The sequence below is a fragment of the Neolamprologus brichardi genome, chromosome 19 (genome assembly GCF_056152115.1).
Source record: "Neolamprologus brichardi isolate AB-2024 chromosome 19, ASM5615211v1, whole genome shotgun sequence".
In the NCBI taxonomy this organism is placed as follows: Eukaryota; Metazoa; Chordata; class Actinopteri; order Cichliformes; family Cichlidae; genus Neolamprologus; species Neolamprologus brichardi.
Genome location: NC_142122.1, coordinates 16,279,530 through 16,336,612, shown reverse-complemented (window position 1 = coordinate 16,336,612; position 57,083 = coordinate 16,279,530). Strand labels below are relative to the sequence as shown.

Sequence of the window (57,083 nt, the reverse complement as noted above, 5' to 3'; positions counted from 1 at the left end):
TTAAAGGTGGAGTACAACCAGAATAGGTCACAGATCCACAGCACAGGCCGAACTATAACAGCAACATAACATTTCTCTATAAAGATAAATATCTTAATGACTCCAAGCAATCTGATCAGTAGTAATTAATATGTAATTGATGTAGTGATAATTTTTATGTTATTGTTGTGATTTATATTTGTTAATATTTTTTTAGTAATACACATGCTCAGGCATATTCAAATAGACACAGGCACTATAGGGATATTTCTCATGCTGCCATGTGTCTCTTTTAATCTCCCTTCTGAGGAACTTAGCAAAATATCTGTTCCTTGCAGTTTTGTGAATCTCCTGTTCTAACACATCCCTAACCGACTGACTTCAGTAGATGCACAGTAGCATCAAAAGGGATCTTTATACCTAAAAGTGCAACTGAAAGTCCCCTACGAACATCAATTAACAGCACACAGAAAGAGGAATGTACATTTTTTGCCCCCCATCATTCTCACTCACAGGGGATCAGAAACATTTCTGTGTTGGATGCTATTGATGGATGCTCAATCATCCAGGTAAGGAAATCCCAGAAAGTTGATTCTGGAGTCTGAGGAATGAGAAATAATATTTGTTCTGATATTTCTTGCATGCTGGAGCTCATTTTCATGTTCTCATATATAAAATAAAGGAAAAATTTGAACTATTGAGTGGATCTGGAGGCTCTGTTATGCTGTGGTGGACATTTTTGCTGTAATGGTTTGTATCCACTTGTCCCCACAGTGGAAAGGTTCCCTAGAAATGATTCCAAACTTGATTTGAGTGATCACTTCTATCCTGTTATGAAGCATTTCAATTCTAATCAGAGTAATCTTTTCCAGGATGTCAATATCCCCATTCGAAAAAGCTAAATGATGTAAATTGTAGTCTTAACCCAATGAATTGAAAATGTAAGATTGTGCCACGACCACTGTGTCCAATCAGCTTTACTTCTTGTTATACAACACATTTTCCAGTCTGTGCTTGGTTAGTTCAAGATTTAATAGAAATTTGTTATCACTAAATATTGCAGTTACCTTGGTAACTAAGAATACATTGTATCTCTTCTACATCCTTATCAACAGTTGTTCTTTTGCCGCTCTACACTACCACAGCAGATTTTAAATCAAACAACAATGTTATAGCAGACTTCTGAACAAGGGGGTTTTGTTTATTAAATTTAGCATTAACTATATAGAAATGGTAGCCATTTTTATTCATCTTCTTCAATTTTTTTTAAAATTAACTGACAAGTTGTTTCATAGGCAAATCTATTCCCTTATTATTTCATGACAAACAAAGCCGACATAATAACTGGAGTTTATTCAAAGTGTTGAATTTTTACTTTATAGCTTCCATGTGAGATAAAAAAAAAAAAAGAAGAAAAAAATGATTTACATAGAAGACATCCACTGGCCAGTTTGACAACAACAAAGTCCTGAAAGACCATATGTCCTGAAAAACATACGTGCATGATGACAGAGTTATTTCAATGGTTGAGAAAAGCCGCTTCTTCTACATCATCAACATCTAACCAAATAAAGAGCATTCTCATGGCACATAACTATGTATACTACAACTTTTGATCCTTGTCCTCGTTTTGACAGTGGAATGAGATGATTGTGGACAAGGTAGTAGTTTGAGGCTTTCAGGTGAATCTGCAGAAATGTAACATAATACTTAAGTATAAAAAGCAGAAGACTGTGAAACAGATTAGTGAGAGAGATGAGTGTTTCTATCACTGACTGTTGTTTTCAGTGAACTTTCAGTTAAATCCCTTTAATATGCAGCACCCCTCCTCTGAACTGTCAGTTACTGTAAACATCTCATAACATCTCCACTTCCTTTGACATTCTTATTCAGCTCGGCTTCATTACACGAACTCACTCATCAGTGACGATTTGAAGCAGTTATTTTAGACACTGCTGCAAATAGCCAAATATGGTGTTATGTAAGAAACCCAGAAAAAAGCATGAAAGGGTAAAAAATAAATAAATAAATGAATAAAAGCAGTCAGCTCAAAGAAATGTAGTATTATTCTTTTTTATGGTTAAAATTAACAATTTCAATAAAAGGCCTTCTCAGATAGCAGCGCTAATGTGGCCATTATATTTTGATTTGATTGAAATTGGATTTTCCCAGCTACGCAAAGCAACAGCACACAGTCAAATACTTTTTAGCATAATTACTTTATTATGAATGTTAGATTTATAACGCAGTTCCATTTCATGCTACAACGACTGATCTGGCATATGGCAAAAAAAATAACCTCTTAACATTTCGGGTCACTGAACATCTTGTCTTCTACACTTAAGCCAAGGATTTATCACCAGCACAACCAAGGACACGAGGGATGGGTTCTTATGTAAACACACAACCAAAATCAAAAATACATTCATATTCATCCTTGACATTTTAGATGTTAGAGGTGGACACATGGATCCCCCCTAACAACCATCAAACACCAGCTTATTAATTCATAGCTTCTTTTATCTAAATTAATTGTAATCCTTTATTTAAAAAAAAAAAAAAAAAAAAAGTTTCTCTACTGAGAAACAGATGAAATCTTTTTAGGTTTATTTCTGTAATGCCTGTTTAAAAGTTCACAATAGGAAGTGAGTGAGTTTTACAGAGGAAGACGTGCATTATTTTTAGAACTGCTGAAAATGTACATGAAAATTGATCTCTGCCCGTGAAATAAGATGTACTGGAGTTAGTTTAACGCAGCATAAGGTGAAAAGAGGAAGACAAAAATGCTCGACTGAACTATTTCACATCTTACATCTCAGTTTTTACAGAAAGCCACAGTGTTAAAATGAGCCAAAGTGCTGTGAAAAAAGTATTTCCTGCTTTCTTTTTCTTTTTTCTTGTACTTATTTCTCACACTTATATGTTTCTGAACATCAAATACATTTTTACAAATCTGAATATTAGACAAAGATAACCTAAATACAAAATGCAGTCTTTAAAACATGATATCATCTATTAGGGTAAATGAATGGTCTTTGTCTATTGTCAACATTTCTTTGATGATCTTGTGAGTGTGAGGGGACAAAGAGTTTTTAACAGCTCTAAAAAAGGTATATACAGTATTGATGTAATGTTATAAGCTAACCAGATGCTTTCTTGTCAGTAATACAGAATCCAGTATGATTTTTTCATGTGAGATCATACTTGAAGAGATAGAATAAGTTCTAACTAGTGCCAAAGTATTAAATTAATGGCATCAAATAGGACTGATTTCTGCTAATAACACCCACTGTATGGACTGATAACATCTGACGCGGGTCTTAGTGATGACTGTTTGTGCAACCATTTTTGACTTAGTATTTTGGAGTTACATTTAGTGAGTCAAATAACTTTAAAATCTAGCAGTAAACAAGTACCCATAATGAGAGCACTTGATGCAAAATGAAAACCATCCTGTTTTACAGTTAAACATCTACACATGTGGATTTTTTATTTTTTTTTATCACCGCAAACAAAACCATTGACTCGTTCAATGTAAAAGCAAAATCGTGGCTTAAAGAAAGGTAAATCAGAGACCACCGGAGCAAATCTTTTGTTGTTCTCAACTGCTCTTCTTAGACGTTTGCATCTATTTGTGTTAGTCCCCGTGGATCCGAGAGCAGTTAAGAAAAGGCAGCAACATTTAGTTTGATGACATCACTTTAAAAAATTGTGTATTTCAGCATCGGCCCTTTTTACACAACTCAGAATTCTAAAATGTCACGAAAAACAGTTTTATGCACATTAGCCTTAAAAATGACCTTTGTCCACTAAACCGAAATGCCTAAGATAAATCTCTAATTAATTCCCCCCCTTTTGCTCACCCCTCAGTTACCTAGTAACAAAAATCCAGGGATTAAATGTAACCACCATCGTCAGAATGGAAGGATGATAATGAAGTATGTTTTGAGTTTCCACTGGGTCACAGAGATCATTGATAAGGTTGGTAAGCTTCACTTAATCCAGGAAATTGCTAGGAAAATGTGTGGGCTATATAATGGGATGGATTAGACTAGAAGTTCTCACTGCAAGTAAGTTCTGTGCAGAGGCACAGTGAAGGGGACACTTTCTCTCAACATGGTAATACTCTGTCTCTATACTTATGCTTTAACTTTATAGTTTTTTATTTTCATTTACCACTTTCTCTGTATTTGTTTCTATATTTTTAGATAATTGCTACAACCACAATGGGCTCACGGAAGTCACCTGGACTGTCCCTTCTGCTGTTGTCTTTTCTTCTTTACATAGCTGATTCCTATCCCAACATTGACTTATCAAACAGTAAGAATTGTTTATGATGTAAATACTATTTTAAGTTCATCCAGTGTTTTATAATTGGATTTGAAATTAAATGTAAATGATCTGAGTCTTATGAAAGTCACAATGTTCTGTTCTAAATTTCTTATCACAGAGATTGTGTTTTTAATCTCAGTGTTCAAATGCTGGCACAATATTGCGAACCGTGCAGTTTGGTTTTTTTTTTAGCAATGGTTCCCTTTTCTAAACCACCCTCTCTAGTGGGCTGTGAAGAATGCACGTTGAGAAAGAACAATCTTTTCTCAAGGGAACGTCCGGTTTACCAGTGCATGGGCTGCTGCTTCTCCAGGGCATACCCGACACCTCTCAGAGCCATGAAGACAATGAATATCCCAAAAAATATCACCTCAGAGGCGACGTGCTGCGTCGCAAGGCACAGCCACGAGGTAGAGGCACAAACACATGACAATGTCAGGCAGATATTTAACTTTTCTATGAATTTGTGACTTTTTAGCCTAATTTATGTTGGTGTCAGTAAGATTTTAGCAAAACAAATCTTGGAGTTGGATGCTATCGAATAGTTAGGATGTATATTACATGTAAGCACTTTTTCTGAGTGAATGATTGTGTTATTCATTTCTTTTTATTTTAGGGGATCTTATCTAACTTTTAAAGGGTTATTATTATTATTATTATTGGAAAGAAATGCACATAAGCTTCTCATATGGTTTTTTTTTATTTCAGTTTAAAACACTACTACAGACTATAGAGCAAAATAGCATGACAGAACGGTTTAGTGTTATGCCATTTTTGTGTTAATATTCACCCTTTTCCCCCTCCTTAATCATCTGTTCCTTTTGCAGATCCCGATAGCTGGCATTTCGGTGAGAAACCACACAGACTGCCATTGCAGCACCTGTTACTTTCATAAGATATGACAGAGGGGGATTGGGGACCATTCTGCATCCTTCGGCTTGGCAACATGTCTTTTAATACGCACACGCTTTACTCTGTTTTAAAATGCATGTGTTTGTGTTTCCAGAATATATTTCACAGTAATTCTGTGGCTGTGATGTTTCATTAACCTACTTTTTTTTTTTTTTTGCCTTATTTGTATTTGAAAAATTGTGGATTTGAAAAACGATTAAAATGTGCAACAAGAGCTTGGATTAAGGAATGAGTCTTATTTTTAAATCCATGCAGAATGATTTGTTACAAGGAGGTTTTCATGAGTGTTTCTTTGGAGAAAGGTGCATTCTTACGCAAACTGCACCTCACTAAAAAGTGAGAACTGGTTGAGACACTCTAATGTCAGTAAGTCGACAGAATAGAACATTTTCAGGAACTAACAAGCAAAATGTGCTTTAATGGCAAATAAATTATAGAAATATAGCTGAATTTTAAGTCAGCGTAGAAAAGATAGAAGTCATTAGAGTGATGATTTAACCACTTCAGTTTGATGACACTTGGATGAGCTCAGACACCTAATAAAGATGTCATTTTTAATACTAAACGTTCATTTAAAGAGAGCTATTAGGATGGGTGGTGATGTAGCGTAACTTCATCTTTAACGTTTGTTGAGAGAAATGAAAAACCTTTAATGTGATAGGTTTTCTAACATATCAACCTATCTGATATTTTTTTTTTCAAATGTTTTATGGCATTATGATAAAACACAAACATAATGAAAACACTTCATTCTTCGCTTAGGTTTACATGTTACAGTTACATCAGTGGTTTTCTTTTCTGGCTTGCCCCTCATCCCACACCCAACACCTTTTCACCAATAAAAAAAGAATTCATGCTGAATTTCCCAGAAATAAAAGTGTGTATCATCTGCTCAGTAGCATCAGAAATCTCTTTCTTCTTTATTTATTATAAAAGAAAAAAAACATACGCATCCACTTTAGCTTCTCTTCATCTTGCTCTCCTAGTTGGCCATGCCCCAGCTGAACTGGCATCAGCTTGATAACCACTGAGTAACATGTTTCATGCTGGTCCAGGTAACAAACTAGAGCACCGAGTCTGTTTGTTAATGTTAGAAAGGTTTATTCTGATGTGCTGCACTGAGCACGGGTGCAAGTAGAAGAGTTCAATTTGAATTCAAATGCTCATTTGGTGTAACATGAATTGTAGATTTATGAAATATACCCTGGTATCCTTTTTCCCTCGGGCTGCACAGATGTACCTGGAGTATTAATGTGATTTACCTCTAACATCTGGCCTGCTGGAGTGACTCTGAGCATGTGACACTGAATCAGGCCTTTTCCTGCAGCAGACCCAGGGACACATTCTCAGGATTCATACCTGGAAGATACATAAGGTTTGCGTGGGGACACTGGGAGCAGACTAAAGTCATTTTGCACACAGATTTGTGTTATTTTAGGAGATGGCTGGTTCACGCCTCGATGTCACAGCCTGCCTGCGGTATCTTTTTATGTCTTGTACCCTACTATGCAGAGTTGATGGTAACCCACATCAATCACTCTGAGGTTACCGCGTCAGCATATATGTGACCCACAGCTCGTGTGCACAGAGTGATTTTATGCGTAAGGTTGTGGATGCTTTGTTGACATCGGGGTTATGTTGAGCTTATAACAGTACACGCTCCCCTCCCCCTGCGTGCGCGTGCGTGTGCAAGTCTGTCAGCGTAACATCTGTGCGTACGCGGTCGTGATTGTTGTGAAGATGGCGGAGGGGGAGACAGAGAAGGAATATGATACACGGAAAGCTATCGAGGAGCTCCGAGAGCGGTTCCAAGCGTTGACCACAGCTTTGAAAGAAAGTTCTCAGCCCCCGTTGGAAGCCTCCTTGCATTTCTGCCAGGAGTTTTGCCAGGTTAGCTCGTTATCCTGCTGCTCATCCCGGGCTGCCTGCAGCCCCTCTGGTTTCCTGGCCGAGGATGCGCGTCTACGTTTGCTATAACAATGTAGCTAAGGGGTTAGCAGCCTAGCTAGCTCCCTGGCATTTCAAGATGGGGAAAAAACCTCCTCAGTGTTTTCCCCCAGTTTTACCAGTGATGTTCGTATGCGGCATGCACTTATTTGCAAAGTCTGACCATCCACGCGGCGAGAAGCCACGCCATCGCGTGCCCGCGCTGCATTAATTACACGTATTTTCCAGGCCAGATAGCTAATAGCAAATGAATGTTGCTAGCTGGTATGCAGGGTCCCCCTGTCTGTGCAGTGGTCATGCTGTGCAAAAACGGATAGCTGTGTTAGCGAGATTTTCCTGAGCGGTTGCATTCATGTGCACCGCTATTTATACTTGTTAAAGGTAATAAAAAAAACACAGTGTAAGCGCTGCAAGACTGCACCCATGCTTGTGGGGTTTTTAGCTTGGTGTGTATTTAGGTTACTTTTTGTGAAGCTGTTTTTTTTTTTTTTGTACGGAAAGGGCAGTGATTTTTTCCCCCAGTGTGCTAGCCCGGGCCTTTTGCACTAATTAATCCAGCTAACCACATCAGCGCATATGTTTATTACAACGCTGTTACCTGTGCCAGCACGAGATGTTCAACTGATGTCATTGTAAAAGCAACCGATTAGCCTGCAGCTGGCTGAGCAGTGATTTGAAGGAGAAAGTGTTCTAGTGGTCACCGACTCCAATATCCGTCTCATTAATTAGCCATGACCACATAGATGCACGTTATGCGATTTCTCCATTTCCCTGCGATACAACGTAGATTATTTTCATGGCACCAAATTGGTGTGAGATTTTAAATTTGCCCCAGTGCATCTCTAACCGGCTCTGAAGAATTCATTCAACTTAAAAGTTATGTGAGAGGGGAAAAAAAGGGAGAGTCTGGGACTGTGTGCTGTGCTGAATTCACTTTTAGTCGGGGCAGGAATGTATTTAAAAGCGTGTAGCTGCAGGGATCATACACTCACTGAGCATGATAAGCGTTTTTATGCGAGCGGTGTGTTAAAGAAATAAAGTTTTATGGATTAAATTTAGGTTTTAGATTTGCTGAGTTGTATAAAAAGGATAAAAAAAAAAATACCTTTTTTTGCACACACTAGATTATTTTTAATGGCTTAGGATACTACTCCTTAACTTAATTGTGTAATAAGTATGTCATGGCATTAAACATAACATTTAATATTTATTGTCCTGATGGCATGCCTTTTTGTCTTATTAAAGGTTGCTGTCTCTTAAATGTAAGCGATAATCACAAATCTGAAGCTTAATTTACACTGATAGCAGCAAGTTTTACATCATTGAAAGCAGTTCCCGTAAAGAGGAATGAGCAAATTTTGTCTCAGCGTTCTTACTGGGTTCCCAACATATTTCTTTACCAGTAAAGCCACATTTCTCTGTCTTTTTCATCTTTATTAGATAGTCTTTCAGTGAAGAGGAGACACAAAAGCAGGAAGTTAAAAAATGATACTGTGGTTATTATATCCATCACCCCGAGAGTTTCAGATTGACATAAAAATGTAGAAAAGCGGCAAATCTTTAAAGTCAAGAAGCCTAAAGCAGATAATATTCAACAACTTTTTGACTATTTGTGCACAGAAGCTAAAATTTAACACTTGTAAGTTGTCATTCGATGCCCTATTTTAACTGAAGTCTTTGTTTTCTTTTCTAAGGTCTTGGTGGAACATGCCAGTCGTTGGAAAACGGATGAAGATCCACTGCCCTTGCTGGAGGTTTACACCGTGGCCATCCTCTGCTTTGCTAAGGCTGCCTCCTGTCTCTCCTCCGAATGTGAAAACGTGCCACTCCTACTTGAAAAGTTGTCACTGTGAGTAGAAAATGAATTCAGTGTCAGTGCAAATGTGTGATAGATATTAATAACATAAACACAAGAGTGCATTAAGTCCAAAGATTAAAGTGGTGATGAGTAGTTCTAGTTCTACTGGTTTGTTTTAAGAGAGAATTTAATCCCTTTGGGCATTTGGAAAGAGGAATAATATGTGACAGTAAAAATAAACAAAACACACCCAAATCTCAGAGGAAACTTACATGAAAAGTTTTCAAATACTCTATAAACAGTCTACAGGAGCCACTTAGCTATTTGCAGGGTGTGCTCTTATAAAAACAAAGTCCTTGAGGCTGTAATGCAGAGTGGAAGTGGAGGGGATCTCTCAGGGAGCCACAGATTTGGGATGATTTACAGAGGAGGATGCAGCATGTACGCAAAATGAAGTCAGAGACAATAGTTATCAACACCAAGAATTGACATTAGTTCTTACTCATAAGATGTATTTGAATAATCCAGAACACGTCATTATGCCTCTGGAGTGAACAGACGTACCGATGTGTCGAAATCACGCTGCCGATTTACGATGATCAAGCAGCAAGACAAAGCCTCCGTTTCAACTTGTGTCTAAAGTTTGGATTTCAAACTATACACCAGTTTTTAATCCTAACAGTACAGCTTTACAGGATTTTATTGACAGTCTGATGCATATAAGTCCCACACCATAAAAATAGATCGAAGCCAGCAAAATAACCATGCCTATGTCGTCTATGTTGTGAACAAATCTTACTATGAGTAACACAGAAGCTTTTTAGATATTCTATGATGTGGTAATGATACCATTAAAGTACGTAAAATAATAAATACAAAAGAAAAGATATTCTGAAGCACATTTAGTGTTATATTTTCATCATCTCAATAGCTATTTGGGATATAGGCCTGCAATGGCTGTTGCAGGCAAGCAGCAAAGGGTTGAGGTTAGGGCATATCGTGACTTAGACCTCGATTTTGCTCACAGCTAAACTCAACTGCACTGATGAATTTGCACAGGGATCAGGACATTCAGCAGTATATTATAAAGGCCTATTGCCACCTTTCTTGTAATTGTAAATGCTTTTTGACCACAAAGTGGGCGGCCACTAACTCACTTGACAGTGACCCGATTAGTCATGTTTCTCAAGTAATGATCAGTGCCTAATTATTGGTAATAGGCAGTTGTGGGATGTGCATTTTACCTGTGTGGAAAGGTGCAGAAAAAAGTATTCCATTCATAGGATGGTTGGATATACTGATGTTTTATCATGCATTCACTGAATCTGTCTTGGTCCTACCTTATTTTAGGTGAATTAGTATATAATTCACCTTAAAGTGATCTCCAACTACTCTCACAATAAGAGATAATACATTTTGGTTTCTCTAAACAACAATGATTTCATAATTACCCTTCCAACAAACCCAAAAGTGACCTGACACCAGTGTTTCCAAGTGGCCTGTCAAATAAGATGGGATAATATTGTATGACAGCAGGAAACATCTAGAGAACTGAAATGTTAGCAAATGAAAACAAACACTGGTATCAGAATGGAAATATATCAATATTGGACCATATATTATGCCCATAAAGGACATTACAAAAATGCATTTCACTATTGTCTCTAATAATGAAAAAAATAGTTTGAGTTGATGATATGGAGCTAAACAAAAAAAATGAACTGCAGCAAATGTTTTAAAACTCAATATACACATCCGTGAGTCAAATGAGTTTATATAAATTGTGCCGCAATTTAACTCTTTAAGACCTACCATAGAACCAAATCCGCCAGAGCTTATCTTTACATGTTTACATGCTGTAGTGCCATTTTTGGGAGCATTTCAAGTTGCTATACATCAATACAACCATTATAGCCCAAATTGTAATAATATGTATGCATTAAGTACATAGTAACTACATAAATTTAAAAAAGTGCAATAAACTACAACAAAAATGAAAATCGTTTTTGTTTGTTTTTTTTTACATATATTTCTAGTTAGAGAAATTTAAGAGGTTTATCCCTCAAAACTGTAAATACAAAAAAGTTCCAGAAAATAGTTTCCAACAACAGGAAATTTATTTTGAGTGTCTTCATAGTTTTATTTTTGAGATACACCCATTTTTATATACTGCAGCAAAAATAAATATTATAATCCAAATGTGCAAAAACAAACCAGCATGTGCATCAAAATAAACTATTTCCAGCAGTGCAATTTGAGTTCTAAGCATCCCAGAAACTATTCAGAAAAGCATAGAGTCAAACATGACTTTTAAAAACACCAGCATAGGCTTATAAGGCCCCAAAGGTAAAAAAAAAAGAAAAAAAGAAAAAGAACCCTACATTTTCCACAAAAATTATGTCGCTTCCGGTTTCAGGCAAGTAATGGTGGACATGCGATAGTTCGTGCTGAGAGTCTATTCCAATGTAGGAAGTGTTTTGAACAGCTAATCGGATCGGCAAAGCGTGTTTCTGGAATATTATGTTTTTGATGCTGCAAGTGCTTTTTATGCAATTTTTGCAAAGCTATATGTGGAAGGAAACCATGACCTAGGGCAAGCTGATGGCATAAGATGTAAGTACAACGCCTCCGGTTTCATATGCAAAAAAAAAATCAGCCAGATTAATTTGCATTCTGTCGCTGATTTTGTATCACGCATGATGCAGTAGGGAAGTAAAATAACAAAAATAACACCACGCGTGCACACACAGACATATCTTCTAGATGTTAAGCAGAGCATTGCACTCTCTACCCATCTTATATGCTCTTTCCAGAGCTACTTCTCATCTGGTCACCGTCTTTGCACTCCAAGGTTTAAATACAACTACCACAGGAACTCCTTTGTTCCTTTATTTGCAACATTTTGTTAATATGAACAACATGAGTGTATGAATGATATTAATATGTTTCTTTGGACAAGCAGCTGTGCAGTAAAATTAAAAATGTTCCTCAGCTTTATATTTGCAAAATGCCAAACTGACTTTACACTCACACCCTGCAAAAAGCTATTCTTGTATGGTTATCCCCATTTTACGGATTGTGTGCACATCCTTGACCTAAATCTGGCTTTAACAAATTGCTGTGTTGGATTCACAGGAGCTGTGCAGAGCTGCTGCTCTTATTGCCCCAGCATGTCCCTGGTGCCTTATGGGAGGAGTTCCAGTCCTCCATGAAGGTCAGTATCTGCAGAGCTACTTGTAGATACTTCTCTTATCATTTTTTCTTATCGTTTCAGTGATAAGCAATGAGAAGTTACTTAGTTATTAGAAAACATTTGGTTTAGCTTACATATAGGATATGTAAAATGATATGTGGTAAAATACTGCACTGAGGATTTATTCTGTGTAAAGAATATATATATATCACTTCAATAATTGACTATCGTAACATCGCCATAGCAAATATTTCAGGCATGAGTGAAATGAAAAATGAAATTTTAAAGCACGACTGATTGAAGTTTTAGCAACGTAATCATTACATAGTTGTGTGTCTTCTGTTACAGTTGGCACACGGCCTTTTGCAAGAAAGTGGGAGCACACAGCTCTGCCTGCTCTCAGTACTGGCACAGCAGGACGGCGTCTGGGCCAACACCACATTAAGCAGCATCCTGTCCAATCAAATTCCTCAAACTGAGCAAGGTTAGTCTTCTTTTTTTGATGTCTAGGTTTGCCAACGCACCGCACTGACTTTTACAGCTGTAATTCTAGGAAATAACTCTCGCTGTGTATAATAGTAAACTTTCTGACTGAATTCTCTCTCATGACCAGTTTCTCAACTTTCTTCTTTCTCCTCCTCAGTCCATGAATTTCTTGAGCTCGAAGGTCCCACGCTTCTCAACATGCGGATAAAACATCTTATCAAAGTGGACAGTATTAATAAAGCAGCTGTCCTTGCAAAGATGTGCTCAGAGTATCCGGGATATGAAGGAAAAGGGAACTTCAAACAGACCTATTTGCTTTGCATTTGTATGACAAAAAGTCAGGAACAGCTAATGGAAGAGGTATGAAAACATTATTTTAAAATAAACTATTTTACTTGATTAAAAATAATATTTCAGCAGGGTTGGTGGTCACTTAAATGTTTTAGAGCCCTCGTAATATGGTATTATTATTAAAACCACATTTGTTGTTAGATGCTTTTTTGAAACGGACAAACGGACTGTGCCTTTCTTAAACTGTACTGAAGTTGAATCGATCAAATTGACCCTTTGTTTGATTAGAAGTTTCCTGATATCTGAAATTGACTGATACTGCAACTGGATTTCATTTGAACTGATTTTTTATTTGATCTGTTTTCTCTAATAGATTGCATCAATAGACTGTAAGGATGCCCTTGAAATGATCTGCAACCTGGAGTCTGAGGGAGATGAGAAAGGAGCTCTCTGCATGTGTACTTCTTTTCTCAAAAGACAGCTTCTCCAAGGAGATGTTTACTGTGCCTGGTAAGAGTTGCTATATGTTTCAGACATTTGCAAAGAACAAAAGAGTTGCACAGTCATGGAACACCAGTAGGCTAAACATGCATGCTTTATATCGTAAGTGCAATTCTCTTTATTGTTAATCATTATTATAGATGCAGCTTATAGATTGGCCAAATGTGAATAAATGAAGGATGCTATAAAGTATAAATTCAACGCATTGGTTCCATCAGTGCAGACGCAGCCTAATTTGTGTAAAAGTTTACATACTCTTTCAGTTCAAAACCTTGAACAGTTCCGTTTGTGAACTTTTTCAGGGAACTGACTTTGTTCTGGAGTAAACTGCTCATGCGATTAGAGTCGTCTGCTGATTCCTTTCTGAGCCGCAGCAAAGAGATGGCTCTTCTCTGCAGAAGTGTCTGTCACATTCTGTTTCTCATCAAAGTAATCCAAAACGAGGTAAGGAAAATAGTCTATGCGTTTACCGTTAATGCAAGAACAGACATAGACATATAAGGCTTTAAAATAAAATCGTTGGCCTTTATGTTTTTCTATTTTCATAGGTTGGGGAGGTGGGGCTTCCAGTGTGCGTAGAAATGTGCATTCAAGCTCTGAAAATGACCTCCAGTGACCATAAAGATAGCAAGTCTACCATCTGCAAGACTATTTCCTGCCTCTTGCCAACTGATCTAGAAGTTAAGCGTGCATGCCAGCTCACAGAGTTCCTACTCCAGCCTACGGTTGACTCATATTATGCTGTGGAATCACTGTACAATGAACCTGACCAAAAATCTGAGGAGGACGGGAGTCTACCAGTGCCCAATTCTTTACGCTGCGAGTTACTGCTGGCCTTGAAGACACAGTGGCCTTTTGATCCGGAGTTCTGGGACTGGAAAACATTGAAACGCAACTGCTTGGCACTGATGGGCGAGGAGGCAGCTATTGTCTCTTCTATTGACACACTCAATGACACAGATGAACAAGAGGTGGAAAGTGCACTTGGCAAACTCCCTGAATACAAAGACCTGGAGGATTTCCTGCTAACCACTACAAATGAACTCAATGAAATCACAGATGAAAGAGAAAAAAATAGAGAGGCTAAAAAACTGCGGGAGCAGGGCTTTGTGTCTGCCCGATTCAGAAATTGGCGAGCTTACATGCAGTATTGTGTTTTGTGTGACAAGGAGTTCTTAGGTCACAGAATTGTTCGTCACGCTCAGAAGCATTTCAAAGACGGAATGTATCTTTGTCCAATATGCGCTGACAGTTTTGAAACTAGGGAGATTTTAGAACCACACGTAGCAACACATGTAAAGCAGTCTTGCAAAGAGAGATTAGCTGCAATGAAAGCTGCAAGAAAAGTAACCAAACCACCTCAGTCCCCTAAAAGTCCATCAAAAATTTCAAAAGTTGCTGCCAAGACAAACACTAGTCCTGTTAAAATTGAATCTCAAATTGGACAACAGCTGGGACCCCCTGTTAAGATAGAACAAACTACATCTGACACACAGATAAGCCAAGACTGTTTCTGCCCTGTGAAAAACTGCACTAAAGCTTTCAAGTTTTTCCGTAACCTCATGGCTCATGTCAGATCTCACAAGAACGACGAAGAGGCCATGAGGTTTTTAGAAATACAAAAGCAGAAAGTGGTTTGCCAGTACTGCAGGAGGCAGTTTGTTAATGTCAGACACCTCAATGATCACCTGCAGATGCACTGTGGCACCCGACCATATATCTGCATACAGCTGAATTGCAAGGCCAGCTTTAATTCGAATTCAGAGCTCCTCATGCATAGAAAAATACACCCAGAATTTAAGGCCCAGTGCATGTTTCCAAACTGTGGCGAAGTTTTCAGCGAGGCCTACCTGCTGTATGATCATGAGGCTCAGCATTACCTTACCTACACCTGCCAAACGGACAACTGTGGTAAAATCTTCTACTCACAGTCTCAGTTCTTGTCCCACCAAGAGAATCACAACAATGATGCAACGAACAGTTTTAACATCGCAAATCAGCTCCCCCCATCCGATGCAAAAGTGCAGCCACCACCACCACAAGAGAGCACCCCAACCCAACAAGACACATGTTCTGCTGCTGTATGCTTTGAAGGGATTAATACAGATATACATATGAAGGAAGCATCAGATGCCAGTGCATCACCATGCACATCACCAGCCCCCGGTCCCCTGAAAGTGAAACACTCAGTCGAAAATATGCTGAATTCAATTGGACATCCTGAGATAAAAGAACCAGAGAAATGCTACACTCCACTGACCAATCCCACTCCAGCACCAGTTGATGCCACTCAACCACCACAAGCTCCACATGCCCACCAAAATGTGGCTGTGCAAGGTACTGTTCCTCCAGTGTATCCTGTCCCAAGTAATACAGATCCTTTGCCAGGTCAACAGGAAGTAGCTGTCAGTGGGACTAATAATGTACCAGGCAATGAGTTTCAGAAAGCAACTCCACAAATAATTTCTCCTGCTCAAATCAAGACAGAAATTCCTTGTTCGCTTCAAGGATATCCTACTAGCACACCTGCAGCTACTGCTGGAAGTGAAGAGAACCTGCATTGCTGCCCATTTAATGATTGCACAAGGGCATACAGTACAAACAAAAGTTTGTCTAGGCATGTGAAGAAGCAACACCCTGAGATATTCGAAGATTGGAAATTGGCGAAAAAATATAACAAAGTGGCCAAAATTACTGCAAAAAAGACACCCAGTGGACCAGTGTCACAAAGTCAACCTCAGAACCCAGGTGCCAAGCCTCCAAACCAGCCAGGAATACTATGCAACAAACCTGGGATGCAGCAGATGGATTACCTAATGGGATGCTCAAGCTCTCCCGCCCAGTGTTACCCTGGATCGATGGAGCCTGTGCCTATCACTCCAATGATAAACCCCACAGTGTACTCATCCTGGGGAAGCCCAAACAATTCCAGTGGAATGATGCAGTCAGACATGTCTCAGTCTTGGTCTTCACCTCCTATGAATAATTGCTATCCAGATGCCTTTAACATGAACGAGTACCCACCCCGCAACTATCCTCACTGGCAAGCAGACCCCTATCAAGCCACATCGTCTCTCCCATCTGATAGAGATCACTCAGTAGCAGCTATGCACGCTCCCACTATGTCAAACGCTCCTTCAGATTCAAGTTTAATGTCTCAGTATGTGTCCAGTTCTCTGATGCTTGACAATGGAGGCCAAATGCATAACGGAGGACATCAGTATGGACTCATGCATCCTGAGGGTACAGGGGACAATGTAGATGTGAGAAAAAGCAGTGCAAGTATGACAGGACAGCTGGATAATGGAAACAGTATCTCAACTATTGACAGCCTCCCTGACGGAAGCTACCACACACCATATGCTCAGAGTGAAAACTCTTGTCTCACTCAATGCTCATCAGTTGATATTCCAATGAAATGTTTAACCCCAGAGGCTCCAGCGCCAATAAAATCTACAAGTGAAATAACTGAACCGGAGAGTATGGCACCTCAAGGTTATGATCAGATAGACAACTCTGTGGATGGCATGCTCAGCCCACACAACATGATTCACACTGATTTCCCTTACGAGGAGGACTGTGCCAATGCCGACTGTGAGACAAACCCCTCAGATGAAAAGGCAAGTGACCCAGATGTGCAGAAAGGAAAACGCAGCAGGCTGAGCAAGCGTACCAAATGGCCCGCAATCATCAAGGATGGCAAGGTCATCTGCAGGAGATGTTTTAGAGAGTTTACAAGCACCAAATCTCTTGGTGGTCACCTGTCTAAACGCTCACAGTGCAGACCTTTAGATGAAATCGACCTGACAGCTGATCTCCCGACATCATTTCTTGATTTCCTCAATGACCCTCATGTCCCTGACACTAATGGAGCAATATATAACATGCCAAATGGTGACTTCTCACAGGAATCTTGTAGCTTGACCACTTTGACCTCGTCCGTGGTGTTGAAACAGGAGCCCCAGAATACAAATATCATGGACTATCCAAACTCCTTCTCAGTTTCCACTGAAATCCAGCAAGAGAAGGCAGTAGATTTGGCTAATCCAGCTCTTGATGTACCTTATCAGGAGGATCACCTGATGGAAATGTCACATGCCTTTCAAAGGTTGGATTTGATCGAGGCTGCTCAACAGAAGATGCGGAGTGCAATGTCCACAGAGCAAAGTGTTAGTCATTGTGATCCAGCCCCTGTTATTGAAAAAAACAAAACACTGAGTAAAAGTGACGACAAGCCCACTGAAAAGATACCTAAACCTTTCAAATGTGACCAGGAGGATTGTGAGTACTCGTTCATGACAAAGGAAGCATTATTCAAACACTTGAGTAAAATGCATGATTATACTAATGAGATGATAGATGAACTAAAAAGAACGCCATCCAAACTGTCACCATATCCTTGTCAGATCTGTCCAAAAACATTTACAAGGACGACAGGGTTGAGAATTCACTATGAAAAAGTCCATCGCTTGTCAAAGGCAGAAATGCAGAAGCTTAGAATTAGTGCTAGAAATAGACGTGCATTTAGACTTAACAAAGCTGATGCAGTTATTAAACGTCCAAACACCGATGTCAGTAGTGGCCAGATAGCAAAGTCTGCACCTGTAACTCCTGCTATAAAACAGGAACCACTTGATGTTGCAATTGCACCTCAACAAGACGCTGACAACAATCTAGACGTTCCTCAGGTCACTCCAGAAGACGTGTCAAAGCAAAGCGTGACCTCTGAGGTATTGACTGTTACACGACTACCATCACCTCAAAACTACTTGACTGACAGGCCGTTTGAGGAAGTGGCACAACCTGCTCCTGAAAAAGCTCCAGAGGAACCTAAAGTGGCTGTTATTAACAACAGTCCAGAAATGACACTGAAATCCAGTTTGAAAGAGAAGCTCAGTCCTGTTGGCAAAGCAAAAATGCCACAAGGAAAATTAGCCGTGAGCCCGAGCAAAGTGAAACAGCTAAAGTCTCCTCCTTCATCTCCTTCATCGTCTCCAGAAAAACCCAGCAGCTCCAAAAGCACACCAACAAAGGAGGAGAAAAAGGAGAAACTTCAGAAGAGGTTAAGCCTCAAAATGTTTGACGCAGACAATGCCTACAGTCCGTACAGACCTTATCGCTGTGTTCATGAGGGATGCACTGCAGCATTCACCATCCAGCACAATTTGATACTCCATTACAAGGCCATGCATCAGGCATCCCTGCCCCCTAACAAAACTGAAGGTGAAACTGAAGCTGAAAAGACTAGCGTTAACACCGGACAGGAGAGCGATCAGACCATAGAAAAAGATAATGAAGTCAGGTGTCAAGTGAAAAATTGCTCAAGGGTGTTCATGGGAATCACACGGCTGGTGCAACATTACCTCTTACTACACAAGTTCACCCGTGACAAAGCCACCGCCATGATGGCCAGTATGAGCATAGGAACTTTTAACTGTGACCGGCCAGAGTGTGCTCTCCCCTTCAGCTCTGTGGAAAAGTACATTGAGCACATTAAGAATTACCACAAGGAAATCGCCATTTCTGAGAGCGGCTCGGTTGATCCAACTTTCCGGTGCGAGTACGATGGATGTGACCGAGTGTACACTACAAAGTCAAACCTGCTCCGTCACCTCATCAAAAAACACGACTATATTTATGACCCCAAAATAAGTGATGGAAGAAGGACTAAATCGGTAGGGCTCTTCCCAGGGGTTAGCAATGGGAAAGAGAACGTAGAAAGCAAATTCAGAATGAAAAAGAAAAACACTAAAAAGAAAGATGGAAAGTCCATTGAACACTGGACTAGTTTTGGAAAGCCTACACTAAAATCTCATGAAGAAGCATCTGCCATGTGCACCAAGAAGTCCTCGCTGCAGTACCCATGCATGATCATAGGTTGCGATGCAGTGGAGTCTGCTGAAAGAAATATATTTAAGCATTACACCACACATGGCCTCACAGAGAGATACATTGAAGATCAGAGGAGCCAGTTCATTTTCTGCAAAAAATACTCACGCGCCAGATGCAAAGATGCAAACAAAGCAGAGGGCACGTCAGCTTCATCTTCTGAGGACATGGAGCCAGAAGAAGTTGAAAAGCCCAGTGACCAGAAAATTGATGAATCGGTAGAAAAAATAGTCCAAGAGGACAGCAAGCTGTCCAACGACGATAGTGCAGAATCTCAAGCTTCCACTGGGACAGAAGGAGGAATTAAAAGAGGCCGTCCCAGAAAACCTGCACATCCCACACCAGCTTGTCCGGAGAGGATACAAACCCTTAGGAACCGCACAACTGTTAACAGTTCAAGAGAGAACTCAAATCCTGGTACCCCTGCAGCCCAAGAACAACGTGATGACGGGGTTATGTCAGCGTCTTTCAAGCCGTTAGGACTTGAGGACTCCTTTCTTAAGTTCTTGGAAACCTCAGAGTCGACCAACTCTTCCAAACGCAAATTAAATGATAAATCTAGTGCTGAACTGCCTTCCAAAAGACAACACACTAACAAACAGAAATCTGCAACCAAAAGTAAAGCAGCTGATGAATTGAAAGGTTGTGAGAGTCTTGTAGACTTCAGAAACCCCCTCAATCTCCAATCAGTGAGTAATGTTAAGATAGTCATGGATAAAACATTATCAGATGGCGCTGATCTTTTGCTAAAGCAGCTACAAGACATGCGGCCCATAGTCATAATAAAAAAATGGATTTATAGCGGATCATAACCCGATATTTTTTGTTTTCAGCTCAGTCTTACTCAGGATTTGAGAAGTTATGCTGCAGAATGGTTTGTTAATGCATCAAATTTCCAACTGTTAACAGTCATGGTCACACTTAATGAAAAAAAAGGCCTATTTTGTACCTAATGAAATAACGTCTCGGATGATTTTAAGTATGTATGTTAGTTATAATAACCAGGTAATCTATAGGGCATAGATTTTAGAAACATGTTTGTATTTATGCTTAGTACTGAAGATGTTTTTTTTTTTCTTTTGCTAAATGGAGACTTTTAAAGAAAACTGTTTTTATATATCCCTATGGGATTTCAAGTTCTGTTTGTATTTATTTCATCCTTTTACAACACTAGTAGACCTATCTGTAATATTTACATGTCTTCCACAAAGTGTTCAATAAAATGTTACTGGTTCTTTTTATAACATACTGACTGCACACTTAATTGTTCTAACTTATATAGTTTACAGTAGCTTCGTTTACGCACAATCCCAGCTGTGAAATGATGTACATGATTTGGTTTTAAATGAGATATGGAAACTTGGAATATGGTGGGACAAGGTTGTTGTTAGTAACTGAATAGATGTGGAAACTTTTCATATTTGTGGATGGAAAGCTTCCCAAAGGAGCCTGGAAAATGTACAGTTTTTAAAACTTTTTCCATGAAGGGAATGTCAGCAATCTACACAATTAAAGTTGTAGACCTAATGTCAGTTTAAAACACCTTAAATTGGGCATACTGACATGAAAATTATTAATAGTATAAATAAATCAGTGCATTAAAACATACTTACATATTAAACATATTAAAACATATTATGGAAGCTTGTTTCTTTCTCTCAGTTTTTCCCCCATTCGGACTTCAAAATTCCAACTTGCTCAGAAACTCCAAATTTTGAAACTATATGATGAAAATTGACTTAGCCTGCTTTTTTTCTTCTTTTTTAATTGCAGAAATAAGCCTCCATAGTTTATGGAAAAGTACTTTTAACATTAACAAAAATATATATTGAGCTTATTTCTACAATTAAACATATTGTTCACTTAGGGGTTTTGTGCATACATTTTTGGCTTGTTTTTACATATTTTATGTAAAACTTTAATTTATTGCGACATATTTCCTCCACACAATACACAATGGGAATTAACTCAGCTACATATATATATATATATATATATATATATATATATATATATATATATATATATATATATATATATTTGAAGAAGTAGGCAGATATGCACTGATTTGAGACTTTAATGGCTTTTATAGAGTTTTATGATGGTTATTGCGTCATTATTTTAAGAGTTGCCAGCTGTAACGCAAAATGGACCTGAAGGACTAACGGGACACCGGAGATGCTTTTGGGGAACGTTCAAGATCAGCAATGTTAGAAAGCGTTCACAGCAGTGATCTAACGGGAAAAAAAACGTTCGTTCCTTCTTTTAAATTATTTATCTGGTGTATTTTATGTTAGTTTAGAAAAGTGGGTTGTGGTTGGATAACTTAAAACAACTTGACAAGTATGAACGCACTCACGCTTGAAGCTGTTTATCAGCTGAACACAACCTTTTCCGTAAACGTCACTTTGGCGGGAAGTAGATACCCAGCAAGGCTACAGGCATCCGTCATTTTAAATGCACATAGAACCTCCAGCTCAGGGTACAGGCCGGGCTGTTCACTGCGGACCCGTGTAGCGAAAGATGGCTACTTTATCCGTGTCAAAGGTAAAGTCTTATATATGTTGTGCTTCATGCATGTTTGATTAAAACTTATTAATTTACTGGCAGTCGTCATACAATGTCAAATAAGACTATTTGTCAACGTTTTTAGGGCTGCTTTGTTTTCAAGCCCAGCGCTAAGAAAAAGAAGAAGACGCTCAGTCTGGGTGAGATACGCGAGTGTTTATACAACATTTGTCTTGCCGACCTGTCGGGTGGATTTAGTGGTATTAAGCTGCTGATGTCATTTTTTTCGCCACAGAGAGTTACTTCGTTCAGGGCTGCGAGGATGCTGAGAGCAGTGAAACACGACTCAGGTTATGTCAGGAACTGTGGGACAAAATCAAAACAGACACAGAGGTGAGGACAGATGTTCAGCAGGAAGACCAGACAGTAGACTTTTCTGTCCCAAGAGGAAAATATGTGCTCATAGTTGATCGAACTGAGAAAACAGTTCATTGCCTCTAATTTGTACATATATAATATACATTATACATGCATACATTATAAATATACCATACATGGCTTTATTGTTGTATATGCAAGCGTGTTTTTATTGTGTTTTAAATTTGAATATATAGTGACAAAAGCAGGAGATGCTTCAGGAGTGTTTTAGTGTATTAATGTGATTTTTTTTTTTTTTTTAAGTCGTTAATTTAGCCATGTTAGTTTGATTTTTACTGAGCAGACCTTTTTTTTTTCTTCTACATACAAATACATTTTACATACATATGTACTTTTTGGTTCTTAGGCTTTACAAGATGAACTCAACAGGAAAATCTTGGACAGTTTGCTGGACTTCACGAGGAAATGCTCCTCCACGCGTCAAAACAGCGACTGGGCATCACAGATGAGGGCCAGTGAGATCCCCACAGCAGCTCTAATGCTCGGTATGTTGGTTATAAGGCAGTAATATCTGATGTTTGAGTTAAAAAAAAACATGTGGCTCTCACATCTATGTATAATCTGGTAAAAATAATCAATTTACATTACATACTGTCATCTCTACCTAATCTCAACTTCCTTTGATGTCCACTCTAGGTGTGAACATCCCAGATCACGACATGACCTTTCAGAGTCTGTCTGACATGCTAAAGCAGTCTGTCAGCCCTCACGTGGCCTCTGTGCAGGCCAAAGAGTGTGTAGGTAAGGGGTTAAAACATCAGTCAGAAATCATTTTGTGCTCCCCTCATAGGCTTTGCTTTAAATGGTATGTGTTTCGTTTATGATTTCAGCACTGAAGCATTTGATGAAGAAGGTGCTCGAGCGGTTGATGGATACAGTTGTGGTTGTGGATGATGAAGATGAGGAGGAGAATGTGGAGACGAGCCCTCGGGTCCACAGGAGCGTGCACTGCTCTCTCGGGATACTTTGTGATTGGTACACTGCAAGAACAAAGGTGGGAGCACAAACCACTGTTGACGTGCATACAGAGACTTGGATTGTAAGTGATATGTATCATATATGTTTTTATTTTGTTTTTGTGTTTTTCAGAAATCTGCCACTGATACTCCAGGGAAAAAACGTAGCTCCCAAGTCAGAGATGAGCAGCAGCAGCCTCCTGTTGTAATCATTTTCAAAGATTTGGAGGCTTTTAACCCAAGAGTTCTTCAGGACTTCATCCTCATCTGCAGGTAAATGAAGACTCTTGAGTTGAATTGCTTTCTTATTTTTTACGGCTGCACATAATACACAAATAATTGACAATGCATTTTGGATTTGCAAGCTGGGCAAGTCTCTGCTAAACAAACTCTGCTCCACAGTCAGTACATTGACCGTCTTCCACTGACATTCATCTTTGGGATCGCTACATCACCCAGTACCATCCAGCACATGCTTCCCCACTCTGTGTCCTCCCTGCTCTGCATCGAGCTCTTCCAGTCACTGTCATGCACACAACACCTGGCTACAGTCATTGACAAGGTAAGTTCAACCTGACCAAAGAATAAAAAAAAAACATAAAAACACTGATATGTGCAAGCCTCCAGATGGGAAAACCTTCCTGATATCTAAGACTGTTGCATACTTAAACATATCTAACATCTTCTTTTTGAAAGCAATTTCCTGAGTGTAAGTTACATTTTAAACCTCCTGATACCACCAGGTTGCAGACGAGCAGGCTCTGGTTAAAGAGGCAGGTTTTCAGGAATTAGATGGTACATTTATTATAAATTGTCCTACATTTATAACATTAGTTTCTGTTTTCCATTTCAGTGCCTCAAAAAGGATACATTTCTTTTTGAGCGAGCCATAGCTGTCACACTAACCCTAACTGCAGATGATCAGTGGCCTGGAGGATGTAAAGAAATTAAATAAAAGTAGTTAAATGTTCTTTCTTTTATTATTTCAGTTGATCCTGACGTCACACATTGCTTTTAAACTCAACGGGAAAGTGATGCAGGTCCTCATCGGCGTCTTCCTCTACCATGATTTCTCAGTGAGAAACGTCATTAAGGGACTGCAGGTATGGAGCATCCTCTAACAGTCTCCTCAAGTCTGTCATCCTCCTCTTTTCTGTGTAATTCAAATACAGAAATATGTGAGTTTAAAGTTTCTGTTTGGTCTTTGTGCAGCTGGCTCTGCTCGAGCACTTTCACTCTCAGCCTCTCAGTGTTCTGTGTTGCAAGAAAAAGCAGGCTCTGTTCAACGTCACACAGCTCAGCAAACCCAACTTGGACAGGATAAGACAGCTGTCGTCGTTCAAAAGGTACTCAGACTTGTTTCTTTCTCCAATCATCCCACCTGTGTGAGTCAAAAGTGCAAATGCAGCACTTATTTAGCTGCAAAAAGTGATGGTAGGGGACTTAGCATGTTTTTAATTTGTGTATTTGTGTTTACCTTTTTTCAAATGTGAAAGCAAGACTTTGAATTGTTTTAATGTGTGTGTTTCGCTAGGTATGTAGAGAAGCAGGAAGCACAGGAACAGGTCAATCTGATGACCGATGACTCTCACTTAAAGGTACATTCTCATCATCTGAAATGCTGAATGCGTACGTGAACGTGCACGTTTTCAGATCCTGTAATGTCTGAGGTTTTTGAACAAGACCTGCTTGGTCTGTTTTTAGGAGGTGTGTCAACAACTGATAAAGGATCTCCACAAATACCACAAGAACTATTATCCCATCCTGAGGTGTCTCCACACTCTGACCTCATCGTTACCTCGATATCCTCTCGGAAAACAGGCAAGAGTTCACAGTTTTGATGCCTAAGCAGCCCACTATTTCTGACCTCCTGTAGGTCTAAGCTATGTCTTCTTTATTACCAAAGTACTGCTGTTTAATCTGCCTTGACATAACAGTGGATTAATTTGCATTACAGATCAGGGAGCTCCATTTAATATGTCTGGCGAACAATGTATGGGAGAATGAGGACTACCAGTCAGCCATGAAGCTTGTAAAGTAAGCGTGATTAGCTGGCACATAGTAAAAAGTTGGTAACATGAACAGTTTGCTAAAAACTGACTTAAATTTTAGGCACATGTAGTATTTTAAGATGGATTATTTGTACTAATGAACAGTAAATAATTTAAAAAACTACTTGAGCAGATGAGATTGGAATATTTCACCACCAGATGGCAGCATATTCACGGTTGATCAGAAGGTTATTGTGCCTCCTGGTGGCCAACTTGCTATTCATAGACAACAAACGAATGCTGTGCCTTTGTTGGATGTCTTTTTTTGTTTGTTTGTTTGTTTTTTCTCTTTGACCCTAAAATAACCACTTGAGGTGCTAATGTGTTTTCCTTTTAGGATGCTGGCAAAAGGCGAGTTGGTTTCTTTGCTACAGAAGTGTGTGGAGATACTGCAGCTCAGCAAGTCAAGGAAGATGAAGAATGCTCTCGTCCAGCTGGAGGCTCTACTTGCCAGATTCAAGCAGCTGGACAGTAAGTTGAAGATATGATTTTGTGTGATTTTGATTCAAGAAGAGATCGCTAGGAGATGGTATAACAGAGAAGGCGGTGGAGTTTTAAACCAGACTGTTTAACATAATCTCGGCGATTGACAGGAAGCCTCAGGAATGGAGGAGAAATGTACTGGTAGAAACTTTCAATAACAAGGGTGATGAGCAGAGGGATAAACTTGATAAATCATTCCATGAAGCTAGAGGAAAGAGTTTTTGAAACTAGGCTAGGGTTAGAGATGATGATCAGCAGAGCAGCAGTGTGGCTGGATGCCAAGAAAGAGCACTACAGATGGAATTGAGAGTGTTGATGGAAAAGTATTGAGAAAAGGAGGTTCGTGAATGCAGTGAAGGCGGACAAACAGAGGGCTGGTGTGACGGAGGAGGATGCTAGGCTCATGATCCACTGTGGTGACCCCATAAAAGGAGCAAGAAAATGAGTCCAGTCCCTTCTTTCCAAATGTACAAGTTTTTATCTTGTATTTCAGCTGCTACTGAAATTACTCCAACTGTGGAAGCTTCTATCGCCTCTCCAGTAAAAAATCTTCAGAAGAAAACAGATCTGTTCCAGCTGCAGAAGGTAACTGACCACTTAAATTGTAGTTTTTGTCTTTTGTTTCACTGGATTAGTTCTCCGCCTCTTTAAAACTGCTGTTTTGCTGTTGCCTAAACTCTATTATCGTTTTCACAGACGCTGCTGGAGATGAACGAGTCTCGGAGAGCCAAGCGACTGAGTCCATTTGAAAACCTCAGGAACGAAGCGCTCGAGCTTATCGACAATTTAGTAAAGTAAGACAAATGAGACTGTGGTTCCCCCAAATACAACTCGCATCACTGCAAACACTCTACAGCTAATGATGTTATTCCACCCAGAAGCCATCTGTCCCCCCCAGAGTCACAGCCTCTTTATGAGGTCTGCTACTACAGTTCATCTGCCACAGTGAGACGCCACCTCAATGCCACACCTCGTACCTCCATTCAGGCTGCGCTCAGCAATCCTTACCACTATCTTCAGGTACACCTGCTTCAGCTTGTCCCTTATAAGCAGGAGGAAGTGAAAGTGAAGAAAGTTTTTCTTTTGGTGTACAACCACTAATGTGCAGCGACGTTCAAAAAACACGTGACAACTTCGACTTTCTTTTAGAACGACAGCCTGAAGAGCGAGGATGGGACGGTGTCCAACGCTGCTCCCGACATCTGTATCGCTTACAAGCTCCACTTGGAGTGCGGAAGGCTGATCAACCTCTACGACTGGCTGGAAGTGAGTTTATAAACTAAGAAATTTAATAGTGAACTCATTACCTGTAATGGACCAAGGTTAAACTTCCACAGCTTCCCACTTTGCTTCATAAACTTTCTTTAGCTGGAAGCTTTTGTTTTTCTCAGTGTAAGAGAGGCTTTATTGATCCCGAGGGGCCCACGTGTCACATTATCAGTCTGAGGATTAATTATTGGCCCAGAATGACTCGGACGCTGACATGAATGAAAACATGTTTATTTTCAGGCGTACTCCACCGTGGTTTTGGCTGCTGAGGGTAACGATCCGGATTCTGAACATTTTGGGAAAGTGGATGAAGTCAAACAGTATCCTTCCAGGAAAAAAAAGTATTTCTCACAGATCATTTTGTGCTGCTGCTGTTTGTCTGTTTTGCTCAGTGAGTGAAAATGAGTAATGAGACAACAGTAAAGCAGCTACTCCTCAGTTATGTCTTTGTTTGAGTGTCATGATTGGATAAGACAGTTGAGGTAATTCTAGTTTTGTAAGCAACCCAAATACTTGGAGTTATAATCAAAGTTAAGAGCAGAAGATCACAAACACGACTGCTGAAATATGCCATTTACTTTTAACTTGAGTGAAGACTTTTTGTTCCTTAACTCGTCCTTTAGCGCTCGTTTCATCCGCGCCGTATCAGAGCTCGAATTTCTGGGCTTCATCAAGTCTACCAAGCAGAAGACAGACCATGTGGCGCGACTCACCTGGGGAGGCTGCTAACCACAATTGTGACAAGAAACATTTTTTTTAACATCTGTGGAAATTAATTTCAGATTCGTATTTTTCACTCTAATAAAAGACGTGCAAATCACACCTGCTTCTTTAAATAATAGACCGATGTCAGGTGCTGTAGGTCCTGTCTGCAATGACTGGTACACCAATACGCTGTTACACTGAAGCACAACTCAAACTAATTAAGACATTGTAATATACTGAGGTTTCTCACACATTACTTGAAAGTTGACCAACATGTCAGACATGATACAACAGCTTGTTGCTAGGGAAAAATATGCATTGTCCATTTAGTTGGCAGTGGTTCATGGAGGCTGCTGACTCTCGCTGAGAGAAATGTCTCGTAAAGAAGTTGTACCAAAAACCTCCAAGGGATTTTTTTTCCCTTTTCAAACAGTTACAGTTGCCTGTGGAGGTTTTGTTTGTCTGCAAACACTTGCTAACAAGTGGTAAAAAAAAAAAACAACTTACGGTGAAGGCAGACTAGCCCTGAAAATCATCATCCTTTATCTTCATGTTTAACTCTGATCTGGACCATTTTCATTCAAATGAAAATGATGTACTAAATAAAGTCTTGAAAGCAGCATTATGGTTTTTAACTGAGGTTACAGATAGAGTGAGCTGAGGGATGCTATTCCTATGCACTTCTATATAATCCAACTTACTTCTGTAATTAAAGCAGTCACCCCTTACTGGATGTGAGAAAGATTGCAGGTTTAAGGCACTTCCATATTCCATCTTTCATTTACAGTTTGAGAGTAATTTAAGCACTAAATTGAGAGCAGTCCCAATGCTGTTTATCACAGCACTCGATCACATACGTTTACTTGTATTTATTAAGCTATTCCTGATATAGTTTGATGCATCAAACCAGTTTTCAACTCTTAAAAGATGTTTATTGTTTTTAATAAGTACATTGGTTTCAAAGTGATACCAGCAGAACAAAACTCAATAAATAAAACACTGGTGGTGGGAGGGGGTGGGAGCAAATTAGCCCACTTTATGCTCAGTTTAAAAAGCAGTGAACAAACAGCAAACATACTCTTTCTGTTCAAACTTGCGTTTCTTCCACATTCTTTCAGACCGACCTGCCAACCTTGTGTAAAACTCAATGCCTGCTTTATTGTATTTACATGTAACAAAACAGAAACAAGTGACAAAGCCTGGAATGCTGGGAATCATTACAAAAGTGAGATAACTGTAGATACACGTACAGCTGGAGGAACGTAGGCCACTGGTAGAAATAGGGTCCATTTACATGAGGAAGCACCTAGTTGCTTACAACAGAGTGGTAACAACTGACAACAGCTTCATATAAACCTTTGCCCAAAGACAGATATATGGCACAGTAAGAAAAGTTTCCTTTAAACTAGCTAAACTTAATCTCTTACAATGATGAGTTTTTTTTCGCTTCTCTTCCTCGAGATATCACGTGATAGCTTGCAGCGTGGGAAGGCCGTCTTGCAAAAATTCTGTGCCACACTCAGGAAACATCTGGAGAGAAGGGAGGTGAAATATAAATAAAGTAACCAGAAGTGCCAGTTTAAATTTAAAATCGTAGAGTTCGAAGTGAAAGCTGAGGCTTTGTCCTTTACATCCAATGTGGAAATAAGGTGGGATTAAAAATAAATAGGAACTCACAGCTTGCAGGTTGCTCCCCAAATCGTCGCATTAACTGATCGTGTGTGAACTTCACAAAGGTGTCATATTGTTCTGAAATCAAAATCAACCAGTTAAAACCTTTTACTTCACAACTATTGTTTGTTACTTGGGGAAAATATGTGGCTAACATTTGCTGTTTCAGTTTTTTAAACACATTAGCATTGGGTACCAACCGGCCAACTTTGAAGTCATGGTCTCCTCGTATTCCTCCCGAACCTTCTCTTCCCTTTCTTTCAGCAGGCGTTCGCAGATCATTCCAACTTGTCTGAGGGTGAATAATGGCTGTTCTTTTCTAGATGGAGAGACGCCTCCAGAGGATGTTCCTGTATAAATAAATAACAATCAAACCTTAAAACCGCACTGTAGAATGGGCTTTATGATTATTTGAGCTTAACCTTGCGCCTTTACCCACCTGCCATGCTGGAAGCATTCATAGTAGACGACTGGGATGGGGATTCTGGCGAATAGCAGCACTCTGACTGTTGGTAGCCTCCATCTAGATGCTTTCTCTTTTGAATGCGTTTGTACTCCTGTTTGATGCTGTTGAGGATTTGTTCTAGTGGGGTAAACAGACAAGCAGGGTGTCCATTAGTAACAGCTGTCATGTTTTCACCTTTGACACAGAGTGACTCAACATGTTGCTGTTGCCCCCCTCCAGATAGTAAACAAGCAGGCCAACTTAGCCAGCATTACCTGCACTAAGTCTTGATGAAGACTCCCCGAATGGCGAAGGCTCCATGCTGAGATATTTCCTAGGGGATGAGGATGACGGGGACACGGGGATGCATCTTCGTCTTTTGGGGGATGTAGGACTCATGAGCGGATCGAAATCCATGGTCCTCTTCAAAGTGGCTCCACACGCCATGACTTCAGTTTGTTAAAAGGGAGAGATTGCACGTAAAAACACCGAAACAAGGCAATAACGAGGAGATGACATCAACTATTTTAGACAGCTACTAACCGAGCCTAATTTTTTACACAACTAGCTAATTGTTAGGTTCAAATCCGTTTCCTTTGTCGATGGATAAAACTACGAGCATACTGCGCAGCTCCGGCTTTAAATGCCTGCTAGCGAACTAGCGTTAGCTACTCCTGCTAGCCAATAAAAAAAAAAAACAAAGCTAACGTTAGCTGTGGCTGCCGCTGGCGTGAGCGTGTGTCCTGGTTGACGTTTGTATAAAGCTGTTTTTATGTTACCTTCTGGGGAGGGGGGAAGTTGGCCTGCCTCACCGCGCTCACCAGCTCGTGTTGTTGTTAAACTTGTTTCTCAAAAGTTGAAGTGACGATCAGCCAGCTGTGGGCCAACTGTCTGCCGTTAGATAGGGGGGCTAGCTAGCACAACTTAGCTGCCTGTTTTTGATGCGAGGTTGTCGCTGTCGGCTTCTCTGGTTAGTGACGTCACGTCTAAAAAAAACAATCTCAAAACGCATTGAATTCTGGATTATGTAGTGAACCATGAAGCGTAAACCAACGACAAAACATGACAGCGCTGCAAAAGTCAAAAAGTATAGGTCATAAACCCCATTTAATTTAATTGATAATTGATTTGATTTAATTTTAGCTTTGAGGAATAAACTTCACATTTGACAGTTTGTTGTGATTCTTTTCTCTCCGCATCCTGTATTTCTACTCTTAATGCTGAATACACTCGTTTGTTTTAATATTGGAGTAACTGATGAAAACAGTGCAGAGGCTCAGCTACTATAGCCTATTATGAAACCTGCCGCTGTTTTAGTGACAACGCTGAAGGCAAAATGTCAAACCAGTACATACAGATCCTCTGTGCTTTGCCCGAGGATGATGGACATTCCTTCTAACATCATATTACTAATTTCCGTGTGGGGTTTTTCATGTTCTCCTCGTGTTTGCGTGCGTTCTCACCGGCTTTCTCCCACAGTCCAAAGACATACTGTTAGTGGGGTTAGGTTAGCTGGTGATTCTAAACTGGCCATCAGTGTGAATGTGAATACGAATGATTCTCTCTGTGTCTGTCTGAGTCTCTGTGTTAGCCCTGCGACAGACTGGTGATCTGTTCAGCATGCACCCTGTCTCTTGCCCGGAGGTAGGTAGGATAGGCTTCAGCCCCCCGCAAGCAGAAGAGAATGGATGGAACATTTTTTAGCTTAAAAAAAGGAATAAAATACAGCAGAGGTGCCAAAGCAATAAAAGGCCCTTTTTTTAAAAAAATGGGATAAAAACATGAAGGATATTACAGGGGGACATGAGTGCCTAAATGAATTAAAGAAATACATAATTAAATAATTAATTACATTTGTCATTAATAAATTAAAATGAGAACGAATTAACAATCAAATATATAAATAATTAATTACACATAAGTTCATTTCATTAAATTATTTAATCAATTATTTATTTGCAATTTCAATTAAAATCACATCTATACGATTATTTAATGATCTTATTATTGAATTTTTTTCAATTCATTTTGGCCCTTGTGGCGCTCCGCGCAGAGCTTTCTTCTTCAGCGTGTAGAGATAGCTTCACTCACCTGATGTGTACAGCTCTAAGCATGCCTCTAAAGGCAACAGATATTAGTAATTCCATTCTTAATAGGAATGCTGATACAGATATCTATAATTGGATTTCAGCATGTTGACTTGGGATTATCAGTAGTGGAAACGTCATTTCCCAATTCAGCTATCAACTAATGCATTTCACACTCAGCAAATCATTTTGGGACATGCTTGCCTAATTAGCTATTATTTAGATTACGTGATTACGTGTATATGTGTTGCTTAAATGATTGACAATGTCTGACTAATGTGCATTTGTTTTTTATTGCCATATGTAATTGCGACAGATACCATTATCCGATGATCTAAAAATCTGATATTCCATAGCTTATTTTTTTACTCTTTCAAACACACACAAAATCAGATTTTAACGACCTTGTGAGGTTCCAAACACTTGTTCCCGACAGGGAAGTTGCAGAGTACCATCTGGTGGGCAAACTATGCAACGTCAGCACTTAAGAATTTGTTGGTTGCTGTTTCTCAACTTTTTAAAATTTACAAATTGCATCTGTAATATTGGATTGCCACTAGTGAGAATTTAACTGTTGATGTCAGCAAATTCTGATGAACTGAGCTGTAAATATCATTATTTACAACTGGAACTTGTCAGCATTGCATCATGAATGTGGCAACTTGGAGTCTAAGTTGAACTGACATTTTTCTATCAGTATTTTCTTTGTTTGTTTGTTTGTTTGACTAGGTGTTAAACAGCAAAAGTTGAAAAAGTAGTAATTTAAGTTACTGACATCAATGGACATTTCAACTAGTGATAAATAAATACGAATGTTAAAAGGAAGAACAGTCAAAAAGCATCAAATATAGTTCAAATGTGAAGATAATTATCACCACATGAGGGCAGTGTTACACAAAAAGACACATAGGAGATTATTCTTCTACTAACTCCTAAAAAAGTACCAAGGGGTTAAAGAAAGGAAAGATGACACTTTCATGACTCTGAAATATTTACATTAATAGCTTTTGTCTTGTTTCTGAAAAAGTAAAATGTCTTACTTTAAGGCCAATCACACTCAAAACTCACCTTTACTTGTAGAACATGTGACACTCCAATACCCCAGATAGTGACATACACTTTTGACTTTGAAAATGAAAGGAAAAAAAAAACGTATTGTGCGTGTGTGTGCAGTAAGTTTAGATACCAATAAGCTGATTTTCACCATTTTATTGAAAAAGATACCAGGCATGTTGACAAAGTTATGATAAAAATAGACAAATTTCACATTTTCGAGCACATTCTTCCATTTACACACAGGAATGAGACACAGTGGCACACAGTATGCTTCACAGGAATATGGCAGTGTAGATTTGTACAAAAGATGCTCTTTTTTTGTAAGCCGATGTGGAAAAAAGCTGCTAAGCAACACTCCCAAAACACCACAGGCTATAGTTTTGATCTGATCAAAAGGCCATTCATAGTTCAACACTTTGCTTTTCAAAATAAATAAATAAGGTACTGACAAACTTCACAATATCATAGACTTACAAAATCATCAATAGTCACTTGAAAATTATTAATGAAATGCTTTTACTTACAGCAATGTTCTGTTATTCCAAACTGCTATTTTGTATGAGGATGGACACATTTTCACCTTGCATGACTGCCACAATATTGCCGTATAATGTAATGTGAAAATCTTCAAATGCAGTTTGTCTTTACTGCTAAATCTGTAAAAACAAAATCAGACAACAGCAAAGATAACAAAGCATAGCATTTGTTTTGTAACAATGGAGAGAAATGCCCTTTTTCTTATACAGCTATAATATTTATTGAATTATTCTTCATAAAATTGCCATTGTCAGTCAGACAACTCATTTTTTGCAAAAATGAGAACATAATGAAATAAGTACAGCCCTCATTAGACTAATCACACTCCACTCTACAGGGATCCAGTTTTATAACATTACAGATTAAAAGACGACAACAAAAACTTGCTTTCAGTTCTGTTTGTCAGTCATTTTGGCACATTTTACAGTCACAGAGGAGTGCACTAGGAGGATGGGGGCTATTCTACACTATCCTGACTTCACAGTTGTCTTTTATTAGACCGGCTCTGCAGCAGAAGTGCCAGTCCCTCCAGAAACTGTAACCTGGGCTACTTTAATTCGAGTCTTTGCACAGTTTCCTCCATCTGTCCCCGCCCTGCCTGCTGTGGCTCTCACGCTCTTGATGTTCCAGTCACTCTCAGCGCTGCTGTCCAGAGTCTGCGTTGCTCCCCGGCACATATGGCAAATGTTGAGGAAGGCCCTGCGCAGGTCCTTGCTCCTCATGGCGTAGATCACAGGGTTCACGGTGGAGTTGAGCAGGCAGAGCATGCTGCAAAAGGCAAAAATGGTCTTGATGAAGTCGTTCACCTTCCCAAAGAGGTCGTAAACCATGATGGCTAGGAGTGGACCCCAGCAGATGATGAGGGCCACCAGGATCAAGACCAGGGTTTTAGCCAGACGGAGGTCCATACGGGCTTGGTCAGGCCTCACCGTCTGCACTTTAGCCCCCTCTGCGGTGTAGACAATCACACTTCTCTGAGAGGTGCGGCTTAGCATGCGGACTGCGTGGTGATGAGACTTCCAGAGGATGAACATATAGGCGTAGATGATGAATAAGAGCAAAATGCTCGTCATCCCAATCCAAAACATCAGGTACTTCTGGTCAATTAGAGGGAAAATGTCAGAGCAGACTGTCCCGAGACGCTTGCAGTTCCAGCCCAGCAGCGGCAGCAGTGAGATGATGATGGAGATGGTCCACATCATGCTGAATGCAATGACAGCTTTAGTCTTTGTGATGATTCGCTTGTACGCCATAGGCCTGTGGATGGAGACGTAGCGGTCTATTGCAGTGAGAAACAAGCTGCCCACAGAGGCAGTGAAGGAGGCAATAACCCCAGCCAGCTTGAAGAGGAAAATGTTAGGGCTGTCCTTTCGGTGGAGGACATGGAAGTCCAAGAAACTGTAAACAAAGATGATGCTTCCTATTAGATCAGCCACAGCCAAGCTGCCAATGAAGTGGTAGGAAGGCCGGGATCGAAGGGTCTGGGAGTGCAGGATCACACACAGCACCACGAGGTTCTCCAGCACAGTAAATGTACCCAGGGTGAGTGCCAAGATGGCAACCGCGAGCTGCTGGCCGGGAGTGAGGATCATAAAACACTCCATATTGTCTGCTAAGTTCTCGGCGCACTGTGGCGCTCCTCCGCTCTCCACAGAGGTGGCATTACCCAGCAGCAAGTCTGAGACATTGGTGGGAAAAATGGGAGAGAGGGCGCTGAAAATGACCTCCTTGCTTCCAGAGACAATCCCGGGAAAGGAGCTGCTGATGGGAGCAGAGTGAGTTTTCTCATAGTGGAATCCATTCTTGATCAGCCTCGAGTCAGCTGAGGGGTCGTCGTAGGTGGCATCATTGGAGCCGAAATACTGGACACCTGTTGTCAAGGTGCTCACCGTGGTGCCTGCTATCCTGTGCAAAGCCAGCTTCATGGTTTTTGAGGCTGTAGAGATGCTCAGTGGAGAGGTATGTGAGGTATTAGGAGTGTAGAAGAGCACATCTATGAAGAAAAATGCAATTATTTATTAGAATACAAGAAAGTACCTCTTGTTACATCACATTAAAAAAAATATTCAATACAGGAGATAGTGCCAGTTCTTATTTAAAGATTAATATAGTGGAAGATGAATTTGTTACTGGGAGTTATTCTGTGTATCAACCAGCTGACTCCACAACAGATGCATCCCAGACAATAGTGGGAAACTGAACAGTTGATGACAAACCTGTGCAGCCTCGGGGGAAATCACTGCATTAAGAATGTAGGACATAGAGGGATTTCTTATTAATTAAAGAAGGTCATTAAGCATTACGATATTTTGCAGCAATCACTGGACTAATTAGACATCGAGGGACAAGATGAAGAGCGACTGTATCTGTCCGATGGATCATTTACATTGTAATGTCGGTAATGATGGTATCAATTATTAACAATTTTTCAAAAGGCGAGAGCGCGATAGTAGTATGGAAGCTACCAGCAGCACTCACAAGAACAAATAAAGAAAAACAAAGCCGCGAAAAACACTTACCTTAATTTTCTCGCTACAAATACCCAGCACGGATCCATAACGCGAAAAAAAAGGAAATAAAAAATAGAAATAAAAACAATTCAATTACACTGGGAGTAAACCGGTCTGCTGTTTCTGCCTTCACTCCTGACCAACATTTAAAGTAACTGAAAACCCAAAAACTGGAGGCGAGAGTAAAAATCTGTTGGTTGTTGTTCTTGCTTTGGTGGTTTAATAATCACGAGCCGACTCCTCGGATACTGCTAGTGTCAAACATACAGTAAAGCCAAGCAGGCAGCCGGTGGGGTGTGTGGGTTTGCCGGAGCAGGCGGTTATAAAGGCTGCGCTGTGTGCGCCTGCTAGTCACGTGATCTGAGGTGTTGGAGCGCAGTGGGAAGCGCATCATCCACGACCAGCATCATCCAATACCTTGGTTATTTACACAGGGATGGAACCCAGCTGTGTTACTGTTGAGTTATTTCATCACATAGCAATGAATTTCAACTACACAGCAAAAACAACTACAAAATGCGCATTTTTAGCTCTTTTATTGTCACTTTTTCATGTTTCAGATCAAATTTTAGTATTAGATAAAATATTACAAACAAAAAGACGCAGTTCTTAAATGATGATGTCATTTATAAAGAGAAAAGGGTTCGCCGAACCTAAAAGACTTTTTCTCATCTCTGGAGAAATTTTTGCCCACTGTTCTTTTAAGGATTGTTTTAAATCAGTCACATTGGAGGGTCTTTGAGCATGAGCCAGACTCTTTTTCTTTTCCATTCATAGATAGACTTGTTGGTTTGTTTTGGATCATTGTCCTGCTGCATAACCCCAAGTGTTCTTGAGTTTCGGAGCAGGACGTGATGGGTGGATATTCTCCTTCAGGATTTTCTGGTAGAGAGCAGAATTCATTGCTCAGTCGATACAGCAAGTCGTCCAGGTCCCGACGCAGCAAAGCAGCCCGAAGCCATCACAAGCTGTTACCTTGTACCCCACTGTAGAACAAACAGATACTTCATACCATTATTACTTTGACTGTGTTCATTTTGTTTTCTTCCTTGAAATTATTTCTTGTTGTTCTGTGCCTTGACATGCAACACTGACTGTGATTCTTGTTTAAAAGCTGTAGGTTGTGTCAGTTTGTGAGTAGGTTGTGTGGTTAAGCAGCAAACAGTTTGCCATTTTGGGGGATTAATAAAGTAACCTGAACCAGAATCTAAAATGTGAGATGGGCCTCTGTGTTCTTTTAGGTCAGCAGTGGTTTTTCCTCATGGATGCCTCTTTAATCATGAGACAAGTGAGGACTGCAGTTCTTTAGATGTTGTTCTGGGTTCTTTTGTGACCCCCTGGATGAGCCATTCATGCGCTTTGGAGTATTTTTGATAGACTGCTCCTGGGAAGGTTCACCGCTGCTCTACGTTTTCCCTGTATGTGTCCCAAAAGCTCATAAAAGACATTTTTTGCAACCCTTTTCAGATGATCTCTCGGCTGTTTCTTTAGATCATGACGCAATATGTTGCTTTCTGACGTCTCTTAGCCAAGCAAATGTGTCAAATACATCAAGAGAGAAGTGCGGATGAAGTTCTAGGAAGTTCTCTTCATCCATGAGCATTTCCCCTCTCCTTTTCTGAAAAGGAAAGCTGTGAAGACAACACTTCTTCTCATCTTACATTTGGAAATGGTAAATGGCCTGTATTTGTATAGCGCTTTACTAGTCCCTAAGGACCCCAAAGCACTTTACACAACCTGTCATCCACCCATTCACACACTGGTGATGGCAAGCTACATTGTAGCCACAGCCACCCTGGGGCGCACTGACAGAGGCGAGGCTACCGGACACTGGCGCCACCGGGCCCTCTGACCACCACCAGTAGGCAACGGGTGAAGTGTCTTGCCCAAGGACACAACAACCCAGACTGTCCAAGCCGGGGCTTGAACCGGCAACCTTCCGATTACAAGTCAAACTCCCAACTCTTGAGCCAGGATTGCCCCAAATCGATTACAGTGTTGCATGTGATTTTAATGGTGTGTAAGTGAGGGCATTTATGGGATTTATGGCCTGCAGTAGAAGTATTTGTGGTTCTTTTTAAAATTTAATGACCGCTCTTGCTTTTCTTTATGTACTTGTTGCTGATATGTGTGAAATGTAGTTTCACGACCCTCTCATTGTTGTCTTTTAGCTGAAGTTTTTATGCTGACATTCACTTTCATGTGAACATTTTTTTCTTTGTGGTGGCTTGTGATTACAATCATCTCAAGCTAATTTTAAAAAATGGACCATGATGTGTATTTTTAGTGCGGTGTTCAAGCTACTAAATCTATTCTGAACACTATTCATCTATTTATTTACTGTAGACGGGAGTCACATTCACACCATTAGGAGTCCTTTTGCTGTCCTGCACAGCTGCGCAATTATTTCCACTATGCACTCCCAGTAGAGCCATCTCCCAAATTACATGTATCTTGTTGTGGAAAATACATGACATTTGGCGATTCAACATTATGGGAGAACAATAAAAGACACTGCGCGCGATGCCAGTGCCTCCAGATTTGGCAGAACAAAAGAGGCTGAGGAGTCATCCAAGTAATTGCTCAACGCTTGCTAAGCTGAGATTGATTCAGATTCTAGCAGCCGCTGATCACTCGCGGCGGGACAGTATATCCAAGACAGACAGTGTAAGCGAAACATCAACGAGTAATAAATGGCGTTTGTGGAATTCATCTGTAGTTAATTCACATAAAGTGACTTCCATTCAGACTGCTTGTTCGTTCATGTTTGGAACAAAGTTTTAACGTGGCGTCAATCCACTCCCAAAGCAGTGGGCAGACAGTTGCGACACACATCAATCATAATAATTATCATGGTTATTTCAGTAACCGAGGGCGTGATTTTAAAGACAGACTTGTCTGTGAAGACAAAAGGTCTCTTTATGACTCTATCATCAACTTGTAGAAGCTCATTTTTTTTTCTAAATCCTCTGCACTGGGAGGCTGCTGCCATTGTCACATCCATCTGGCTTCGTGGATGAACATTGCAAAGTGATTTAGAGCGATTGATTTTATAAGGAGTCCGCGTTAAAGCATCATCACCCCCCCTCAGCCAATATTGATCCTTCTCCAGTTACAGCCAATTGTCATCTGAGCAGTTGCCTACATTCTGGAGTCATTGTTTTCAGTCCACACAGAGCAAAGTCTCTCAAAACAGACGCAGAATAACATGCGAAGTAAGATTTGTTTCATTTATTGCACATCAAGAGACTCGTTCCCATTTTTGTGAAATCAGAGAGAACAAGACGGATTTGGAGACTGAAAATATAGTGATTACACACACAGCATGTTAGCAGACGAGTCTCCAAAGCAGGCTGTCTGTCTCTGATGTGTTTGTTTCGATGGGAGCGTGCAAGGAGGCACGAGAAAGCAGGGAGGAAGGGCGGGGGAGCAGGAAAAGATGCATAAATAGAGACCCGCTCAGCACTAACGGTTCTTAACTGTTTCCTAATCTGCCACTTCTATACTCCTGTGTTCCTCCCCAGCTGGAGACACTTCATGCCGTAGTCGACGCAGCGCCGCAAAATAAATTGAATTTACATCAAATTAGTTCAACTGGCAGAAGAAAAAATCCCAAATTTAATGTTTACCAAATCGACTCGAGGAGTTCTTTACTTGTTTTTCCAGCTCAGCGTCAGGCGCATCCTCATTATTCACTTCATCAAGCAATTACACGTAGCAACCTGGCTTCATTAGGCAAATCAAAGGTGCTTGTTGATCAGTTTCCCAAAGACTTGTGATTGAGCAGCCAGCTCCACACTCTGAAAGTAATATCAGAGAAATAAACAGGCAGGATCAAAGTCTGCGAGCTCACTCTCGCAGGGAACAACACAGCACAACAGAAAGTCTGCAAAAGTTGTGAGTTTATGCCTTCTGTGAGTCAGTTTCCTCTTCTTGGATAGAGACCAGGACACCAAAATAAGAGGACGTGTGATGCATGTGTTTAATAAAGAATAAATACATAAACTTAGAGATATTATTTTCTTTCATTTATCTGAAGAAGTTTAAGTCAGTCACTGTTAACACTGCATCACATACCACTGCAGAGATGGGAGGTTTTTTTGGTGCAGTGGAGAGGCAAGCAGCGTATGGTCAGTGGGTAGAATCTCCTTCATGCACCATTTAGTCATGTAAAGACCTTTTTTTTCTAATCTCTGCAGAGCAGAGTGGTAATCAGAAGACTTAGCAGGTGGTTCAGTGAATGCTCACTTGCGCAAACACTATGCAAATGAATGCTACAGGCACAGATGAATTACACAGTCAGCAGTGCGAAGCTCCAACTCACAGCCCAGTCAAGCTCTCGGTGTTATCCTTCATGGATTTGAAAAACAACAGCGATACAAGATTGTCCTTCTTCTGCAACAAAAGAGGTTTTTGGAGCGACTCGCTCACCCAACAATCTTTTAAACTCTATAACAGAACCTAATCTGGAGCATCCTCATAGTGCAACTGGGTGATTCACAGCCAGATAATCATTTATTTTCCATGGGCCCAGCTGCAGAGCTTCACCCAAAGACGAAAACACCCCCACCCAAATGGGCCTGACTGCCATGACACCAGCAGTCAGTTTACCTACAATCACACGACCCTTTTCTGTCAAGAAGAAGAGGAGTTGTGAAATTGGATTTTTATTTTTAACTCGTCACCAGTCCCCATTTCCGATCCAGATTTTTGAGTCATTTTGTGCAGGGAGAAAAAAAAAAAGGTATTTAAAGCTTATTTTGTGGATGTGTGGGGGCTTCGAACATAAGTCACAAATACAAGTTAAGTTTAGGAAGCAGTTGCGTTTTTGTCACTGAGCAGAAAAAGAGCAGCTTTAGAAATCATCATGCTTGTGGGATGGAGTCCAATTTTCACTTTATTTTTAGATCTAATTTATGGTTCCTTAAGCTGCTAAATAAAATAACATGTTTATGTTATTTTAAATTTATACCACGTTAACTACCTGAATTCTCTATAGCTGATTTAAGCACGTTGTTTATTGCCAATGCTGGAAAAATGCAATATTATGATAAGGCCTATAGACATAAACAATAAATTAGCACTAAGTGCAGCACTTCGGGGAATATATGTTGTCCTTAAAGGAATCGCACTGCGAGCTCGATTCAAGCTGTTCCATGAAAACATTTCTAACCCACCGCACTACTTATCTATTCTCATTCTGCTCACTCCATCTTGTTTATTCACCCATTACTGGCAAACGCATCCAGCGAGCAATTTCAGAGTGCTCTCACATCCTGGAAGAGCTCTTTCATCACACACAGACTTTGTGTAACGGCTTTTAGCGTCATCACAAAAGACAAGACAACAGCACAAGTGAATAAGCTGACATTAAAGAACAAGCAGTTTAAATTTGGTTCAGGATCTGTTTTTATTTGGTTCCTGGGCAGCGCTGTGGGAGAGGTAGGACTTCTGGAACAAGTCCATATAAGAGATTATTTAACTTTTTTGAAATTCCACACTGCAGTCTTGACATCAAGGCTGGTTTACAGCACAAAGGGTTAAAATGTGGATTAAAACATGCTCGTGCATCTGCTTGAATATGTATAGAAAAATGGAAACCTTCAAGTCTAAACCACACCATCAGTACAAATGCATTTGCGGTAAGCAGTAAAAAGTCATGTGACATCAGTCGTACATGAAGCATTAGTACTGACAGTTGGTGAAAAGTAATTTTTATGTGAAATCAAAACAAAATGTTCAACGAAAGAAGAATTAAAACCTTAGCTTCACACTGATAGAACACTTTCTATTACTTTGTTTCCATTTGTATCCTTGAACCTGAGTCTGGAAAGCAATTTGAGATTCTTACGTACAATCATTTGTGAGACAATAAATATATTTCACTCGAGCACAGTCCTATAGGCAGTATAGGAAGCCTCAGGAGAGTTTGTGGCACTGCTGTGTGTTATTGAAGCTCAGGGTTTTTTTTTTTTATTGTGCCTTAGTCATAGTTTGTCTGTATTCTTCAGTGGAGTGTTTCTTACTCCATAGATTAGGCCAGGCGGAGTGGGCTGACCAGTCAAGCACAATAATAACATGGTCAGCAAACCATTTGATAGCAATTCTGGCAATATGAGCTTGTCAGCAGATGGAAGAATGAAGTGCTCTAAAATCTCCTCTAGACAACTGTGTTGACTTTGGACTTGATAAAAACACAGCGGCTCAACTGCCACCAACAGCCGCAGATGACATGGCACCCCAAATCATCACAGACTGCGGAAAGTTCAGACTGGATTTCAAACACCTTGGATTTACTGCCTCTCCACTCTTCCTCCAGAGTCCAGGACCCTGATTTTCAAATAAAATGCAAAACTTACTTTCATTTAAAAAGAGGACTTTGGACCACTACTTCTTCTCCTTAACCTAGGTAAGATGCTTCTGATGATCTCTCAGGTTCAGGAGGGCTTGATAGTAAGAACGCAACAGCTGTAGCCCCAATTTCATGAATACTTATGTCTGCGGCTGCTGATCCACTGATACCAGACTTAAAGTGGACATGAAACACTACCTCACTCCCCTGCTTTTAGAAACAGACATAGATTTAACACTCTCTGTGACGCTAAATATAAGAAATAAGCTCTTAAAGCTAAAGTTAGAACATGTTTAGCGCCATCTTGTGCCAGTACAGAATGTGATGTCACCAGGTTGGTTGGTTGGCTGATAAGGCTAACAGACTAGCAACACTGATAACTCACTGAAAACAAGGGGACTAAAACTATACATAAGTCTAAGGGGTCACTTTTGTACAGCCCCTGCCTGCAATAATGAGAAACCAAGGATATGCTGTCCACTTCCACTCTGTGTCTCTTAAGCAGTTAGTGGTTCTTCAATGTTTGGCTAGCTGCACTGAAATGAGAAAATCCACCTGTTAGCTGTGATGTTCAGGTTTGTTAAGCACTTTATAAATGATGACTGTGTGGACTTGAAAATGCAGTCATCACCGCAAGGGTTGCTGTTTATTATAACAGTTTTATTTATTATAACACTAAAAGGAAATTGATTAAATCTGACAGATTATATTGACCAAATAATGCATGAGCAAAATGTAAGTGGAGGAGCACGTTATGAAAAACGATGGCGCATAAAGACAGATTTCATTGTAATCCTTGTCAGGTAGCTCATATCTCTCTCTCCTAAAGCAATCACAGCCATCTGAGCTGGAAAATAGATCGACTGCTACAGAGAATAAACAACCGTGCTGGCAGACAGCCACCAACCAAACACAGATGATTCCATCACATCACCCGAGCCCCCCCCACCCATCCACCCCCGACTACTTTTATAACACTTCACAGCTTGTGGCCTAATTGACTTCAGGCTTACACGTATGTGGACCAAACTTTGAATCATCTGTGAGTTATCACACTGCGACAGCAGTGTATTATAGAGTCAGTAGCAGTACATGAAGGAAAGGAAATGATCACTGATGAGTTTTCCTATTTTAGCACCTTTTGACTTTTTCATGTTTTTAGCTCTGATAATGAATATTCAGCTCGGTTTGCTCTCCGTTTATACCTGTTTTTCCTCATTCGTCGCCGCAGCTATTCATTTCTTATTAAATTCAGGAGTAATGCCAGCCAAGGACCACAGGAAATTTGTTTTGTGTTTAGTCAAAGACAATTATCTGACAGAAAAGATTATAAAAGCTGCACTGTACCTTTGTGAGATTTTCAGGTGCATCACCATGGAGACTCTGCTTCACCACAACCGCTCAAGGTCACCTGGCCTGCAGCAATGTTGTATTGTGTGTGTGTGTTTTTGTGCTGTCTGTGCAAGGGCGATTCTTTGGTATGAACGTTAGTATCTCTGCAGTGATGCAACCAGAGCGATTCATTTTAAAAAACTGCAGGTAACCATGTTTTGCTCCGTTATTACTTGGGGACTTTAATCAGATCCAGATTTTGGGATTTGTTTTCAAGTGATTTGTTGTATTCCTTTTGTATTCCACTGTCACATGCTTACCAGTTAGCTACGTAAACCTTAGGATACACTCTCACATATTGAAACATGTCCCTAACCTGATGGTATTTAAGTATGAAAACTCAACCAAAGGAGAATTCAAAGAAGTAACATGTACAGGTAGAAATGCAAGCCGCAGTGCTGCAAGCCTGGCTGCCCATCGCTGCCTTTGTTACATGCTGAAGGTCAGGCTGTGGCTGCTGTGCAGGGGTTGGGATACACACAGCTTTAGCATCGCTATAGTTAAAGCTGGAGATGAGAGAGGAGATGTTAGCAGTGTAGTGCAATGATTTCTGTCCTGGACACAGTTTGTGCTATATAAAGTAATGTTCATATCTCCACCCAACACTGATTTGCAGCATTACTAATGAAATTACCTTACATGCCTGGCTTTACATTTTTCTGTGAATTTTGACAAGCTCACACTTTTCATCGTATCACTCGTGTGTAATATGTTGTAGTATTTCAGTCAGCGGCTCATCTTTGGAGCTCGTGTGGCTTTAAAGCATCTCCAGGAGATTCTGAAAGATACATAAAAGTGGCATATTAAATTTTCATGCTTGTCATTTCATGAAACACTATGGGTTCTTCAAAAGGTCTTTACCCAAGGTCACAGCGACTCGTTGCTTTAATAATTCACAAAGAATTGTTCAAATACTGCAAATTCTTTGTTTCTGTGAGTGTTAAGCACCGAGAGCTGGAAAAAAGAGCGAATGAATTGCCCACATGCTGTGATTATTGCATTTATTGGCTTGGATGTGCAAACTCATCCCCAAGCTTTTATTTTTTGCCAATAATCTTAATATTAGACATAAATACACACTGCTTACACCACACGTTCACCATGTAAAGCTTGTACACATATAACGATGATATGCCATTGTTTTTTATTTGTATCTTATTTCTTTGGACTCAGCACGCCGATAAGTCTGTTAATGTAGGTTTGAAGAAGGATAAATATTTTTCTAAAAATAAGCCCTGTAGCTTCTGGTGACAGATGCTGGAGTAAACAGTCCAATTAGCCGGCCTGGCGATTTAAGGAAGCTGACTGGTGTATCTGGGACTGAAATATGAAATAACAGAGCCATGTTCATTATGACAAAGGAATAAATCAATGAGGGAGCGGAATATGGATCAGACTGTGGATGAACAGACACTAGTTAGTTGGATTTATTGTTGAATTATGTTTTTCATGCTGGTTTTAACTGAATTTGTCGCATAAATATAATAAAAAACGTGTAAAACGTCGCCCATTTGCTTTCCCTTTCGTCATTTGAGCAATGTGTCTCATTGGAGAAACATCATATCAGTTTTGGCTCATTGGTTTAACCCATTTTCGGCTAAACGCAGGTTCGACCCTCATAAATCATTCTAAAAATACATGTTCGTGGCTGAGGTCAAAGGTCATGACCAGCAGTGCTGGGAGATCATTGTTAAGTTCTGATTGATTGATGATGTGTCACGCAGCGGCACCTGTTTCCACAATGAAATCAACATATTATCTGCTCCGTTCCCTGATCATTTTCATTTCAGATGCGCTGAGTACGAGGTGTCACCATTACCCCTGGCTACACCACGAAAATCTCAGTTTGCTTTGCCAAGAGTGAGAGTGTTTGTTAATGTGTTAATGCGTAAGAGAGTCAGCGTGTGAAGGTCTCTGGCATCAGAGAAGGTGTCGAAATTATTTCTTTGATGTATGAGCTCTGGGAGCTTGAGGCAGACAGCCTGATATTACATTATCAAAGCCAGTTCTTGACCACAGCCATTAGAAAATGGAATTCATGTGAAATCGTACGTGTGCTTTAAACATATTAGCAACGATTTGTTTTCCATTTCATCTTCTGAGCCATCTGCTTCTTTTATTTGTGTAAAATATCAAAGGCATGATCCTTTTATCTGTAAAATAGGCTTCATTTTCAGCTGGAGCCAGTGGAAATAATTTTTTATTGTTTTTTTTAAGGATACCGCCACTGAGGTATGCATTTGCTTCCTGGTGTGTGTGGTTGGACAGAGATTGGACTGTGCTGTCAGCCCCACGATCACAGCCGTGCTCAAACAAGAATGATACATTTCTTTGTAATAAATAAATAACAATAGTTGCTGCTGCATGTGCTGAAACCACACACGCACGCACACAGATACAACCCAATCAGGCACAGTGTTGAAAAAAGATAAATATGCGGGAGTATGGGCTGGATGAAAGGCAGAATTTGAAAGCTTCACATTTTTCTTTTTCTTGTCTCTTTTATTTTTTAAATGATTTTACCTTGAGGTTGAAGAAATAAAGAAGGACTATTGGAGGGGCTGCAGGCTGTAACAAATTAGGCTAGACTGTTGCGTCATCTAGCCATTCGTTTTTTTAACTGCTTATCTAACTTGGCAGCTGACATAAATACAGGGTGCACTCTGGACAGGTTGCATGTCCATCACAGGGCTAACACAGAGAGACAGACAGTCACACACTCTCACAGTGACACCTACAGCCTATTTTGAATCACCAATTAACCTAACAAGCATGTCTTTGCACTGTGGGAGGAAACTACACCACTCGGAGGAAACACATGCAGGGCGAGGGAGAAGATGTGAGGCAACGGTGCTTATCACTGCATCATTAAGATCAAAAGAATTACTCTCCTCCTTTGTGAGGTTGAGGTTAATGTAAAGCAAATAGCACATGTAATAATAATAATTAAAAAGGACATGTTGATTCAGTGGAAGGTGTTTGATAAATGGGAATCTTCTTATTCTACACTTACCATTCACTTTGTTAAGAATGCCTGAATTCTTCACAGATTCATCAACGTGCTCATGTTCCTGTTTTTAGGTGGAGTGGCACTCTGTGTGGATCTGCTGCTGTGGCTAATCTGTTTTTAAGGTTCTTAGTACTATGCATTCAGAGATGCTCTTCTGCATATGTTGGTTGCTAAAAAGCGGTTATTTTAGTTACTGTTGCCTTACTGTCAGCAGCTCATTTGACCTCTGGCACCAACAAGGCAATTTGACCCAGAGAACTGCTGCTCACTGGAAATGTTCTCTTTTTTGAACCATTCTTGAAAGAAATCCCAGGAGATCAACAGGTTCTGAAATACTCAGATCCATACCATTTAAATCAGCTTTCTTCCTCATTCTGATTGAGTTTCTGCCATGTACCTGGCTGATTAGATTTTTTTGCATTAACAAGCAGCTGGAAAGGACATACGGTACCAAATAAAGTGTGTATTTGGTATGTCCTTTGTGGTAGAAATGGAAACATTTTCCCCAATGACTGCACTACAATAGAAGTTTTGTAAACAAAATTATGACTCAAAGTTACATTTTGAAGCCTCAACTATATTTGCCAGGGACCTGGGGGAGTAGTCAGCTAATGCTAGTCCTAGCGAGCTAGCTCATTTAGCAATGCACATCTATATTTTAACATTCACTAGCAAAAACCCAAACCTACAACAACTTGTACTAGAAAATTTAAGAACCAAATCCTTAGGAGGAGATTACTAGGTTGTGGATGCAGATACAATAATAATAATAATAAATTTTATTTATGAGCGCCTTTCAAGTCACCCAAGGACACTTTACAATAGGATAAAACACTCAGTAAAACAATGGCAGAATAAGAACAATAAAATAAAAGCACAAGATAAAATTAACAAACAGTGGATTCACAGTGAATATGCAGATTTGAACAGATGAGTTTTGAGTTGGGATTTAAACTGTGGGAGAGAACCAATGTTTCTTATTTCTGGGGGCAGAGAGTTCTACAGCCTGGGAGCAGAGCAGCTGAAAGCTCTGCTTCCCATGGTGGTGAGGCGCAAGGAAGGTACAGCAAGCTGGATAGAAGAAGAAGAACGAAGTGAATGGGCAGAACAGGTGAGTATCAGGTTTATCTCTGATTTAAAGCTGAGACTTTTTAACAGGAGCTCCTATAGCAGCGGTCCCCAACCTTTTTTGCAACATGGACAATGTCCGACAATGTCCGACAATATTTTCACGGACCTACCTTTGATAATTACAACAAAATGAAAACAGTACTGGCACAAAAAAAAGAAGATGTATTCATAACATACAGGAAAAGACCTGGGGAAACTGAGTTAATGATAAAAACGATTTAAAAAAAACCCAATAAAAATCCTGAAAACCACAAATTTCACACCCAAGTCTCAACTCAAACAACTCACCGTCCGTGGCCCGGGGGCTGGGGGCCACTGGCCTATAGTGACTGGTTTTATTTGGAAGCCAGCCTTGGATAACCACTGAATAAATTCAGTACATTTTTTCAGCAAGTTGCCTGTTGATCTGTATGCAACCTATCTGCATTAGACAACCATTTGGAAGGAAACTAAATACTTTCTAGATTACATTTTAATGTTGTTGATAACATAATGGATTTGAGAATGTGCAGACAATTCTTGTGGGAAATGTAAGCCTAACCAATAATGTTTAGAGACGCAAGCAACAGCAAACCACCTTTGTTTAAGGAGAAATCTGACATGTAAGTTTGAGAAATTAGTCAAATATCTTGTTTGATTTTCTTTGAACGCTACACATCATGTTCACATCATGTTCACATGAATCATGTTTTGATTCAACACGAGCTGTTGAAAACACTACCAAATGTAACAGTCAATCTTTGCAATACATAGAATGAAATGCACTTCGATTGCAAATAGAAAACGATTATTTTTAAACAAAAAATGATGATGGTTTATATACCAATTTTCTACACACACACACACATGCAGAGAAAACACATGCATCATATAAAAAGGTGTATTACTATTTATAGCCAATGTTACACACTTTTATCCTTACCAGAGTAAAAATACTCACTGTAATAACAACAAAGTAGCTATAAATGCAGATGGAAAGGAGGTGAAACTTAAATACTGTTGTGTGAAAAAGAGATGGCCACACATCTGTTGGTGAAAAACAGAAACAAAGCAGAAACATTTTGGCCCATTTTGTATACTGGCGTTTCTTCCACTTCTTCTCTTTGCACCGAGCTATTATTTAGCTATTTTCTTTTCCAGAGGGCTAATCAATGATTGCCCAAAAGGCAGGAAACATGTTTTACAATTGGCTCCACAACTGCTGCTTCCCATTTTAATAAGGCTGTAAACAACATCCTGTGGTGTATAATCATCTCTTCACATCCTGTAGGATGACTGTCTGGCTCTTTAGACTCAAATGATTGTTGAGTGAGCCTCTGGGAAACTGTTAACTTGTAGTTATTTAGTTATTTGATTCCCCTTTATTATTTATCTCTTATTAAATGACTGAATTAAACATATCTAACAACCTATACTTACACAATCATGCTGTCCCCGTAGCTACAGGATTTTAAATCATTATATTTCGTTAACCTTTTGTATTCTGCAGGCAGGCATTTAAGCTGACATCCATCAGTTTAATAAACATGTTTGACTCATATCATCTAAATAGTCTGAATAACAAGCTCCCAGAAATAATTATTCAATTAATTTCTCAGCTGAAAAACCATGACACACTAGGGTGTGTATAATCTCCCCCAAACATGATAATATCTCTCATTAACTCACTTCAGCTATGTTATTTATGCATGCAGAGATTTCATATTTCACTTTCAAAATAAGAAGCCTGTAGGCAACACTGTAGAAGCAGGGAAGGTTACACTGTGTTATGAGTTCAGCTAAAACCTTTGCTGGGTGAAATGTGCCTAATTTTTCAGCCTTTATTAGCATTAGATGAAAGCCTGCTGCTACAATGGGTTCATTCTCACCAATCCCGACCTTTACATTGTCATTTTTAAGACGATCACCGTGATGAGCTAATTTGGAGCTGTAGTTTGACATTTTGGGAAATACCCAGATTGGCTTTCTTGTCAAGAGCTACATGAAGAGATTGCCTCTCTGCTTAACTTACCAGACTTAGAGAGACAAAGGGGGCTATCAGCTAGCTAGCATGTCTCAAAGTGTTAGGCTAGGCTAGCTAGCATCATAAATTATCCCTGAGGATTTCCTGACATCATTAACACTCTGCAAGTGTCAGAGGAATTTATTACAAAGGCGGTTTCATGTCCCGCAACACAGTAACAATTACAAAAAACATACCACCGTATCTTTCATAGTACAATAAATCCAGCTGTGTCAGCTGGGGTTTCTTTTTTGAAGTCTTAAGTGTTATTTATGCACAACAGATCACACGCCTCTGAAAGGAATATTAAGCATCTTCATTAATCGCGAGTAGCTATGAATCTGGGAGAACCGTGGCAATCACATTAGTCCATAAACACTGAAGACAAGAAAGACGCCTACAAGTTCCCGTGGGAGAGCTCCCAATTAACACTCGAGCTTTCTCCCCGACGTGTCTGCTGGTTCAAGTATGTGAAGCGATGGAAAAACGGGGAAAGAGAGAGAGAGAGTACTCAAATGTATACAAGAAGGATGTGCATTATTTTCTAATAGGGAAATTAATGCAGCAAGGACACTGAATGGAGGCTTTTCTTTAGAATAACAATAACTTTGTTGGGCACCATAGACTGATACAGTACTGCAAAAGTCTTCAGTCAGCTTCTGTTTTAATATTTTACTTCTAAGGAGCCAGACTTAATTAAGTAATTATTTTTAAAAAAAGAAAAGCAAACTTTTTCTTGGGACATTGGCTGCTTTTTGACTAATTTATGTGCTGTGTATAAATTGAAATACAGTATATAAGGCAGAAAGTTTATACAATTCTAAAGAGTTTGAAAGCCAGTATTTCATATGACCATCTTTATTCTTCAATACAGTCTGAACTCTCTTAGCCAAGCTTTGTTGGAATTTCTTATAGTCTTCAGGAATAGTTCTCCAGGCTTCTTGAAGGACATTTAAAGCTCCACTTTGGATTTTTGCTGCTTTTTCTTTTGTTCCCTTTTAAGATGTTCACACGCTGCTTCAATAATGTGGAGGTCTGTCCACTGTGCAATTTTCTATCCAGGTATCGATGAAGACGTGCACGGTCCCCAGATGACTCAGCGATCATCTCTTTTGTGCCACCAGTGAAATCTCTCACCAACAACTCAGTGAGTGTCAGAATGCCAAACGCAATAGTTGTACCTACCAATCAAATATCAACATTGTAGCAATGCTGGACCTACATGCAGGTTTGTTATAGTGCGGCTAATATATGGTGAAGACATCCAGAAGCAGGTTTTTCATACTGAACATGAGTAAATCTAATTAGTTGTAGCTTGTGAGTGTTAAAGCAACGAGCCAGAAGTGGAGGAGGTGATACATCACTATCTGTTACTCTGTCACAACTGCAAATGCACGCAATTACTGCAACATTATTTTAGATTTGAGAATTGGAACTGAAGTCTATTCAAAAGCTAAAAATCTTTATTTTACTAGTAATGCTGATTATTTGGTATGCAACACCGACTGATGTGTTTGATAAGGAAAAAAGAGGGGCTGATCAAAGTGTTTAGTCTTGTTTTTCTAGTGAAAAGCAGCCCATTGTCTTTTCTTCATTTGCTTGTGTCTTGTCAACAGCAGCTCTGCTTCTGTTTTGCTTCACAAAGACTGTCAAACCTAACTGTAGGCAGATCCAGTCTGATGCAGCAGTTCCCTCCTGCCTCCTTAAAATGTTCAGGAGGCTGGCATTTCTTTTGTGTTATCTCAGGCGGGGGTTTTTTTTCTCCTTTTATTATAACAGAGGAATACTGATCCCAGCTTGATCTCTCTGTTGTCCCCGCAGACATTTAGACTACCTTAGCATGTCTGTGGTCTATATTTTATTTAAGCAGCGAAGGCTCCTCTAAAGGGGAAGAGGTGTTTGTTCCCTCCTTGGAGCAGAAAACTGAAATTAATCCTGCCCCTCAGGAGCTTACTGACTGAATTAGGAGGACTGCAAATTAAGCTTGCTGTGTACCGAGGAGAGTATCAGTCTTTCAGATGTAATAGACATGGGCTGCATGAAACTCTGCGACGTGGTCTATTTTATACAGCTTTTTTTTATTCACTGACGAAACCCTGTTTATTAAACAATCAGATTAAATATGAGAATTAAAGAACTGGTTCATTACTGTTCCGAAGCATTTCGACAATCACACACAAGATTATTTGCTGTTGCTAGAAAAGATCCCCCAGCACAACAACTGAGTGAGATTTTGCACTTGAGCTCCACTTGTCACTCACCTTGGTGATTGTGGCTCCTCAGTGGTTTGAGGGGCTACTTGTACTCCCACTGTTCAACACTCTGCTCATAATGGGTGACGTTATTGGAGCAGACAGCAGCCTTTTCAGCGCTGTCAAACAAAGAAAGGGCACCGCTACTGCGGGGTTGCCTCTGAAGCAGCGAGGGCAGCTGCGTGGACTTCTGGGGAAAAGCAGACTACAAAATAAAACTGCACCCCAAGACAAAGACAAGCAACAGATAAAAGACTTGCTCACATAGCAGTGTAGCTTTCCTTTGCTTGCAGTTGTTTGCTATATATATACACTGCTCCAGGTAGATAAATTTTCCAGTTTTTCTGAAGATTTGCACATCAAAAACTGCTTATAATAATTAGTCTGTTGCCTACAAACAAATTATTTGTCTGCTGAAATTTGAGATGACAGAAATGTGGAACTCTACTGATTAGTTTTCCCAGCGCGTTATATGTTAAAGCATTTATCGACTAGAAGTGAGCTGAGACGGTAAATAACTGTGTAATTTCAATCAGTGATCCAGAATAACAAAGCAAACATTCATTTATATGAAAATGTGGATTACGCCTTTGAAGAAGTCGCTGTTTAATAGAATTTACATGCGTGGATCCAAAACGGAGTGAAAAATAGTCATAGTTAATTGTTTTTGTGGCTTTGCATGCCTTGGAGACCAGGATGAAGTTGTCGCTCAGTCGTAAACTATCAAGCATCATAACAAAAACACGAACAAATGTTCGCACAGTGTAATCCCACCCCCACTCCACCTTCTGAAGATCCAGGACGACTCGACAAGCCGAGGTGCTAATGTATTCCAGTTTGAAGCACGCACAGGCACATTGTGTGCGCTGATGTGACATTAATGACGGAAACAGAACTGTCGAGTTGCACACGCACCCACACACGCATTTCTGAGGCTCTCTGGGATATTTTCTAACTACAGAGTGTCTTGCTGTGGTGATTAAAGTGCTGCAGGCTGGATTTCCAAGGGACCCCTCAAAGGGCTCATTTTGTTTAGAAAGTGATGCTGACAGGGCAGAGCGAGCACGACTGACACATTGTCAGTTTCCTTCAGTCAGATGGAACCTCATGTTTATAATCAGACGCATCAACAGCTTGTGAGGATTTGTGCTTGGAAAACTGGAGGGACAAAATGACGTTAATGGGTTTATATGTCAATTTTAAAAAAAGAGAAAATAACGTCAGTTTTAAAAATATTCAAAATGCCACACTAAATAAGTTTTGAAACAGAAAAGTCATGCTAAAACTAAAAAAAACGTTAAAAGACATTAAAGTGACAAAAATATGCAGATACATAAAAAGCAAAAGGAATACAAATAAAATCAGTCAAAGATTGGGGCAGGCAGCTAGCAGGGCAACAAAAGGATGGTAACCAGAAGGTAAAAGCCTCATATAACACATTCAAAAGCAAGTCTACAGAAGTTAGCTTTTTAAAGGTGATTTAGAGGATGTCACTGACTCTGCAAGCCTGAACTACTCAGGCGGGTCATTTCAAAGCTGAGGGGCCCTGGTGGCAAAAGCACGGTCACCTTTCTATTTAAATCTCAACTTTGAAACAGCCAAAAGGGCCCCACTTTAGGATCTAAAGGCTGCGAGCAGGCTCATATGGGGACAATAATTCTGTTATGTAGCTTAGTGCCAGACCCAGGCGAGCTTTAAAAGAGATTAAAATCTTCAATTCTAAAAAGTTCAGGACGCCAGTGGAAAGAAACTTGCACATGGGTGAGGTAATGATGTCTGCTAAAAGCACAAAGAAGTCAAGCTGCTGAGGATTTATTTTAGACATGCTACTGATTTACTGTTGGCAAAACCGGGTATCTTTGTTTGTTAATATGAGGCTCAAAGCTAAGGGGTGAATCAAAGTGAAGTGGTGATAAAATGTAAATAATGATCTATTGATTAACTTTACATACTTTGGTCTGCTGTTTGTAGTTCATTAGTTACAATACTAGCATCTAAAAATGAGACATTTTGAAGAAAATGCTACTTTGTATCAAACAGAGCCAGGCCAGAGCTCACTCGGATATTGATTTGTGTTTATCAATGTTCACATCAATCTGGGGAGAGTGCACATTTATTCCAGTCTCAGGAGACCATGGATTTAAAATGACGGGCAAACACAGAGAGCAACAGAATTTCTGAACTTTTTAGTCGCAAGTTTATTGCTCATCAGTAGGATCCCATTAAAATATGAAGCACCTTCACTGTAGGAACTTTATGAACCTGCGATAATCTAAGAAGGTGCTATCAAGTGAAACATTTTTCCTTTATTATGACTTTTTATACTGGCAGATATGAGTTTTCTAATGAAGGCACTGCCATATTAATGTGTGCCGCACTCGTGCAGTGGACTGTAAAAACAAAGACCCACCCAAGTATTGTTTATTTCATGTCTCGTTTCAGAGGCACGCTGTCATCAGGAGCACATCCATTTAATTGTAGCTGTCGAGCCAGCCTTCCTTTGAGGCATCCCGCTGTTGTGATGCCTGCATGGATATATCATAACTCATGCATCGCTTCAGTTTTGGTAGCTCAACCTGAAACATGCTTGAAATTTGATTCAAGCGACACATCCTCTGTTCATCTGAGGCCAGATTATGTCATCTACAGCCGCTCCTTTGTTTGAACTGATGACGATCATCAGTGGTATAAGTCCAAAAGCAAATCTTAACCAAATGTTTCATTCCTGGATGCACAGGGCAAGATTTGAGGCCAAACACATGTGTAGTCATGTGAAATCAAACACATGCTCGTAGGGCAAATCCCTAAATAAGACAGCGGACTGACACATGGGTCCGTCCCTCACTTAACTGACGCACAATGGAGAGTGTCAGCATCACCGGCGGGGCGTAAAGTAAGCTGACAGACAGGTCACATCAGGAGGCAGTCGTGGTGTCAGCTCGCTGAGCGCTGTTCAACATGTCTCCTCCTGTGACTGACATCTGCCCCCAATTAACCTCCAACTCAAATACAGACAGAAACCACATATATGTACACCTGCTCTCCTTCTCATTCACTCGCTGCCCCACACATATCCATACACACACCGACGTAGCGCGCAGTCTCTAGGCGTGTGTCAGCTGTGGAGATTCGTCTTTATTCATACGGCACTAATTGACCTTGTTTTCGGGGGCAGATACGCAGCTCATCCTCTGCAAACAAAAGCAGTGTTTTCTCGCTGCACAGTCATCTAAATTACTGCAGGGCAATAAATGAACAAATAAATAAATCGACCCCCTGAGGCTCATCCGTGTTTGCTTTTTCGATAAATGTTCAGTTCACTAAATTATTCAAGTTAACCCACGAAGAGAACACTGAACACTGATTTATTTTATTTTTTACTTTCACTAAGCAGAAGCAAAAGGAGTCTCCTACCAAATGTCGCTCTGGGTCCCTCTAGTGGTGGCAACAGAGTGAGTAGAAAAGCCTGTGGAGTGTTTTCTCTCATCTAATCAGTTCAAACCGCGTTGAGACCTCGTAACTGATTGGTATCGCTGGGTAATCGCAATTTCCATTACAAGCAAAAAAGGCAGTTTGGTTTATTGACATTATATTGTGAGAATTTTTTTTAACATTGTGGAATTACAGTTCACTTGTATCAAGTAAATTATGAATATTCTGAATAATTTTAGATCTCCACCGATAATTTTGATTGATAAAAGCTATTAAGAGGAACATCCTTGGCACTAAATAGGAATTTATGCTCATATTAGACTCATTACAATTATATAGAGCATTTTTAAAATTCTGGTTCACTACTTTTTCACTATATTATATCTACACCTGTAAAGGTGCTTTGAAGATGAGTGGGACAAATTCAGAAATTCATCATGACATAAAAGTAGTCAGCAGTACTTTTCAAACCAAGTATATCACTGTGACATTTTGAGTCATTTTGAAGCCTCAGCATTAGCGTCTTAATGTTGACATGTCTTTTTTTGTTGGAGCCAGAGTGAACCTTAATTGCACAAGAGGGCATTGCAAGTAATCTGCTAACACTAGCAAGTTTTGGTTGCAAAGTCCACCCATAAACTGAATATTGGTGCTTGCAGCGCCTCTTGGGGCCTTAGGCAAAATTCACAGGATTCCCCTCTGGCTACTATGACCAATATCACCCCACCAACAACAACATTCCTATTAAAGGAGAAGTAAAACACCACTCATGTTGTCCTTGGTTTTTTGTGGGAGGGGGGGGGGGGGGGGGGGGGGTTAAGTACAGAATCATGGACACCACTGAGGGCAGGATTAAGTGGATTAAGTGGGGTCTGCTCTAGTCTGTTCATGCTGGGCCTGCCCACTGCACATTTTTCACAATGACACTGGTGTAGTTTAAATTTTGTCTTAAAACTGTGTTGCAGACTGGACGGTCTGTTAAAGGATGGAAAAGATGCTCCAAAGTCATCAGCATCACAAACACAGCGAGAGGTCAGGTTTTGTGAGTCGGGTGAAAGCTCTGTCTGCCTGTTTCAGCATGTGTCAGTCAATATAGCTATGACACTAGCTAACACTGTAATTAAGTTGTTGTTTTTTTTTAAAGAATATTATGTTCTTTTTCTTGCTGTAGAGTTGGGCGTTTTAACATAGGAGTTAATGGGACCACGTGGCCATTTGAGGGACTGCAGTTTTAAGCACTTAACCCAGGGGTGTCAAACTCAAATACACAGTGGGCCAAAATTCAAAACTGGAACAAAGTCACGGGCTAACATTAATATTTATTGAAAAAAAAAAATCTTCCTCTAGATATAAGAATGAATCTTTTCTTATGGACTCAAACAAGTTTTGCTGAAAAACTGAATATGGAACAAGCAAAGCTTAATACTAAACAATATATATATTAGCTGTATAATACCAGTAGGCCAGC

At 39.9% G+C, this 57,083-nt stretch overlaps 5 protein-coding genes across 5 annotated transcripts; 3 read left to right on the top strand and 2 right to left on the bottom strand.

The window, feature by feature from the left end:
• Window positions 1-4,055: 4,055 nt before the first annotated feature.
• cga (glycoprotein hormones, alpha polypeptide) lies at window positions 4,056-5,273 on the top strand. The gene is made up of 4 exons (XM_006809770.3): window positions 4,056-4,098; window positions 4,188-4,299; window positions 4,537-4,721; window positions 5,139-5,273. Exons 1-4 carry the CDS (start codon window positions 4,096-4,098, stop codon window positions 5,211-5,213), a joined length of 375 nt encoding a protein of 124 aa, XP_006809833.1. The 5' UTR covers window positions 4,056-4,095; the 3' UTR covers window positions 5,214-5,273.
• A 1,672-nt stretch (window positions 5,274-6,945) lies between these two features.
• znf292a (zinc finger protein 292a) lies at window positions 6,946-20,572 on the top strand. Its single transcript, XM_006809769.3, has 8 exons — window positions 6,946-7,113; window positions 8,865-9,019; window positions 12,104-12,182; window positions 12,510-12,645; window positions 12,805-13,007; window positions 13,312-13,448; window positions 13,742-13,883; window positions 13,988-20,572. Exons 1-8 carry the CDS (start codon window positions 6,964-6,966, stop codon window positions 20,138-20,140), a joined length of 7,155 nt encoding a protein of 2,384 aa, XP_006809832.1. The 5' UTR covers window positions 6,946-6,963; the 3' UTR covers window positions 20,141-20,572.
• A 1,097-nt stretch (window positions 20,573-21,669) lies between these two features.
• On the top strand, window positions 21,670-28,043 carry orc3 (origin recognition complex, subunit 3). The gene is made up of 20 exons (XM_006809766.3): window positions 21,670-21,875; window positions 21,982-22,036; window positions 22,132-22,229; window positions 22,621-22,759; window positions 22,911-23,015; window positions 23,105-23,268; window positions 23,364-23,503; window positions 23,633-23,792; window positions 24,220-24,333; window positions 24,443-24,576; window positions 24,765-24,828; window positions 24,935-25,051; window positions 25,188-25,267; window positions 25,619-25,752; window positions 26,258-26,349; window positions 26,461-26,558; window positions 26,643-26,784; window positions 26,914-27,030; window positions 27,274-27,353; window positions 27,657-28,043. Exons 1-20 carry the CDS (start codon window positions 21,852-21,854, stop codon window positions 27,760-27,762), a joined length of 2,163 nt encoding a protein of 720 aa, XP_006809829.2. The 5' UTR covers window positions 21,670-21,851; the 3' UTR covers window positions 27,763-28,043.
• A 605-nt stretch (window positions 28,044-28,648) lies between these two features.
• On the bottom strand, window positions 28,649-30,842 carry LOC102781254 (akirin-2-like). Its single transcript, XM_006809767.3, has 6 exons — window positions 30,634-30,842; window positions 30,130-30,303; window positions 29,849-29,992; window positions 29,610-29,759; window positions 29,416-29,487; window positions 28,649-29,268 (listed from the first exon to the last, which is right to left on the bottom strand). Exons 2-6 carry the CDS (start codon window positions 30,299-30,301, stop codon window positions 29,258-29,260), a joined length of 549 nt encoding a protein of 182 aa, XP_006809830.1. The 5' UTR covers window positions 30,302-30,303; window positions 30,634-30,842; the 3' UTR covers window positions 28,649-29,257.
• Window positions 30,843-33,147: 2,305 nt separating this feature from the next.
• Window positions 33,148-36,340, bottom strand: LOC102781546 (cannabinoid receptor type 1B-like). Its single transcript, XM_006809768.2, has 2 exons — window positions 36,054-36,340; window positions 33,148-35,527 (listed from the first exon to the last, which is right to left on the bottom strand). The coding sequence occupies exon 2, from the start codon at window positions 35,457-35,459 to the stop codon at window positions 34,029-34,031; it is 1,431 nt and encodes a 476-aa protein (XP_006809831.1). The 5' UTR covers window positions 35,460-35,527; window positions 36,054-36,340; the 3' UTR covers window positions 33,148-34,028.
• Window positions 36,341-57,083: the final 20,743 nt, after the last annotated feature.

Bases quoted from the DNA above. Each gene is read 5' to 3' on its own strand.
- cga (XM_006809770.3), top strand. The intron at 4,300-4,536 runs GTAAGAATTGTT...CACCCTCTCTAG, and splicing joins CAACATTGACTTATCAAACA to TGGGCTGTGAAGAATGCACG. The intron at 4,722-5,138 runs GTAGAGGCACAA...TTCCTTTTGCAG, and splicing joins TCGCAAGGCACAGCCACGAG to ATCCCGATAGCTGGCATTTC.
- znf292a (XM_006809769.3), top strand. From the start codon at position 6,964: ATGGCGGAGGGGGAGACAGAGAAGGAATATGATACACGGAAAGCTATC. The intron at 7,114-8,864 runs GTTAGCTCGTTA...TTCTTTTCTAAG, and splicing joins TCTGCCAGGAGTTTTGCCAG to GTCTTGGTGGAACATGCCAG. The intron at 13,449-13,741 runs GTAAGAGTTGCT...GAACTTTTTCAG, and splicing joins GGAGATGTTTACTGTGCCTG to GGAACTGACTTTGTTCTGGA.
- orc3 (XM_006809766.3), top strand. From the start codon at position 21,852: ATGGCTACTTTATCCGTGTCAAAG. The intron at 23,016-23,104 runs GTAAGGGGTTAA...TTATGATTTCAG, and splicing joins GCAGGCCAAAGAGTGTGTAG to CACTGAAGCATTTGATGAAG. The intron at 26,785-26,913 runs GTACACCTGCTT...ACTTTCTTTTAG, and splicing joins ATCCTTACCACTATCTTCAG to AACGACAGCCTGAAGAGCGA.
- LOC102781254 (XM_006809767.3), bottom strand. From the start codon at position 30,301: ATGGCGTGTGGAGCCACTTTGAAGAGGACCATGGATTTCGATCCGCTC. The intron at 29,760-29,848 runs GTGGGTAAAGGC...TTATTTATACAG, and splicing joins GAATGCTTCCAGCATGGCAG to GAACATCCTCTGGAGGCGTC. The intron at 29,488-29,609 runs GTTGGTACCCAA...TTTTGATTTCAG, and splicing joins CATGACTTCAAAGTTGGCCG to AACAATATGACACCTTTGTG.
- LOC102781546 (XM_006809768.2), bottom strand. From the start codon at position 35,459: ATGAAGCTGGCTTTGCACAGGATAGCAGGCACCACGGTGAGCACCTTG.